Here is a 72,089-nt window from a genome sequence, read left to right on the forward strand (position 1 = left end):
CAGCTTGGAAATCTAACTATAGCATCTGGACCTGGAAAGATCTGAAGTATGTAGCCAAAACCCAGAACTTCTAGACAGAGAGCTGTGAAGGCTTATCCTTATAATATTGCAACTTCACATTTTATGGGATTTAAGTTTCTGAATCCTGCTTATCACATTATAATAGGAATTTTATAGCATTACCTTCACAATTGAATGTCTTTAAGGGGTTGATATCAAAACGTAAGTTGGAAATAATTTCCCCTCTGAAGTTTAAAGTGTTCAGCTATTGTTCTCTAAATTCCAGCATTGCTATTGAAATAGCTGATGATATTTGGATTTCTATTCCTTTTTGTGTGATTTCTCCTGAACTCATGAAAGACTTCAGAAAGTTCTCTTTATCCCCAGTCCTCTGAAATGTCTTGTGACCTGCTGAGGCTCCTTTTTCATTCATTGTGCTTTGCATTCAGTAGGCCCTTTAGATCAGGAACTCATGAGCTAAGCTGAAACATACTCTATTACTTCATCTACTTGATCTACTTTCTAGGAAATTTCTTCAACTTTGTCTTAAGCATTCTACTAAAATTTCCTTTCCTCTTATTATATTTTAAGTTTTCAAATGTACTTTCTTTACTCTGATTAACCATTTGCAAGTATTCTTCATTCTTTCACTGAAATAGTATTTTTACTTATAGTTGTTTTAAAATGTTTTCTTTTGTTCCATGAATTGTCCAAATTTCCTATAATTTTCATATTTTCACTTTGGACACATCAATATGTGAAGCTCATTGTATATATACACACATAAATAAAAGGAAACAATTCAAATAGAAATGATGGATACAGGAACCTACTTTTCACAGGTGAAGGGTAATTGGACAGCATCCAGTGTTTTTTGTTAGGGAACCCTTAGTTGTTTTTGTAGATCTTATCTCTTGGGTCAGTTATTCCAGCAATGAATTAGCTACTATTCTGCCTAGAAAGTATAAACATGGTGGCATTATTCTGGGAAATGAGTTGGAGAAGTTGTCTGTGAGTCTCACCTTTCAGTATGCAGTTTTAAATTATTTCTCTCAAATTTAATAAAGTATCTATCCCATCTTCATCCTTCCCTACTGTCCCTGAGTCTAGAGACTCTCATTCCATTTTTTTGTTTTGTTTTGTTTTAGAGAAATAAAACTCCATCCTCCTGCTCAGATGGGAAATGTCTGTCTGGCTGTCTGCATGCTTTGGAAAGAGAGGTGAGAGTCTGAATATTCCTTATACTTTATTTTCAACCATTTCTCCTGCACTTATTCTCAGTCCTCACAATCCAAGTACCTTATGATTCTGATTCATGAGACTTTCAAAGTCTCCTTTGTTTCAATTGACCTGCTACACATTAGAACATTCCCATCCTGACATTTAGATTTCTGTACCCCCCTCTCTGATAATCAGTTAGCATTTATCTATCTGTATTTCATCTTCCAAAATTGTATTGACTTTTCTTGTCATCTATGATTTCTTTCTGTCCTTTGTTCACTTTGTCTTTAGCTATTTATACAATTTTATGCTGTTATTGTTGCTTCATTTGAGCTTTTTGGGGAAAGCAGAAATGAATTATTTAAATCCTTCAAAGTTTAACCAGTATCAGGTTCCTCAAATTTAAGATGACAGCTACTTACTAAGATTTTGCAAAAACTAAATGAGACTAACAAGACACATACGCAAAGCTCTTAGTTTTGCTTTGTCACCTAGTTAAATGCGTTATCTTTATTTATAATATATGCACTGTCTGCTAATTAGGTCAAAATTACTTCTCAAGTCAGGTACCACAGCCTTCTTTATTTTCTTTGTACACATTTTGTCCATATATAATGCATCTGAATATACAAAGAAAATGCCCTATAGATATTAAGCTATTTTGTACCAAAAATTCAAAATGTTTCATGATAATGACACAAGACTAGTTTTCAGAATGTTAAAAAAATGGAGAAGTGAATCATTTGTATATATATAGAAAAGTACAAACTTTTCATGCTCACTTAGCTACAAAATCCAGTTATAAGAGATTAGCTTAGCAACATTAGCCCAATAATTAATTTGACTTTTATTTACATGTGGAGTTATAATCATAACTTAGTATTTATAAATGCAGTACATAAAATTATTCCAAAAACTAAAGCATTGATTTTATTTATTTTTTTTAAAGTTTTTAAATACCTGTTATAATATATGTTCATGTGGGAAAGATATTTGTCTGGAGTATATGTGTATGTGTCCACATATATACAGTGATACATACACAAATACGCACACACAAATATTGCATATTGTTGATACTTAAGAAAGATTTGTTAAACTAATTAAATTATTTATAGAGGGTTGTTTTCAAATTATTTTGTTTTGATTAACAGAAATTTTTCTGCTCTATCTTAATCATCTAAAACCTCAACCAGAATAGTGCTGCTCCCCCCACCCCCCCACAGTACACATTAAAAGTGGTAAATAAACATTTATTAAATGAATAAATGACCAAAGTTCTTTTTTGACAGGGTTAACACTTCAGCTTTTTTAACCTCAGTCAAAGTTAGTTTTAGATACTTACAGTGGTGGTGAGTTGTAATAAGGAAGCAAGACAGAAAGACAACAGTGTCAGAGAAAGAGAAAGAGGTAGGGGAATATATTCCGATTTGGTAAATGTTTGAGGGAGTCTTTGGATATTAAAAGATACAAGCCTTTCAAAGATGACTAAAAATGGCAGCACAGCACAATAAAATCAACAGTAGTTAAATTTTATATACCCCACCAGTATTAATAATAGTAGTTAAAAACTATCACAGTATTATGTATTGTTACATGTCAATTGGAACAAAATTTTTAGTAACCACATCACTAAGAAATTCAAGAAATGCTGTGTCACACTCAGCTTAGGAGAAGGGGAGAGGACTTGCTCTGGAAAATTAAGTTAGATGACTCAAAAATGGCTGTAATGATGAAAAAGACAACGATTGTTTTCTGAGCCTGTATTAGTTCTGGGAAAAGAAAACCTCTATGTATTTGGTATTACATATAACAGTCTATCAAAAATATATTAATTTATATATGATTTCAAATATGACAGTATATCAAAAATATATTAATTTATATGTGATTTCAAATATGCATCTATAGCAACAACTATTATATTAACTATTTGCTATGAAATTTTAAATGTAAGTTCCTAAAAGTTTGTATAATCAGATTGGTTGAAAAGTTATTTCTTGGGGTCTTCTCAGTGTGAAAATGGACAGTTGTCTTATACTTAAGCCAAATTATACTTAGGCATATATTTTAATCCATTTTCCTCTTATACCATCTATTCATATGGGTTTTCTGTAATGTGTTTTATTAGTGGAATGACCTTTGCTAAGATTAATTTAAATATTATTTAGAAAAGTTTGATAATTACAAAAAAAGAGTGATAACCTCTGTTTGTGCCTTCTATTCATCATTTTGCTCTTTCTGGAAAAAAATATTAAATATTTTTAAATGGTTCTACATATGTAATTATCACAAGAATATTATCTCATTTTATGTTTCTAACAAAGGTGGGAAATTATGTTTGAATGAATTAGAACGTATCTGATTTGTTCACTAAATGTACAGGACTCATATTAATTTCCTTTTGCTATTTATACTTTAGGCCCTGGAAATTTTTGCAGTTTCCCACAGATTTAAAGAAAATGAGTCTTCTCAGATATCTTATACCATCTGTCTCTAGTCATTTCAAATGCAAGGTATTTTGTCATAGATCTGTCTTATTTAATATGCATATCACTAACATGTTCTTGGGCATTTATTTGTGTTGATTAGGTTTATGGTATGGAAGCTCTGTTCAATACGTAGAAATTAATGAAAATTAAATATAAAATCACATGAGAAAATGCTGTTTTGGGTTTGATTTTAGTTATAAAATCTGGGCAATCTGTCGTAGAAATACTTACAGTTTTCCATAGAACTATTAAACTCCTTTAAAAAATCTATTCAAGGAAAACAAATTACTCTATTTCTTTTACTTTAACTATGTGGCAGGTTCATATTCTTATTTTACCTTATTTTCAGAGGAGTGGAAGTTAAAGTGTTACTTCATAAAACCACAGGGAATGAAATTCACCAATGAGAGATGTACTCTTCCAAAGCTTAAGCCTCTTCACTACCTTTTAAGATTCAGGCATGACCTTCATTTCTATATAATTAATCAGAATCTGTAATGAGAGCATTTATGCCCCTGCATTTAGCAGTTCAGTGGTTTTGTAAAACTCACTTTGGCTAAATTGAAGCTCTCTTCTCCAAGTGCTCTGGTTTAAAGTTCACACACTGAGAAATTCTCAAGAGATTTGGAAGACGGGTGAAGAAACAACCATGAAGTTCTTAAATTTGCTGTGATTAAACTATGGGCCAATTTTCTCCTTCCCAGCCCCTGCCTGTTAGTACTGAGAAATGCAGTGGAAACTCTACTGACTTCAATTCCAGCTCTGGTTGACAGTCCTACATGTCCAGTTGGGAGTCTTACACTGGCAGCTGGATGTGCCTTGTTTCCCATAGTTCCTGGCAAGTTCTGACCTGTGCTCAGTGCTTCAGAGGGGCAACTTGTGCATTTTTTTTTTTTAATATTCCAAATTCCCCGTTTGGACTTCATCTCTCCAGCTTTCCCCACAAGTATGTTGGTTCTTATTCTGATAATAAATCCCTTATGCCATAATATTAATATTTGTTCTGCCTACCTGATTGAAGATTACTTTGTAGGCATGTATACTTTTAAATTGCAGCATGAAAAGTTTTTAAAAAAGGAAACAAAGAACCAGTCTGAATGCCTTGTTCAGAAAGGACTAAAGGATATGATAGAAGTTGGGAGGCTATTGCAGTATTACAGGTGACTGAGGCCATTAGGAAAGCTATGGAAGTCATACAAAGTAGTCAGATATAGAAATATTTTTAAAGGAGAACCAACAGAAAATGCTGATAACTTGGATATGGGGTGTTAATCAATTATTTTGATCTGAACATCTGGAATAAGAAAGGAAAAGTTGTTTGGAGCAAATTTGGAGGGATGACGAAGAATTCAATTTTGGGGATTTTAAAATTAAGATATTAGGTCTTCAAATGGAATTAATCAAATATATGAGTCCAGGGTTCAGAAGAGAGGTCTGGGCAGGAGATACGTATTTTGGAATCCCTGGCATTTAGAGATGGTCTAGCCAGGATAGTTCATGTTATGTTGATAAACAAACACAAAATCTCAGTGCTTAAAACAACAATTCTTTTCCAACTTATGTTATACAACCATCATGGGACATTTAAGGGTTCTTCTTGATGAGGAAGTGCTATATGTCACTTCATGATGTATTTCATTGACAAAGGCAAGTCATTTGCCCTCCGCCAAATTAAGGGGGGAGGGAAATGCAATCCTACAGTCATGCCATGTCTCTGGGAGGGATCTGGTACTACTTAGTGGACAGCACTAATGAGTGACATAATCAGCCCATTTGGTCAAAAAGCCATTGTTACACTTTCTTTCCTACATGCAAAACAATGCACTTCTTCCTCAAGAAAAATTCATCACATTTCCATGCCATCATGCATTCCTGGATGATGACTGGGAGCTTCAGACACAGCTTTTTTGAATGTATGAAATTTGTGAACTAATTTATGTTTTAATTAATATTTGTGATCTCACGTCTGCTCCCAACAGACTGAATATGTAGTGCTGGAACAAGGGAGAGAAAAATTAAAATGTACTTTCCTATTTAAAACAAGATATAATTGATATGCACTTTTTGTCTTCATTAGAGAAGTTGTGGGTTTATGGAAAAATCATGCATAAAATACAGTATTCCCATATACTACCCTATTATAAATATTTTGCATTGGTGTGGGCCACTTGCTACAACTGATGGAGGCAACTTTTTGTAATTGCACTATTGAAAAACAGTCCATAGTTTACTCAGGATTCACTGTCTGTGTAGAGTAGACCTATGGATTTTTTTTTTAATTTATTTTCTTACCATATATACAATTTTAACATTTCCCCTTTTAACCATTATCAGTGATATTAATTACATTTACAATGTTGTGTTACCACCACCACCATCCATTACCAAAATATTTCCATTGTTCCAAATAGGTACCCTGAACATTTTAAGCCTTAACTTCCCATTCCCTATCCCCACCTCATCCCCTAGTAAACTGTATTTTAGATTCTGACTCTATGAGCTTTCTTATTCTAATTATTTTATATCAGTGGGATCATACATAATTTGTCCTTTTGTATCTGGCTTATTTCACTCAACCTGATGTCTTCAAGGTTCATCCACATTGTCACATGTATCAGGACTTCATTTCTTTTTACATCTGAATAATATCCCATTGTTTGTATATACCACATTTTATTTATCCTTTCATCTGTTGATGGACACTTTGGCTGTTTCATTATTGGCAACTGAGAATAATGCTACTATGAACATTGGTGTGCAAATATCTTTTCAAGTCCCTGCTTTCAATTCTTTGGGGTATATACCCAGTAGTGGGACTGTTAAGTCATATGGCAATTCTATACCGGACTTTCTGAAGAACTGCCAAACTGTCTTTCACAGTGGTTGCTCTGTTTTACATTGCCACCAGCAAGGAATATTCTTATTTCTCTGCATTCTCTCTAACACTTATTTTCTGTTTTTAATGGCAGCCATTCTGAGTGTGAAATAGTACCTCATGGTTTTGATTTTCATTCCCCTGATAGCTAATGATGCTGAGAATATTTTCATGTGCTTTTTGGCATTTGTATATCTTCTTTGGAGAGATGTCTATTCACATCTTTTGCCCACTTTTTAATTTGGTTGTTTTTCTTTTTGTTGTTAAGTTGAAGGATTTCATTATGTATTCTGGATATTGAACCTTTATCAGTTTTGTGGTTTCCAAATATTTCCCCCATATTGTAGGTTATTTTTATTTTCATGATAAAGTCCTTTGAAGCACAAAAGTTTGTGATTTTGAGGAGATCCCATTTATCTATTTTTCCTGTTGTTTCCTGTGGTTTAGGTATAAAGTCTAAGAAACCGTAAATTAACACAAGGTCCCAACTACATTTTCTTCTAGATGTTTGATAGTTATGGATCTTATATTTAGGTCTTTAATCTATCTTGAATTGTTTTTTTTTTTTTTTTCCTTTATGATATCTAAGGTGGGGGTCTTCCTTTTTTATATATGCAAGTGGAGATACAGTTTTCCCAGCAACATTTCTTAAAGACACTATTCTTTCCCAACTGAGTGGTCTTTATCCCTTTGTCAAAAATCAATCAGCCATAAATGTAAGAGTTGATTTCTGAGCTCTCAATTTGATTCCATTTGTCTAGATGTCTTTCCTTATGCCAGTACCACGCTGTTTTGATTACTGTGGCTTTGAAATAAGTTTTAAGATCTGGAAGTGTGGGCCCTCCTAATTCATTTTTCTTTTTCAAGATGGCTGCAAACCTTCAGGGCCCCTTACTCTTTCATATAAATTTGATGATTGACTTTTCCATTTCTGCAGAGGAGTTTGTTGGAATTTTGATTGCATTGAATCTAGAAATCACTTTGGGTAGGATTGACATCTGAATAATAGTTAGTCTTCCAGTCCATGAACACAGAACACTTTTATTCAAGTCTTCTGTGGCTTCTTTTAGCAATAGTTTGTACTTTTCTGAGTACAAGTCCTTTACATCCTTGGTTATGTTTATTCCTAGATATTTTATTCTTTTAGATGTTATTGTAAATGGATTTTTTTCTTGATTTCTTCTCTGACTATTAATTATTTGTGTATAAAAGCATTACTGATTTTTGGGTATTGAACTTGTACCCTGCCAGTTTGCTGAATTCATTTATTAGCTCTGGGTTTTTTTGTTGTTGATTCTCAGGATTTTCTGCATCATGTCCTCTGCAAATAGGAAAAGTTTTACTTCTTCCTTCCAATTTGGATGACATTTATTTCTTTTTCTTGCCTAATTGTCCTGGCAAGAACTTCCAGTGTAGTGTTGCATAATAGTGGTGACTGTGGGTTTCCTTGTCTTATTCCTTGTCTTGGAGGAAAACCTTTCAGTCTTTCACAGGTAAGTAGGATGTTAGCTGTGGCTTTTTCATATATGCCCTTTATCACATTGAGGAGGTTTCCTTCTATTATTAGTGTTTTGGATTTTGTCAAATATCTTTTCTGCATCAACTGAGATGAATATGTAGTTTTTATCCTTCATTATGTTAATGTTTTGTATTATATTAATTGATTTCCTTATGCTGAACAATTTTTGCATACCATGGATAAATCTCACTTGATCATGGTGTAAAATTCTTTCAATATGGTTTTGGATTAGTTTACTAGTATTTTGTTGAGGATTTTTGCATGTTGAATTCAGTTTGCTAGTATTTTGTTGGGGATTTTTGCATCTCTATTCATAAGAGTTATTACCTTATAATGTTTTTTTCTTTTGGTATCTTTACCTGGTTTCTGTATGAGGTTGATGTTGGTATGAACTTTTGACTATTCCACCTTGGAAAATATTTATCAGCAAGACCCTGATTCTGCTCCCTGGGGAAGTTCCTAGCATTTTGTTGTAGGTGGCCCTTTGTAGGTCCTCAAGGAATTCTTCATTTTCCATTATCCTTTTTGGTCTAACTTTCTTTCAGTGAAAATTTGGGAATATACCCTTCTCTGTAACTAAATGACTTTCTTAGTCCCTTTCCTGCCCATAGACAGACGATCTAGCAAAGGCCACTTTAAGTCTTAAATAGCCACTTATTACTTTTGTCCATTTGGCAGTTCTCAAAAATGAAATATATTTGGCAACTTTTCTATCTGAGTCCAGTCAGATTTGGGCATATATATATATATATATATATTCTTTTTTGTGTCAATGTTTCTTTCCTTATAAATGTAGCTAAATAGGTGCATTTGATTAGGCTTTGCTGTAATAGCCACATCATGAGTCTCTTTTCTCTGAGACATTTTATCCAATTGAAAGACTTTATTTGGGGACACTCAACTTTAATTGGGTTTTAAACTTAATTCAGTTAGAAATTTCAACAATGGTTTAGGGAGGAAGAATCAAAAAAGGAGACTGAAAAAAGTTATCAAAATGGTTATTATCAAGACATTGTGGAATCTTGGAAGCCAAATGAAAGTTGATCAAGAAATGAAAGTAACTGAGTTAAATACTGCTTAATAGGTCAAGTAAGCTAACCTCAAATAATATAAAGAAAATAATTTAGCAATATAAAAGAGTATTGTGCAAGCTTTTTCTGTAAAGAGATAGATAATAAATATTTTAGGTTATACAGGCTGCAAGGTTGGTGTTCAGCTGATCCCATGTAGCACTTAAACAGGCATTGTTAATATGCAAACACGGTGGAAGTGTGAGTCCTCGAAATTCATTTTTCTTTTTCAAGATGGCTTCAACCCTTCAGGGCCCCTTACCCTCATTCATAATAGGGCTCATCTGAAAAATTATCAGTGATTCTGTTAATGTAAAATACTACCTCAGTGATTAAAGGAAAAAAAAATTCATCTTAATAGATGAATAAAACTGTAGTTTCAATATCTATTTATGCTTGAAAATATAGTCATACTAGATTAGAGAAAAATGAATTTCCTGAAGCTAAAAAAAATGGTATCTCTTAATAAATATATAGTTTTAGAAACATTTCTATTAAATCAGGAACATGACGTGACTTAATAATGTCACTGCTTCTATTCAAGATTGGACCAGAATGGAGGATCCATAAAAATAACATAAGAAAAATGAATCCAATATAAGCTATCATTACTTGAAAATAGTATGAAAATATGCATATAAAATATAAGGAAATTCATAAAATATCAAAATTCAATACTTTAAATAATCAAAATTATTATGACTGATGAATATTATTATCAATTATAAAATGCACCTTCAAAAGAGACCCAATTAAAAATAACAGTAAAATCTATAAAGTACATAGCATTAAAACAAACACAAGTCCAAAAACATTATGGAGAAATTTATACTAAGTATTAAGGATCACAGAAAATGGATAAATATATATGTACTGTAAAGTTAAAATGTATTTAATGTAAACACTTGTGTGTTTATATGTATGTGTGTATATGTATATTTATATGAAGTCTTGGTATGATGATGTGTTTGCTCTCCCAAATAATTATCTAAGAGAAATACAATTCAAAATTGAAAGTTTCAGAGAACTTGTTGGCCAAGAATATGCAACACAAATTTGATGACATACATTTTGGGGACAGAGAGATATGATTTACCTTATGAGATATCAAGAAATATTATAAGGTTAAGATAATTAAGACTCTATATAATAGCACTGCGGTAGAAAACTGAAACACTAAAACAAAAGAAAGAGCCTAAAAAAACAATTCACAAATACATTAAAAAGTGATCCATGATTGATAGGTCATTGTGGATAAATGGATAAAGAATTGACCAAATGTTGCTGGAATAATTCATTACCCAAAAGGAGAAGAAAACGAAAAAAAAATAAAGATTTCTGTATTACACCATGCACAAAAGTCAGTTCCAGATGAATTCAGGCATACATAAAGAAAGCAACATTTTTGAATTTTGGAAAAAAATGAGAAAGTGTGCTTATGATTAGGTATAGGGAAAGATTTCCTAAGTACAAAAAAGTGAATGAGAAGAAAAGTGCAAAAAAGAATGGGTTATTAAATTTGATTACATTAAAATGAACAATGTGCAGCAAAGATTCCATAAGCAATGTTATCTAAAAAGTCACAGTTCATGACAAAATATATTTATAACATACGTACTTGATCAAAAAGTGGTATTAAGTGTATATAAAGAATTTTCTACAGTGGAAAGCGGAAAAGACAAATGTCCTTAAAGAAAAATTGACAAAGGATGTGGAGTGGTAACTTCAGAAGTAGAAAGTAGAAAGGTCAGCAAAGCATTTAAAAAGATTTTTAACTTCTTGAGTATTCAGGAAAAAAAAATACAACTCAGTGATTTACTATTTAGCATAAATCAGTTAGATATAAAGAAAAAGAATTATAAAGGTTATAGCAAATATTAACAAAGATGTGGATTTGGTAAACTATGGCCATTTCTTCCACAATAAAATTTTAAATATGTCTGATGATCCTTTCATGAACAGAGTGAGTAAGCATATAATTCTAGCAGAACGAAAGTTTACGTATATGGTTATATATGAACCTGTGAGGACCACTCTGCTTCTTCCCTCAAACAAAATGAACCCAACCGGCTGAGAGCCTATACTCTATTCTTTTGCAATCTATCTGGTTTCTTATTCCCATCAATAACAAACTTAACATGGTCCATCTTCACCAGGATAAGAAACTTTTCAGGGCAATGGATTTCAATGCCTACATAAACTGCTACAACTATAGCAACAACCTGAAGTTTTTACCTTCAAATGCATGACTTCTATTTCTAAAGATAAAATGTTCAACAAAGATCTTGATTTGGTTCTAAATCAATGAAACGAGAGTGGAAGCATGATGGAGTGTATTTGGATGAGGTTTTAGAGAGATCATTTTCTTCCAACTGTGTATCTAATAAAACTATGTAATAAATTCTTTCCTTGCCTTGCTGACAGTGTCATATTCCAAAAGATTGGGAACATAACCAGGGAACTTCAGTTTTTACTTAATTTTAATGGAAAGAGAAGTCCTGCCTACTGAAAAAATGTGATGAGAACTTTGGGGAGAAAAATGCCAACTTTCTAGGTATTGTTAGAAAAACTTTCTACGCAATAGAAAGGAGATTTTAAAAAGTTTGAAGGAGATATTGGAATAATTCCTGGTTATAGAACATAACAAAAAAGAGAAGTCTCAGATGTTGGAGGCAATATTACATCAAGGGGCATCAAATGCTGGCCATGCCACTTACTAATGCTATAACCTTCCAGCAAGTTACATAAATTCCCTTCTCTCAGCTACCTTATCTGTAAAATAAGCATAATTATAGTGCATACTCCAAGGGGTTATTGGGATGATTAAAAGAGTTAAAATATGTAAACTGCTTAGAATAGTGCCTGGCAAAGTATCCTATTGAGAGATTCTGACAATGAAATTCTATCAACTCAACAAATGAGGTAGGAAAGTAATGGAAGAGTATAAAATATTTTTAAAAAGCAGTATAACAGCTCAAAGGATACATTTGTTTTAATATATAAAGGAGTACCTAACCATGGGAAAATACATCATTGGAATGAAAATGTAATATATCTAGTGTGTCTACTGTCAACCATAAGGTGACGCTTGCTAAATATATTAAAAAGAACATGAATGTTTACAAGTGTGAATATGCCCACCATTTTAGGCAAATCTTAAAGGATAAAAAAAGACCACTAAATGTTATATGTTTGCTTTTTTCTCTGTGAATGAGAACAATTTGCAAATTGGAATATGTTAGTGATTTATGGTTGAGAGACCTCTCACTCATAAAAAGTGAAGAAAAGCATTAAATGTGTTAAAATCTCTAGACACTGAGATTTATAAATACACATTGAGAAATAACTGAAAGTGTGATTGTGCAGTCATTGTTGGCTATCTCTGAAGTATTAAGAGTAATAGGATGTGGGCTAGAATTGAAAAGATACGTAAATACTACTTCACTTTCTATAAATGGAAAAATAATGTATCTGGAACTTATGGGCAAAGTGCAGTGAAAGTCATCCCTGGCAAAATTTCAGTATTCATTATAAACTAGATTGTAAGAAAATTTATAGTTGACAAACAGCCAGTATGCCAAGGTTCTAGACCTAATTCTCCAAGTTCTGTGTTCTGTAACTCTGGTCAATACAACTCATTTCCTTGATTTAAAAGTAGTTTTTTTTTTGTTTGTTTGTTTTTTTTAAATCTGAAAAGTGATGCTACTTGAGGTCTCTCTTAAGTAGGGCATTTTATAAACCTAAGAGTATGTGATTCTGTCATTGGCATGGAGAAAACATCTCAAACAAAACACAGTTCATTGTGTATGCAAATAAAAATTGATTGAACTAAAAGAAGTCATGAATTTGGCATTATCTAATAAAAAAAAAAAAAATCTGGACTTAGGTAAGAAGAACCTTCCTTTAAAAGGGGAAGGAGACTATTCCAATAGGGAGAGAGGCTATTGAAACAGGGAAAAATGCTCCCCACAGGAGATCTGCAAGTGTCTCATGGGTCAGGCAAAAAAGGGCTTTTTTTTTATCGGGAGGCATAAACAAAGCTAAGAAAAGAAACAGACAAACAAACAGGTATGAGGAAGTAGGAAGAGTGGATGGAGTTGACTTGATAGGACAGTGGATCAGAAATGATTTACCCTGAGGTCAGCCTAATCTGCCTAGGGAGGGGCCCTTCAGGGACCTGGAGGAAAGAGAAAAACTTAATGAAAGTTTGGCGAAGTCATATTAATGGCATTTTGTTCCTATTGATCAAAATGTTCAGCTAATCATTTATGAGACAAGAAAGGGAAATTTAGTGGGTTTATGTCTGGCCTTGACATAAGTAAACAAGGTTAGGGCATCCTTTAGTCATATGGGAAAAGTTGGTTCTTTCATATAAAACTTTTCCTAGAACACAAAAGGAATTTCACATTTTTCACTGTTTTCCAGAATTATCAATGTACATGTCTGTAAGTGGACATGTCTTCATTTCACTCTGGAAAATATTTAGGAATCGAATCTCTAACTCATCTCAACTAACGTGCTTCTGACTATATCTAGGAAGAAACATTGCAAGAAACTGTCAAATTGTTTTCCAACGTAGTTGTACCATTTTGCATTCCCAGTAAAAGTCATGACCCAAATTAGAAACAATGCAAATGTCCAGTTCAGGTGATTGGAAAACCGATTTTTGGTAAATAATTGAATGCTTATCAATGAAAATAAATGACTACCAACTAATGCAAAAACATGGATGAGTTTCCCAAATACTATGGTGAATAAAAGAAGCCAGATGAGAAAGAATACATTCTATGTGATTCCATTTGTATAAAACTCTGGAAAGACAAATCTAATCTACTGTGACAGAATGTAGATCAGTGGTTGTCTGGACCCAGGAGCAGGGCTGGAGCTTGGCTGGGAAGGAACATCAGGGGTCTTTTTAGGGTGATGGAAATGTTCTATATTTCTGTTGTAGTGATGATTAGATGGTATATGAATTTGTCAAAATTCACCAAAATATATGCCTAAAATGGATGTATTCAATTGTTTGTAAATCATATTCAATAAATTCTATTTTTAAAAACTTGAAAGATTCTACATACCACAATAGTATTGGTAAATTCTTAGATTGAAAGAAAAATCCCATATTATTTATTATGCATTTTCAATGTACAGGGCTAATAATTACTTCTTTGCTAAGATAAGAGAAGAAGGCCCCGTGTCTGTGGGCATTTCTTTGACCTGAGTCTCTTGTGGAACAAAAGGACTAGAAGAGTGGAAGAAAACGTTTAAATTTAAATTTATTTACCTCTTGTTATGCTTATTAGGTAAGAGTGATAACAAAATGTTCTCTCCCTTTAATACAAGATTCCTTTTTAGTCCCCCTGGAAACAACCTTCAACTTCAAAGAATGTAAAACATCACAGTGTTCAAATAATCTATAGAATGCTTGTAGGAAAGGAAATTTTTCCACTTTTGTGGTGATTGAACTTGGAGAGTCTTGCATTTACCTGTACTATCATTATGCAAATTGTCTGGCTTCTCTTGCCATTCTGAAAAAAGAAATTGAAAACCCATATGCTTAGTTTTTCTCCAAATTGCTTGCAAGATAAAAGTGTCTCTTGCAGATATGAATAGGAAAATAAGTGAAGTTTCGTTTCTTCCATAAGGATTACTGGTCCACTTAATCCATAAATGGCTGAGATAACATATCTTGACTTCTGTTGGAACTTGACAGTTTATATCAATGAGAGCCTGTGGGCAAGATGAAGAAATGCATTATAGGAGAAAGGTTGGGAGTAATTTTCTTTGTCTCTCTGCAGTTAAAATCTTTGTCACTGACTAAACTGGACAACTTGGTGACATGTCTGTCATTAGTCTGTTTGTTCTCAGATCATTTCCCTTCCCCTCCTAGCTCTCAGAGAGCTGGCCTTTCCAACTACATTTGCCAGGCTCCTTCTCCATCAGATGGTAGTATGAGAGTACAGAAAAGGAGGAACAAAGGAAAGAAAAAAGAAAAAGCCAAGATATGTGTTCCCGTCCCTCCATGCTAAAGGCAGCTTTTTCTCTATGGTTTCATTTCCTTAACAACACGTCTTTCTGTGTTCTCAGCTCCTGCTGAAAAGCCCCACCTCATTCTAGCTTCTTCCAGACAGTTCATTTCTGGGCTCTAGAATATACTTTATCCCTATGTGTTTGTAAAGGTGGTGGTACTGCTTCCCCTGATGCAAATTGCTGAGTTTCTTCACTGCCCTTTGTATGGCTTTCATCTCTTTATTGCCCTTGTAATCATTTCTCTATATTAAATTCATTCCAATGAACTCTCTGCCATGGGCTCTGTTTTTCTGATTCACTGACACACATATTGTGTTCATTAAAATTGCAAGTGACATGAAAAGATGCTCTAAGGAGTAAGATTTAAAAAAAAATGACAAATATATTCTCCACTTTATCCAGCTATAATCCAGTTTTCCAGTCTCTTAAAATTTAATTCTTATATTTCTACCTATGAATTTTTACATTTATAGAAAAAGGTTTATAACTATATGCCACATAAGATGTCTCAACAGTGGTTTATGAACTCATGCTCTGGATAAGATGGCCTGTGTCACAGATTGGGTTTTCTTGAAGAAGACACTGCCATGAAGTTTGGGGTACACAGGGATCAACACCTCTGAAGGGAAGAGAAAGAGAGAAGATTCAGGTAGAGAATGAAATGAAACTTCAAGGCAGGACCAACGAAGCCTCAGAAAGCTGTAAGGGAACTTGAGAGCTATTATTGCACTACAGAATATTCCACATGGGGCCTAAATGGCCTGAAACTTATACCCTGCTTTAATTAGTCACTGGACACAAGCTCACTCAGGAAAGGTGAGAGTGTTTTCTGTACTCAGGCAGATCCAGGAGGAACTGAAAACTGGAGGCCATTGGCTGACTAAACCCTCCCACCACACCCCACCCTACCACACCACACCCCACCCTACCACACCACACAGATACTCAGCTAGGTAGCATGTGTTTCCTTGGAGAGGGATCTAAAAGGCATATTTCACTTTCACAGCCTGGCTTTTGCTCTAGAGCTCAGTCTTACTTGTTTCATGATAAGGGAAAAAATTTAATCTTCTCTTTGCCTCAGGTTACTCCTCTGTAAAATGGGATAATAATATCTACTTCACAGAGCTGTTATATGACTTAAATACATTGGCTTGCAGCACAGTGCCTGGCAAATAGAAAGTACACAAAAACTATTGGTTTTATTGTTTAACGGCAGGTTCCTACTCATTACCAATTTAGAATTTATGAAGATAACTTCTTATCCACAAAAATAATGAAATATGTGTGTAAGAACCAAAGTAGATTATATATTACTCATTCTTGAATATTTTAAAGTTTGTGTAATAATTAAATATAGCTTCTTATAATGAAAGAATATGTTTGATTTTACTGTTTTTCCTTATAGTCTGTTTTAGTTTCCCAGCAGCTAAAAGAAGTATCATACAATGGGTTGGCTAAAAGTCAGGGATTTATTGTCTTTCAGTTTCAGAAGCTAAAGGGCTATCCTGTGGATGATATCTTCTGGCTGGCTGGCAGTCTTTGGGGTTCCTGGCTTTTCTACCACGTGGCAATGCACAACGTGTTGTCTTCTTTCTCTTTTGGGCACCCATTGACTTCCAGCCTCTGGCTGCTCCCCATGGCTTCTTTCTCTCTCTTTCTCTCTGAATTTCATTTTTCATGAAAAAGATTCAAGCCCAACTGGATTCAGTTAGATGATACCTTAACTGAAGTAAGATCTTCAAAGATCTATTGACAATGGGTCCACCCCCATAGGACCAGGGGTTGGGACCTGAACATGCCTTTTGTGGGGGGCATGATTCAACCCCAAACAGTCCGCTAGACATTGTTTTTCCCAATAAGTCTCTAAAAGTTTATCATACAGATTATAGTCTAGTATTAACCACCTTGTAGTACTAGATGCCTGTAAAATTCACTCTATGATGTTTCAATACAGGAGGTACTTTCAGAGTGTTTTATGTAGCAAAATCCATTTACTAAAACTTGCAGTGCTCCTTATTTTATTAGTTTCTGCAAAGACGACAGATGTTCCTTAATGCTTCACCCTGGGAATTACTCTGCACGTAAAGTTGTCTATATAGGAAACCATGACTATAGATTCAGTTGTTTAGAGGATGGAAATTCTCCAGTTGTAACACTCTTTATTATGAGTTTCACAAAAAACATTTGCACTACAACAAAATACACTGGAATAAGACAAGTAATTCAAGCTGTCTTTTAATTATCATGCAAAAGGTTATTACAAAACTGTTTTTCAACACATGGGTATAAATGTTTGCTTTCGTAGGGACATTGTGGAGAGAGGGTCCAAATACAGATTTCTCCAACTTACCCAGACCTAATGGATCAGAATGCACAGGAAGAAAGCCTCCAAATCTTCATTTTAACAATGGATTGGACTTCTTACCCACTCTAAATTTAAGACCCACTAGACTATATAGTCATAAATTGAGTCTAAATTTAGGAAATGATTCAGAATCAAACTCTTACTTAGAAATATATTTGAGTAAAAGATCTATTTGACTTTAGACACCTAATTTTCTCCTTTGTTTTCCATGAGAAATTTAATGATTAGATGTGTTTTATGTATTTTTATGTAGACATGGTGTCAGAAAGCAAATAATTTCTCTTAGTATGAGAATTAAGTTTATATCACTTTACACACTTATATCAATAAATTTTGACCTAACACAAACCTAGATCAACAACATAAATATGCTCTCTTTTGAAAGCCTTGAAAGATGAGATAGTATTTCAAACTTGATAAAGAAGCAATTAAGTTACAAATTTAATCTTCTTGCTGCAATCATATAAATCCCCACACAAGCAGTTCTACTTCCTTGTGTAATATTAATTGTATCTAAATTATTAGCTATTGTGCACTTGTAGAACTACAAATAAACAGAAAAATATGATTAAATGTCAAGTTCAAGTTATGGAAGAGGAAATAACTGACTACTTTCTTTTTCAAAATCCCTGCTTCCTACTCTAAAAGAGAGGAACTGAAAATCCATTTAAGTTTATAAAATATTTATTGAATTACCTACTATGTGCTATTACTGTTTATTAGTATCAATTACATAGAGTAGCAAAATATTCTCTCTTTTGATGGTGTTTAAAAATTAAATTAAATTAAATTAATTTGTCCTTACTTTCTTTACTATCCCTTTGTATATGGCATTATTTAAGAAATACTTTCACCTGCAAATTACCAGGACTCTGTGTTAATTCCCTATTGCTTCTATACCAACTTACCACAAACTGTGGCTTAAAACAACACAAATTTACCTATTTATATTTATAGTTTTGGAGGCCAGAAATACAAAATCAGTTTCACTGGGCTAAAGCAAAGTGTCAGCAGGGCCACAGTAACTTGGAAACTCTAGAGAATAATCTGTTCCCTCACCTTTTTCAGCTTCTAGAGCTGCATTCTTTCGTTCTTGTTCTTTCCTCCATCATCAAAGCCAGCAGCATAGCATCTGACTCTGTAGACAAATATCCTTCTGCTTTTTAAATTTTTTTTGTAAGGGAATTGGGCCTACCTGGATAATCCAGTATAATTTCCCCATCACAAGATCCTTAACTTAATCACACCTGCAAAGTCACTTTTGCTATATAAAGTAATATTCACAAGTCCCAGAGATTAGGATCTGGATATCTTCTGGGACTATTACTCAGCTTAATTCAGACTCCAAAAAAGAGACACAAATAAAAAAGAAGTACATTTTTTTCTCCTATAAATACAGGTTCAGAGGGAGAGGTAATGGGTAGAAGGATTGCACTACAATGTGGACAGGGAATCATGATTCTTCTAGCTCTCTTCTCCACCATGTCCACGGTATAGCCCTTGTCCAAATGCTTGTAAGATGGCTACTGGAATTATAGTCACTGTATTTCTATTCCATGCATAGGAAAAAGGAAGGGCAGAAGAGCAAAGATGTGTAAATCAGCTGCCTTCTCCTTTTAGGAGGGTATTTCCCAGAATTCCCATCCCAGAGCTCAGGTCACTTCTCATTGACCAGAATATGGTCCTGTCTAGCTGTGTAGAGGGCTTGGAATGGATCTGTTTAGCTAAGAACATTGCTGCTTATATAAAAGAGGATTTAGGAAGGGGAAAATGAAAATTGAGTACTAGGATCTGCTGTTATGCATCAGTATTTATTATTAGGTTATTTTATATGCCTATATTTTTGGAATATTTATTATAAAAATGCATACCTTATTAAGCCAGTAATCTTATCAAAAAAAAAAAAAAAAGACATGCTTACATAGCAAAGTACATACTCTCCCTATTATTCTCAATTTTAATAGGTGAAAGAGCAAATGATTCCAGAAATTTTTTATGCCAGCAGTAGAGTAAGCTATGTGTGATTCAGGTAAAACAATCTTTAAAAGGGGAATAATAATTTTTAAAAGTACTGTGGAACAGAAAGATACAAGTACTTGAGAAGATGTGGAGAAAGAGAGAGATACAACTACTCATTTTGAGTAGAGAAGTAGAATGGTGCAGCCACTCTGGAGGGCAGTGTGGTGGCTCCACAGGAGGCTAAGTATAGGGTTCCTGTATGATCCTGCAACTCCTTTATTAGGTGCATACTTGGAAGAACTGAAAGTAGGGACATGAATACACATTTGCACACTGCTGTTTATGGCAGCATTATTCATAATTTCCAATGCGTGGAGGTGGTGTAAAGGTATAATGACTGAAGAACAGAAGGGCATACTGTGGTGTATACATGCAATGGAACACTGAGTGGTTGCAGAAAGTAATGAAGTCGTGAGGCATGCAATTAGGTGAATGGACCTTGAGGACGTAATGTTGAGTGAAATAAGCCAGAAGCAAAAGGGAAAATATTGTATGGTCTCACTAATATAAACTAACTATAATGAACAAATTCTGAGAATTGAATGCAAGAGCATAGGTTAACAGGAGATGGAAAATGGGCAGGGATTGGGGACCATTGATTAAGAAGTACAGAATGTTCAATGAGGCTCATTGTAAAGGTTCCTAGATTGTATGGTTTTACAGCAGACACATTTGTTCCTGAGTTTTACTTATTATTTCTAAATTCAGAGAGGTTGAGCTCTTTGTGTATAACCTGGTAGTTCCCTGAAACTTCAGGTATCTGTGTGACTTATGAGTCTCAGAGTTAGAGTTCTGCAGCTCTGAAAGTCATCATTACTCTGTACAGCAACTGTTAAAGAAGGTGAAAAAGAGATCAGACTTCAATTAGAGATATGAATGAAGCAGATCTGATTAGGGCTAAGGCAAATCAGAATATAGGATAAAGGATGATATTGTCCATATTTTAAAACTCCAACTTCTGTGAGAGACCAAAGGAAGAGATGTTTATTTTGTCCAAAATTTAGATTTTCTTTAGAACACTATGTAATCTAACCTATCTGGTTAGTGTATTTAAACAACCTAATTACATGGAACCTAGAATAGAGAATGAGTTCTTGTTAATCTTTACAGTTTATGTAATATCCAGATACATTCCTGAGTAGTTTGGACAGAAAATAAAAAAAGTATTTTCAAAGTCCCTTTGACGGACTGAAGAAAAAAAATGTGGAACTTTAAACTTCCCCACTTGGGGAATTCATGTTATTTTCTAAAGCACTAGAGACTCCCAATTCAATAAGTCAAGCCCTCAATCTTGAGGCTTGTCCTTATGAAACTTATCTCAGCAATGGTAAAACTAAGCCTACTTGTAATTATGCTTAAGGGTCACCCCAGAGAACCTCTTTTGTTGCTCAGACATGGCCCCTAAGCCAACTTTGCAGGTTAACTCACTACCTTTCCCCCTATGTGGAGCATGCCTCTCAGGGGTGTAAGTCTCCCTGGCAATGTGGGACATGACTCCCAGGGATGAAACTGCCCAGGTAACACGAGATTGTGAATGCCATCTTGACCAAATGGTGGAAAAGAAATGAAACAAAATAAAGTTTCAGTAGCAAAGAGATTTCAAATAGATTTGAGAGGTCATTCTGGAGGCTACTCTTATGCAAGCTTCAACTAGATATTGCAAATTGCCACAGTATGCCAAGCCCAATGAATGGTATTCCAGAAAATCCTAAAGAATACCCTGGGCTCTATCTAAGACTCTATAAGTATATTACTTCGTAATGTTTTTTTTTTTTTTTTTTAGGAACTTAAGACCTCCAGATTGTTCCTATGCCAGATAAGCCCTGAAACACAGTGGTACCAGTCTCTCCAAGAATATCAACCAATTCCATTTCTCTACCCCATAAGTTTGACACTCCTTTCCAGCATGAAGAACCTAAAATGATCATTGCTCACATATCCTTGAAGATTGAGAGAATGATCAAATGGGAGGGAAGAGGTATGTGCCAGTTTGGATGTATTATGTCCCCCAAAATGCCATAGTCTTTAATGTAAACTTGTGGGGGCAGATGTATCGATATTGATTAGGTTGGAATCCTTTGTTTGAGTGTTTCCATGGAGATGTGACTCAATCAACTGTGTGTGAGAACTTTTATTAATTTCCATGGAGGTGGGTCTTAATTAAATCACTGGAGTCCTATAAAAGAGTTCACAGACAGAAGAAGCTCAGAGCAGCTGCAGCTTAGAGAGACATTTTGGAGAATGCCATTTTGAAATGCAACCTAGGAGCAAGCAGATGGCAGCCATGTGCCTTCTCAGCTAACAAAGGTTTTCCAGATGCCATCGGTGTTCTTCAGTGAAGGTTCCCTACTGTTGATGCCTTTGTTTGGACATTTTCATAGCCATAAGGCTGCAACTTTGCAACCAAATGAAACCCCTTTATAAAAGCCAATCTATTTCTGGTATTTTGCATAATGGCTGCATTAGCAAACCGGAACAATGTATAACCGACAAATTAGGATTTGACAAATAATTATGACTACTGACACTATGTAGATATTTCTTTTTAGTTTCTAGTGTATCAGAATAGTCAGAAGGAAATATCTGAAATTGGTGAATTGTAATCTAGTAGATTTGATCTTTGATAATGATTGTATAACTACATAGCTTTTATCATGCAAACATATGATTGTAAAAACCATGAAATTGACACTCCCTTTATCCAGTGTATGGGAAGATGAAGAATAAAATAAAGACATTCATAAAAAAGAGTACCATGAAATATGAATGACTCATCAAATTAAGCTCCACCATAAGAATTGTACATATGCAGTTTATCATGGTGAACAAAGAAAGAAATATCTTCATGTTTATTTGAACGTAGTTCATATCTGAAACACAACATTTAAAAAAATGTTAGAATGCCATTTACTTTATGGGCAGTTTCTTCCTTTAACTCCCTGACCTTTTTGCTAGGAGGCAGTCCTGGCTAAGGATCAATAGATTACTCATTCATTCAGCAGCTTGCACTAAAGTCCTAAGAGTTGATGTCCTAAGGACTTATGGCAGGTATAGTCATGCTGGAGCATATACAAATGCCAACTTTGGCCTCAGGGCAATTTACTTTTGAGATACAACAGCTTTAAATGTAAGGTCCCTTCCTTTGGGTTTTTCTGAAAGGAAAAAAAAGTAAAAAAATAAAAAAATATGTGTTAATCATGCTGCATATATATAGCTGTTGCCATTGTGTCATGCAGTATAGTCTGGGAATACTAAAATTAGTAAAAAAGTGTTTGAAATGAAAATGTTGGGGAAACAGTACCCAAAGATGTCTCATTTTACTTCTCCTTCTGAAAGATGAGAGGATTATTCTGCCAGGATTTCTGGCAGAACCTTGAAATAGTTTATCCTACTTAGCTCAGCCAACTAATTAAGTAGCTGCTAACACCTGAGTACAAGTTCCAGCATAAGTATATACAAAGACACTTCAAACGTATTTTTAATCTTTCCTAATAAGACTATACTATTAAAATGGAAATATATTAATAACATTTTCTAAAAATAATATGAGAAATAAGTTAATTTCTGGAAGCATTTTTTGACATTAACCTTTAGGGAGTTTTTTAGTTTCAAGATATTCTGAAACTACTTTGCTCTGTTTCCCATATCATCAATGCTATTGCCTTGAGTCACAAACCTGGGTATAATCTTGTTTTTTTGTTTATATTTTTAGCCTCATAGAGCTGTTTACACTCAAAATTGCATGTACACAAACCACATTGTGCTTTGAGGTTTCAAACATTAGAAGTAACTTTGATGTGCTCAGCTAAGTGCCTTGCACTCAATAAAATGCCACTACTGTCTCTTGATTCTCTTCCATTTCACTTGCTGCTCTCTTTCATCAGCCTTTCTGACAGCTTTCCCTTTGACTCTCCTTAAATGTTGATATTTATCAGTTATTTTCCTATACCTCTGCATGCTCTTACTGGGAGATTCCATTGTCCTTGTCATGTTTGTGATTTTCAAGTCTATGTCCACAGTCCTGTAAGCTCCAGTCCTGTAGGTTCAAATGACTACTGGATAGAGTGAGCAACACTCCATACATCTGTGATTCCTTGGATGCTGGAGATAGGGTGACCCTGAAGGCATATTTTGTGTTTTTGTTTTGTCTTTTTTTTTTTAATTTTTTAACTAACCCACAGAGGTAGAGAACTCCTCTTATATTGATTAGTTTATCAATCAGAAATATATTTAGAAATACTACTTGATTTTCCTGATTGCCCACAGGGATTTTTGCGTTGTCTTGGGTTCCATCATATATTTTCAGATTCAGTACTCGGTGACATTCATTATTTTTGTCCATTGTGTTACATTTATAATATCGTTCTTTTTCTCATTATTTTAATTATAATTTACAACTTTTTTAATGTAAAGATTTATTTTGCCATATTACTCATTACTGAATTAGAAAAAGTGACTCATGTGAAGGAAATTTAATAGAGAAAAAGGGGTGAGATTCCAATGATAAATACATAATGAACCACTATAGGGAAACACAAATCAAGGAAAGCATTGAAAGCTGTTGTCTTAAAGCTGAAATAATAATAATAACAATGGAGATCAAAATTATCTACCTGCTGTCTTTCTGCATACTATTCGATAAGAAGGCCCAGACATTACAGAATTGTGAAAATATTCAAGAAATTATTGTCTCCCAACACATACTAGAAAAGTGTACACATTGGAGAACAGAGGACCATGTAGATCATTATGAAATGCTAAACACATCTCAGATGAGATTCAAGATGGCACAATTATTGTAGGTGAAAATGCAGCTCCAGCAGCTGGATAAACATGCCCTCAAACTTATGTTCTCAGACTTCTAAAGAAAGCAACAGAGAAGATGAAATACACTAAAAGATAGTCAAGCAGGACAATGATCAGTTAAGTCCATGCCTTGGAGAAGTAGGGAAAATACCTTCAGGTGGGAATATTAAACTCAGGGAGTCAAATACGGATGAGAAGTTTTTGAACTACGGATGTTTTTGACATACCCCGAACTCACGGATTTAATGTCTCTTACTAAAGTTATTAGAGATTAAATTCTAAAATTACAATTAGAAAAGCAAATTGCTGAGTGCAATACAACACACAGAGTTAGCTCTTTACATATGTTAGACAAAGTTAGATACTAACCAGAGAAACAGAATACAAGTTTAAAACCTCAGCTGAGGGGTGATGTCATCATCATGGCAACATAAACAGCTACTGAAAACTCCTCTCCAGAGACTTAAGTAAACAAAGGACAATTCTGAATTGTTTGAAATTCTGGAGGAGGATATAACTGAAGAATGAAACTGCAGATGCCAAATTGAAGAAAGAAGAAATATCAGGTAAGAATCTTCCATCCCAGACAAGCCAGTCCTCTACCCTACCACTCACTTGGGCTCAGTGTGGGAAAGGCACAGAATCAGTAGCAGGGAAACCTCCCACAAGAGACACAGATTTTAAAATCTCTCACAGCAGTGAGACATATTCCAACAGTTTGAAGACCAAGGAGAAATGGGAGGACATTTCAATGCCCATGTCAATGAGGTACAAAAAGACTGAGAAAACATGGACATAGACTGTGTTTCCAGCCCTGGGTGTGAAAACCCTTCCCTATCCTTGAGGGAAGCAGCAGCCAGTGGCTCTAACCTTGCCTTGGGGATGGCTGAAGAACTGGGTCAGCTGAGGGAAAACTCTGCCACAGGTACAGCCACACACTGAGCCAGATTTTAACCAGCAAAGTGAGGGCATAGGAATCCCACAGTTTCAGCTCACCTGTATAGATGCAGCCTGTGCTCTGAGGCAAAGAAGCCTGTGAGAATGATTAAGTTACTGAACTGCGCCATCTGCTGGAGAGTATGGAAAGTGCAAGGGAATAGAAACCTTTTTAAAAAGATGCTTCAGATCCTTTATTAGGACCACAGGAGCATAACCACACACCCTGCACAGAAACCCAGCTCCCATCCCTGTGGTAGGCCATGATGGGTGACTGATTTGGGGGGAAAATTGGGGGGCAGAGTTATTCTGATACATGACCAGCAAGAGAAACAAAGAAATATAGAGATCAAAAAAAAAAAAAAAAGAAAAAAGAAAAAAGAAAAAAAAAAAACCAAGGCAAAAAAGAGAAAACAACCACCAGAATAAACAAATTAAGAAAATCAGATGCCTAGACAGCAAAAATCCTGAGCCACACCAGGAAACATGAAGCTATGCCTAGTTAAAGAAACAAACTAACACCTCAATTGAGATTCAAGAGTTGAAACAACTAAGATGTTCAAACAAATCTTCCAAATCAAATCAATGAGTTGAAAGAAAATGTGACAAAAGAGATGAAGGATATAAAGAAGACACTGGGTGACCGTAAGGAAGAATTTGTAAGCTTGAAAAAACAAGTGGCAGAACAAATGAAAAGCACAATCAAAGAGATGAAAAACACAATGGAGACACACAGCAACCGACTTGGAGAGGCAGAAGAAAGGATTACTGAACAAGAGGACATGACTCTTGTCATGTGAGACATGACTCCCAGGGATGTAAATCTCCCTGGCAATGTGGGACATGACTCATGGAGATGAGCTTGCGCTGGCATCATGGGATTGAGAAAGCCTTCTTGGACCAAAAGGGGTAATGAAACAAAATAAAGTTTCAGTGGCTGAGAGATTTCAAATAGTCAAGAGGTCATTCTGGAGGTTATTCTTATGCATTATACAGCTATCCCTATTTAGTTTTTAGTGTATTAGAATAGCTGGAAGGAAATACCTGAAACTATTGAACTGCAATCCAGTATCCTTGATTCTTGAAGATGATTGTATAACCATATAGCTTACATTATTTGACTTTGTGATTGTAAAAACTTAGTAGCTCCCATTCCCTTTTTCCAGTATATGGACAGATGAGTAGAAAAATGAGGACAAAAACTGAATGACTAATAGAAAGGGATTGGCGGGGGGGTTGGGATGTTCTGGGTGTTCTTTCAAATTTAATTTTTATTCTTATTCTTTTTTGTGTGTGGTAATGAAAATGTTCAAAAATTAATTGTAATGATGAATGCCCAACTATATAATGGTAGTGTAAACAACTTGTACACTGTGGATTATTGTATGGTTTATGAAAATATTTCAAGAAAATTGAATTTAAAAAAAAATCTCAGCTGAGTCTACGTAAAGTGAATAGAGGAAACTAAAGGGGGAACTAGTACACAAGAAACATAACTAATTACTGCAGAAAGAAATAAGGCCAAAAGAAATATGTCTAAGACCAATAAAAGTGTAAAAGCCACTCAACACTTCCAAAATTTTAAAACTCTTGAGCCTTTCAGTGAGATTTTGGGAAACAGCCTGTGGCAGAATTCCTGGTCCTCCAAGGCAATAGCTCTCAAACATTTTTATACACGTGACTCCCTTGGAGATCTTGTTAAAATGAAGATTCTTTTTCACTAGAGCTAGCGTGGGGCTCATGATCCTGTATGTCTACTAAGCTCCTAGGTGAGGACAATGGTGGGGACCGGCCTGGGTTGTAAGGCCCTAGGCATCCAGAGGCACAAACTTCAAGACCAGCAGGAGGAACCTCAGTTCAGAAATCTCAGGAAAAGGGAAAAGATAGAACATGACTCTTAAAAGCAGGTCTCATAGGCTGAACAGCCAAGTATTTTGTTACGAGCACAAGTGAACATAAGAGAATTTTAATAGGTGGGATGAGATCAGAGTGAGTTTTGATAAAAACCAAGTAAATGAGACTGCCATCAATACAAGTTTTGAAATTTTGAAAGAAGTGTCTCAAATGCCAACTTCTGATGGAGAAAACAATGCATATATGACATTTTTCTACCAAATACAAAATATACAAGACCAAAATTAATAATAATTATACATTATGCATAACCATTTATAAGGCTCTCATAAATCCTTTTAATTCTTTAATCATTTAATCCTTATTAGAACTCTATCACATAGATATTCATACCATCCCTATTTGAAAGATAATATAATTAAGGCACAAAGTGGTGTACTTGAAACGATTTTATATTCTGCTATTTGGGGTGAGTGTTATAAAAATGTCAATTACATCAATTTGGTTGACAGTATTGTTCAAGTCATCTATAACCTTACTGAATTTTGGTTTCTTTTTCTAACAATTATTGAGAAAGTGGCATAGAAATCTCTGTTCCTAAATATTGATTTTTCCATTTCTTCATGCAGTTATATCAATTTTTGTTTTATATATTTTAAAGCTCTGTTATTTGGTGCATAAATGTTTATTACTCTTAACCTAATTATGCCTTAATATTTAAAGTGGGTTTCTTTTAGGTGACTTAGAGTTGGTTCTTAAATTTTTATCAAATTTACAGGTCTCTTCTCCTTACTTGAGGTGTTCAGACCATTAACATTTAATGTGATTATTGACATAGCTTACTTTATATCTACTATCTAGCTATTTGTTCTTTATTTGCTCCATCTGCTCTTTGTTGCTCTTTTCTTATTTTTCTTCCTTCTTTTGAATTGGATATATATTTTTATTTTTCCATTTTTCTCTTTTACTGGCTTATTAGATAGAACTCTTTGTTATTTTATTTTAATGGCTGTTTCAAGATTTATAAATCTTTCATTTATCACAGTTTATCTTCAAGTGATGTTACACAATATTTCAAATGGCATATAAACACTACAACTGTATATTTCCATTTCTCCTATCTTGGTCTATTTGCTATTGCTGCCATACATTTTACTTCTATATGTGGGTAATATAGATTTCATAATATATTGAGTATTTTTGCTATAAATAATAAATTATTTTTAAAAGGTAAGAAAAAACATCTTTTTATTTACCCACATAGCTATCATTTCTGGCAATCTTCATTTCTCCATGTAGATTCTGATTTATATTTGCATTATTTTCTTTCTGCCTGAAGAACTTCCTTTATCAATTTTTGGTGGTGCAGGTCTTTTGTTAACTTCTATATATTTAATAAGTCTTTAGTATACCTCAGTTTTTGAAAGATATCTTTGTTAGGTAAGAGATTCTTGGTTGACAGTTTATTTTTTCCTTCAGTATTTTAAAGAATTTGTTTTTATTTCCTCATGGATCATCCTAAGGTATTTCCTATTGCCTAATATCTTGAAATTGTTGTTTTGTATATTAGTCTTGTTTGTTATTTACTCCAGTCAGGAGGTAAATCTTATCCCTGTTGCTCCCTCATAGATAGAAGCAGAATTTAATTTATTTTTAACAACCCAAAGTACAGAATAAATGAATTTGGATTTTAAATATCTGACATATTACTAGCTCAATAGTAATTTTCTATTTACATTGAAAATAATAAAATCTGTATTTTGGTCTCTAAATGAAAAAAAAATGATTATGTCCTTTCTTTTGGTTAATAGTTCTTTCTTTCTAAAACTTAGGTCCTTTTCACATATTTCCATTCAAAAATGTAGATTTCCATCCTGCCCTAGTCATTTGAAGGCAAATAGTTCACATAATAAAAGACAAACATATAATACTTCTACTAAACATTTAAATTAACATATTTTAGTGTGAATAATCTTTGAAAATTTTTACTTTGGGGCTTTTATGATGACATTATGTAAACATCTGATATTCTGGAAGAAATAGAAATGGGGCAGACTTTGTGGGTTTGGAATGATACAGAAGATAAATGGGAGAAATATAAGAGTGAGCAAAGTAATTTATTTTTATCAATATTGGAACAGTAATACTTCATCATGGGCGGTGATGTTAAAGAAATAATATTTATTGAGTCCCTAAAATATTGTATATTAATTTGCCACTTATGTTCTACATGTTATCGCATTTAGTGTTCAAGATGTTTCTGTGAGGTAAGGGATAGCTCTTTATAGATAAGTCAACTGAGACTTAGGTAAATTGTTTAAGATAACAAAATTCTCAAAAGGTGGAGCCAGAGTGGGAATACAAGTCTAATCAGCAACAGAATCTCTTTAATAGCTTTTCTGCTTATTTATTTTCTTATTTCAAGTAATTTCAAATTTACAGTAAAACAGTAAGTGAGTCATTTGTTGTTCAAAGACATTTGGGGGTAAGTTGCTGACTGGGTGCCGCATCATCCTGAAATCTTTCATAAATAACTCTTACAAAAAGATATGTTATTTTATGTAATCAAAAGGTAAACACCAAAATAAGAATTTGTCATTAGTCTACCACTATCTTTTAATCCATGGTAACCATATAAGATTCACTAATTATTCCAATAATGTCTTTTATAGCAAAAGAGATCAGTGCAGAATAATGTGTTAGATTTGGCTCCTGGTTTCTTTAGTCTCCTTCAATCTGGAACGATTCCACAGTCTTTCCTTGATTGTCATGACCTTAAATCTTCTGATGATGACCACCAGTTATTTTGAAGAATGGACCTCAATTTGGGTTTGTCTAAGGTTTCCTCATGACTTGATTTAGTTAATGCATTTTTGGCAGAATATTATGGAAGTAATGTTGAATTATTCTCATTGCTTCCTGTTAGGGGGTAGATTATTTGTGATGTTAACATTGATCACTTGACTATTGTATCTAACAGCTCTCTCCACTGTAAAGTTACAATTTTTCTTTTTATAACCGTATGAATTTTTGTTAAGAGTGTATAACTATCTGATTCATTAAACTTTCATCCATTTGTTTTGCATTCCTTGATTTCTTCCTTGGATGAATTAATTATAAATCTAATGTTTGTCAAAAATGGTGACTTTTTTTTTTAATTCCATCCTTCTTTTCTGCATTCCTCAGTTGCAATTTGCCTACAAGGAAGTGTTTTCTCCTCTTCTCATTTATTTATTCATTTAATTTTCATAGCAATACAGATCTATTGTTTCCTGCTTTATTTAATGAGTTAAAATCTACTACTATTTTTACTGGTTCTGGTGGTCAAATTTATCTATATGTTTTAAAAAACATTCACTATGAATTTTCTTTTTCCTTTCCATATTTATAATTCCCTTTTCCAACAAGGAGAAACCTGGTACCCATCATTCTCAATGTATTTACTTATTTGATCAACTCTCCTCAAATGGAACCAATTTGTCATCGCACTGAAGCTCACCTGAGCCCTACCCAGATGCCTTCCTCACCCTGCTTGCACTCTGAAACCCTGAACCAGGCTGTGGATTTTATTCTTATTCCAATCAATTTAAGACAGGTCACTACCATGGCTCATATCCATTCCTGCATACAGCTCTTCCTTTCCCCATTTTTATTCTTAGCCCTCACAATAAACATTGACTAGAAGCATGTTTTCTAATAATTGATTAGTTTAGTTTCATATTTAGCAAAGTGATTGAAAAAATAATCATTCTAAGGACATATGCTTTCATAAAGAAATCTGAGCACATTATATTTAATAGACATCCGTTTTAATAAAATGTTATCACTTTTTAAAAATGGTGCTTTTTTGTAATATTTACAAAGGACAGTAGATTCTACAATTATCAGTATTAGTTTTATTAAAATACAATTATTTTTAAATTGCATTCAGACCATATGCATCATACTATCAAAAAATTCTTTCCAATTACCTCCCACATCCTTTTTCTTAATAAACCATATGCTGAGTATATAAAGAGACATTTGTTAAAAGTATGTGTCTTGTATAAACTGTGAAAAGTGTGTCCTTCCAAACTTGAGAACAGCTAAGTAAAAGCGCATAAAATGCAAGAGTTAGCCAACTGCATATTCAGAAGAAGCATAGTCTGTAAGACAGCCCTCACTTTTGACAAAAATTGCAAGTTCAGGAGATTCCCCAAACCACCTCAGATTTGCTAGAAAGACTCACAGAACTCACTGAAATGTGTTATACTCGCAGTTAACTTTTATTACAGGGAAAGCATACAGATTAAAATCTACCTAAGCAAGAGGTGCATGGGGCAATGTCCAGGAAATGTTTGAAACTTAGAGCTTCCACTGCCCTCCCTTTGTGGTGTCACAGAGAGCATTCCTTTCTTGGATTTCGAGTGTGATAATATGCATGGGATATTGGCAACCCTGGAAGCTCACCCAAGCCTAGGAATCCAGTCTTTACTGGGGCTCCATCATGTAGGCACAGTTGACTGCCTACACTGCTGCCTCAGTTTCCAGTCCCTTTGAAAGTCAAGCTGATAACCACATGATCCAGCTCTGCCATCCCAAATCACTTTGTTGTTGTGGCCCTGAAATCATAGTATCTGAATTCATATTATTACTTTAGGGTCGGCCCAAGCTCTCCAGGCAAACAAGCACACTTCTATCAAGCATCCCATTCCAATGGCTTAGAGATTATGTCCCAAAGGCGTAGGGCAAGGACTACACTTCTCATTGGGCAAGGTTAACTTATTTACCACACATATAATTATACAACCTAACAATTATCTTTTATTTCTTAACATTACAACAGATTCCCTTCAAAATTTTCTGGTAAAAGTCTCAATCACATTTCTGAAAGAGTTTGTTCCCTATATCTGAGGGTAATTTAATTCATAAGTAATTATTATTTAGCATGTAATCATATTTAAAATGTAATAAGTATGTTTCAATTTTCAACTGTATCTTAACTGCTTCATTTCTATTCTGTGAAAGAAAATGACTGTGATAAAGGGTAAATTAATAAGGAAAATTCTGTCTTTTTCCCCCCAAGGATGCAAATTATTAAATGAAAATAGAAATACAGTGCTTATGACAATATATTTCTATTGCTTCAATTCATGCTATAATAACCAAATATAGATTCTATATATAATAGAAAAATCATCGTGAATCGAATAATAGGTCAAAGCACAATGTTTTCTACTTGCCCATATAGTCAATAATGACTGCACCCATTCAAAAATGCTGCATGAAATATTTCCATTACAGGAGGTCCCATTTTAAGCAGAGGACATATTAGTTATTTCTGTATTTAAAAATAGTAAATAATCTAAAAACACAAAATCTTCATTGAGAAGAGAAATGTATTGTCTAAGAAAACAGAACATTGTAAATTAATTTGATTAAATATTCCACCTATTCATCGTGGTAAGGGACAGTCCTGGTACCCCTGTGCCTTTCTCTGGGACCCACAAAGTCATCCTGTGCTTAGGTCCAGGTGTGTCAGTCTGGCAGGATAAAACACAATCCCTAGTAGATAAGGGGACTGCCAGTATATTTCTTCCCCTATTGTCCTGAGCATAGGTAAGCATTCACTGGAGAAAATCTAATTCTGGTGGGCATGTTTTATGGCATCCAGCTCATACCCCAGTGGTATATCTGTTCCTGGCGGGAAGAGAATGGAGTTCCTCCACTGCCGTTCACAAACACAAGAGAGGGGTGCTGTGCGTCGAACATCTCCCTGCATCAGCCACGGATTGAGACCTGCTGGCTGTGGGGAACCAGTGCCCACTAGTGAAGCTGACCTTCCTGCATCTCTGTGTGAGTAAAACAGCTTTCCATCAGAGCCTGTGTGACTCCTGCTTTGCTGGCAACTTCAACACCTGTATTGGAGTGGGTTGACATCTCTTTAGGTGTCTCTCCTTCTAACCAACATTCAGTATGCAAATAGCATTTCACATTCTTATGAGAACAAAATTGTGATTTGTGATATTTAAAATATATTAAAACATCTTCTCCAGTGTCTGACATTATTTGTGGCTGCAAACCAATGAAATAGAGTCTAAGAAAATTAAAGAGGATGTCCTTGGTTTCTAGATGTTTGTTTTATTCAACTTAGGAGAGTACATCTCAAAGTTGATTAGATTAGAATAGATTAGAGTCACCTGGGCAGGATTTTTAATACTCATATGTCCACACTTGACCCTAAGAGGTATTGATAGAATTAGTTTGGGTGGGGCACAAGTGTTGTCATTTTCTGAAGCAACCAAGGATGGGAACCTGGACATAGAATTGAGAAACATGAGGCTAGAGGAACTGGTAGAAAATGATCAATTTATCACTTTCTGTTCTAGGATCTTATTGTAGGAATAATTTAGCAAGAAAATGTTAGTAGATCACTAATTTTTTGCAAATCAACAGCATCAATTTTATATGCAGTGGAATTAAAAATTATATGTAAATTAAATATAATAATTATTGGGTCCAAAACATTGTTTAGACATGCTGACTTTTGTATTTTAGGCAAGAGTAGCTTACCTACTGATTTCTGTATAAAATTTCTAAAACACTGACATATTAATTCTGTGAGATACCATGTTATTCTTCATTTTCAAGAGAAACTAGTGCATAGAAAAAGAGTGTAGAATACCCTACAGGGCTTACAGCTTTTTATTTACCAAAGTAAGTGTCTGTGCTGGTTTGAAGTTGTTAGGTACCCCAGAAAAGTCCATGGTCTTTTAATCCATTCCTGTAGTTATAGACCTATTATGGGTAGGATATTTTGATTAGGTTGTTTCAATTGAGATGTGACCCACCCAATTCAAGGTGGGTCTTAAACCTTCACTGGAGTAAAAGACAGGAAAGTTTCAGAGAACTCACAGAGAAACACCCAGGGAGCCGAGAAAGAAACACCAGGAGACAGCTCACAGAGAGGTAAACACCCAGAGAGCTTGGAAAGAAAAGCCCCAGGAGAAGCAAGCAAGGACCCACCAAAACTGAAAGAGTCAGAACCTGAAAGCAACAACACCTGGGAGAGAAGGATCAGCAGACTCCAGCCATGTGCCTTCCCATGTGACAGAAGAACCCCGGATGCCACTGGCCTTTGTTCAGGGAGGGTATCATCCTGTTGATGCCTCAATGGGGACATTTCCATGACCTTAGAACTGTAAATTTGTAAACTAATAATATCCCATTGTAAAAGCCAGCTCATTTCTGGTATATCACATTCCAGCAGCTTTGGCAAACCAAAACAGTAGTCTATAAATATTCCTGATTTTTTAATAAGTAAGTGATCACTTTGTTTCATCACATTTCATCTCTATTGAGATAAATATTATTATTGACATTCCTACATCTGACTTTGTAGTCAACTCATATGATTTAAATATATATAACTTAGGACTATAACTTTGTAACCAAAGTCAGAATTCAGGTTATATTCATGTCTATATCCCCAATCCTAAATACAGTGTCTGGCCAAGTACAGTGAATTAATAAATGAGAAACTCTAATGATTGGAGATGTTTTTGGTTCTCCTGATTAGGTTTTCCAAATTACAGAATAGATTTTCCCCCTACAGATACAGTTATTTCAGCTGATATGTATTTTGCATTTTAACTTTTTTTCTACAAAATCTACTAAAATAAGTTCTTAGTCTTTTCAAATAGAAGGATAGCAAATCAACAGTTCTTGAGAATAGTAACAATATCTTGTAGTTGGATGCCTCAGTAATGGAAAACTATCAAAACATGCTCTATCTTAATAGAGAGGATGTATGTATGAAATGATGCTGAAATATATTCCCCTTTTTCAAGGTACATTGCACTGTTTAGTGGAAGAAAACTGTTCTACTTAATAGGCACCATTTGTATCTATGTAAATAAAAATGGATAAATACAAGTCATAAATGAAATCTCATTTCATAAATATGTTAAGTCTTTACATAATTATTCTTAGCTTTTTTCTGATGTTAGTGTCCTGCTCACCTTCTTTCTTCCTGAAGGTGGCTCAGTTGGTCAATTACAGTACATTGCAGCTATTGGTTTTATACTTTTTCTGTCCTTGGCATTCTCTTTGCCTCTTAATGGTAACGAGGCTAATCCTCTCTTCAGTAGGTTCCTGTGGGGCTGTAGCATTGAGGCTCTCAATAAAAATCTGAACAGTTCAACAATTTTTATTGAGCCTTGATTGAACAGCCCTTAGGGAGCTAAGCACAGAAAAGAAGAGACGGGGAAAAGTAGACAAGAGCTGTAATCACTTCAGTCTAAGGACATACAGCACCATTCCAAAAGACTTGGCAATGTTTAAAATTTAGCTGCTTGGCATTGGTGCACATTTCCTGGTGCCAAATAATGAGGCACAGAGAACAGAAATAAAAGTGGCATTGAAATTGTTTTTTCTATTATTTTCATCATGAAACTCCTGAAATTACAATGGAATTGTGAATGGTCAAAGTAACATTCCTTTACTCCTTTAAAGTGAAATCTTAATTTACAAAATATAAGAAACCATGACATATAATAAAGGTAAAAAAATCTGCTGGCACTACTGAAGTTCCTTCACTACCACTAGGGCTTCCTCAGACCCTTCCAATTCTGATTTCAGAGCTCCTCTGTCAAGCTGAGAGACAAGAAGGGACATGGGAATGAATGAGAGCAGTTCCACCCTCAGGAGAGAAAACAAAGATATGAAGGTGGATACAGTTCCCCAAAAGGAGGACCTTTCTGGCTGTTACAAGGCAGCAGGAAGTGGGAGTTAGCAACACTAATGAGTCCTTGAACAGTCAAAAGAAAGCTTACTCAAGCCTCTTGTCAGTTTGCCTTTGTTCTTAAAATAAATGCTATCTTCTGTGTAAAGCTGTTTATTAAACAGCTTTCTGTGGTCAAAAAACTTGGTGGAACTCTTGGTCTGCATTTCAGTGGGTGTGCACCCATTGTAATTAGATCTCTTCAAGATGTTACTTAATTAACCCAATGAATCAGGTTGGATTTTGTGCCAGATTGGATATATTATGTCCCCCCAAAATTCATCTTTTTATCTAATCTTGTGGGATATTTGGATTAGGTTGTTTCCATGTAGATGTGACTCACCCAAATGTAGGTGATAACTCTTACTGAATTATTTCCATGGAGGTATGGCCTTGCCCATTCAGCATGGGTCTTGATTAGATCACTGGAGTCCTGTAAAAGCTCACGGCCAGAAGGAGCTTAGTGCTGCAGCTGACAGAGACTTTTGGAGAGATGCTTGCGAGCTGACTCTTTGAGATGCTGGCCCAGAGTTTGTGCTGGAGAAGCTAAGAAAGAGCAAAATGCCTCAAGAGAGCTGAGAGAGATATTTTGGAGGTGGCCATCAAAAGCTAACACTTTGTAGATGCTATCCCAGAGTTTGCTCTGGAGAAGCTAAGAGAGACAAGTCAAGAGACTTTTTGGAGAAAGTCATTTTGAAACCAGAACCCCAAAGCAGATGTGAGCCATGTGCCTTTCCAGCTAACAGAGGTTTTCTGGATGCCGTAGATCATTCTTCAGTGAAGTTATCCTCTTGTTGATGTCTTAGTTTGGACACTTTTATGGCTTAGGACTATAACTTTGTAACCAAATAAACCCCCTTTATAAAAGCCAATCCATTTCTGGTATTTTGCATAATGGTAGCATTAGCACACCAGAACAGGCTTTGATCTGGATTACCAGAGTCCTTTAAAGCAGGAGAGAAGCCAGGAGAGACCTCTGTGTCCATTGCCATGTAACCAAAAAGCCAAGGACCAAAGATTGCTGCAGCCAAACCCAGAATGCCGCAGTCTTCTGGAAGAAAGCATTACCTTGCTGATGCCTTGATTTTGCTCTTCTCTTAGCCTCAAAACTGTAAGCCAATAAATCTCTGTTGTTTAAGTCAACTCACTGCATGCTATTGGTTTTAGCAACAAGGAAAATAAAACAATCCACAATTAATATTTTAAAATATATAAATATGTGAAATAAATAAGCCTAAAATAGGCCTTTTAGAATAATCATATATTGAGTCTATGCTCTCATTTTTATCTAAAAGAAATTGCAAAGGGATGAATACAGATTTTCTGGTTAATGATAGGTTGGAAAATGCAGGATGATCTGGGTGAATGCCATGCAGAAAATGCCATAGTATTAGCTATTGAGTTGAAATAATTCTTGATGAATCAGAAACATGACCACGTTATTTTCAATCAGTTTTGTATCCAACAAATGATAAATAGTATGTATGTGAATGGCATACTTGGGGGACTCGAAGAGCTATTCATTACTCTCTCATGCTACAGAAATTAAAAAAATAAAGTAGAACTTTCATTCTGTTATGACTCATGACTCATCATTAGGAACAAGAGCAGAGGCTGAACTAATTCTAATTGACTTGATAAGGTCCCTCACACAAATTATATGGTAAAGGTGACTGCAGAGGCTGTAACTTGTCCTAAAAGCAGGAAAGACATAGAACCAATCTGAAGAGCTTGGAGGATGCCATAGAATGTCTCTCCCAGAATATAATAAAGCATTGATACACAGAATAGACCAATAGACTATAAGATCAGTAAATCAATATGATATTTTATAGTTAGGAAAGGATAAGTATGTTAGTTCCACAGTATCTTATGCTTTATTTTTTTTTCAGTATAAAGTGAAAGAAAGAAAAGAGTTAAGAATAGAGAAATGAAAGAAAAATAAAAATGAAAAAGGACGAATTTTCTTTTTTACCTTTTTTTAACATTTAGAAGGGGAAAGTGTGAATTATTCTTGTCTAAGCTCTGAAACAGTACTTTGATGTTTTGTCAAATCCTTAGGGAAGTAGATAAGGGGATTCAATATTCAAGAAAGCCAAGGTAACAGGGCAGTGAGAACTTGAAATCTTGGGTGCATATAATTTTAGTAAATTATAGACTGTCATCTTTTGTTCCAAGCTATCCAGATATCTAGAATATCAAATATCCGTCTATATTTCTTTCTAATTTCACAATGACAAAATCTAATTTTTTTTTTCTTTTCTGTTGTTCATATTACTTTTCTTGGCTTTCCTAAGAAACCCAAATTATGAATTAGAAGTCCAGTTTGCTACACATGAGAAGAAATAAAATAAATGAATATCCTTTCTGCTTAAATTAGAACCATATTATTCCAAAAAATCTGATAGTAATCCAAGTAGTAATCTATGAGAAATATATTGGATTATATTGACTTTAAAACTTTGCAACTAAGTTCACTTAGTTTCAGATTTATGGAGATTTATATGAGATCAAAATCTAATTCGTTTTATGGATGGAAGGTCAAGCAAACGGAAACAAATGAAAACATGTTACTGGGAGTTCACACTTTACATACTTTTTTCAATTTCATTTTATTTTACAGATGTCTAACTTTTATTCTCTCATCTCCTAACAAATTACAGTCATGAATCCTGTCCAAGATACAAATTAAGGTTTCCATAAAAATAATTCCCAAAGTTTTGTGCCAAAGATGTAAAAGTTTTGATAGTAATAGTCCACCTCTGAATTTAATTTTAACATTCAAAAAAATAAAATTATCATAGTTAAAATTATTTTAGATCTAAATATATGTTATACCTCTACATTTATTTTAATTAGACTAAAATAGAAATTGAATCACTGTTCAAAAGTTTTCCTTAATTAAAAAAATATGTTAGAATATAGATGCATATTATAGAGACACCATAATCATGACAACTAAGTTTAATCCATGGCTGAGCTTTAGCCTCATTTATTTATTCAATGCATCTTGCATCTTTTGTAAAGGACAGTTATGCTTTATTCATTTTTAGGATACAGGGATATAAGAAACAAGAAGGCAAGTAAATTACCTTTTTTTGTGGAATCTTCTTTTTAGTTGAAGAGAAAAGTTAATGAATGACATGAATTCTGATGTTGATTAGTGCTTTGAAGGAAATAACCAGGAGAAGGGAGAGATGGAGAGTTACTAGAGGAGGCGATGATTGAAATATGATGACTGATTTATTTGTAGGCAATTAACTATAGATATATAAAAGTGTACACAGGGATGCAAGTTAAAAGGTTCATAAAATAATTCAGATATAATTATCAGAACAGGGAAGAAAATGTATTTTGGGAACACTAAAAAAATTCATACTATCTACCAGGCACCATTCAAGGCATTGGACATTTATTACTGAATAAAACAAAACTTCTTATTCTTCTGGAGCTTACATTCTAGTGGCAAAGAAATATTTATTTGAATGTCTTAAGTGACCAAGAGAAATACAAATCAATGAAGTTGTTTCAGAGTAGAAGGGAGAAGTTATGATTTGAATGGTATGGTCAAAGAATTATCCATTGATAATATTTGAGTAAAGACATAAGGTGATGAGGGGTAAGTCCTCTATATATCTAAGGCAATGGCATTCTAGGCAGAGGAAACAGCTAGTGCAAAAACCCTGAGGCAGAAAGTACCTTAGGTTTGAAGAACAGTGAGGAATGAGTGAGCCCATAGAAGTGTGAGTAAAGTAAAAGAAATAGATGCAGTCAGGAAGGTCATATAGAGACAGATTGGTTGTTTTAAATACTTAAGTTTTACTCTGAGTTTTAGGATATACAACTGAGGGCTTAAGTAGAGGAGTTGGGTGTTTGGATTTTAGTAGGATCATTCTAGTTGCTGAGTTAAAAATAAACTTTAGGAGAAAAGAGCTGGAACAACAGGTTATCTCAATAATCCCACGACAAGATGATGATGGCTTGGACCAGGGTGGTATGGATGGAGATAAGAAGTGCTTAGATTCTTGATTTTTAAAAAAAACAAGCTTATCTTCCTTTTCTCCTTATTAGACTTTAATTGAAATTCTCATTTTAATTCAACTTTTTTTTTTTGAGTTCCTACAACGCATCAAGCACTTGTCTAGGTCCTGATGAATACATTAGTGAATAAAACAGAAACAGATATCTGCCCTCTTGGAGCTCACATTCTAGAAAAAGATGGGTGATGTTGACTTGAGATATCTGTCCTTAGTAACAGGATATACAGAAGGCAAATAAATAAAACTGGCAAGATCATAGGTAGAGATGAAGTGTGGAGGAAGCTTGGGCATTTTTTGGTTTGTTTTTGGATATATTTATTGTGAGATGCTGTGAGATGTGAAGAAGGCAATTTAATATGGTAGACTAAGTTTAGGGGAGAGGTCCAAATTGAAGATTTACATTTGCATATCCATTAGCTATTGATGGCAAGTAAGGCCCTGAGGCTGGATAATAAGAAAAAGAAAAAATGGGTATAGATAGAGAAAAGATATCAGCAGACTGAGCCCTGAGAAACTCCATCATCAGAGGCCTGGGAAAGGAGGATATACCAGTATAGACTGGGAAGGAAATGTCAGTGGTAGCAGGAGAGCATCGGTTCCTAGTAGCTAATTGAAAAAATTTTTCAAGAAGAGTCGACTGTGTCAAATGTGTTTCCAAAATTAAATTTGAAAGAAGTCTGAATATTGAGTGAATAGTTTCCAGAGAAAATAATAATGGAGGAATTACAATGAGGATAGGCAATCCCTTCAGGTAATTTTGTGGTAAAGGAGAACAGAGAAATATAAAGTAGATGGAAGGGGAGGTACAGGGAAGAAACCTCTTGTGTATATTTTAAAATATTCTTGTAGTGTTTTTAAGATGAGAGAAATAGAGTATGGAAATGACACAGTAAAAAGGGAAAACATGATGAGGCACAAGAGAGATGGGACAACTGTGTCAATTACATATTATTTGTTTTCAGCTCTTCTTGACTATTTCTCATAACCATCCCTTTAATCCCCAAATATGCTGTCTCAATTAAGAGTCTTGTCACTTTTCACAGGGATTTCTAAGAACGCCTCCCAAGTTGTTTAACTGATTCCTAGTTCTGCCTTCCAATGTGTCCTCGACAATGATGCCATGTTCTTCTCTGTCAAATGTGCATCTCTTCAGTTTTCTCCCTGGCTTGTCTCTCTTCACTGCCTGTGCATACAATTCAATGCTTTCAGGGTAATGTACTTAGTTTATCACCAGGCACTCTTCATAATCTGTCCACTGCACGTTTCTTCAATTTCATCTCTTGGCATTCAACCCCATCCCACCCTACTCCATCCCACCATCAACATTTCAGATATTACAGTCAACAAATTATTAGCCATTGCCTGTGGTTTTTCCATTACTCTGTGTAGTTGATTATGTTATTTCTTTAAACCAAAACATTCTTTCTCTTTTTTTTTTTTTTTTTGGTCAGGCTAAAACTGCTTCACATTTTCAGAATAACTGAAGGGCAAGCAGCTTTCTCAGCCCCTTAATATTGATCACTTTCTTTTGTGAGGTTATAGCACCCAGTGCTAATTAATGTTGTAACATGTATTGTGATATAAAAAAAAAAATTCCTCCTTCAAACTTAGTGTCCCTTAATAAATTATGTGTCTCTTGATGAAAATTGCTATTCTTTCTACCTATTTAACATCAGCAGCTGGCTCCATGAAAGAGCTCAATAATTGTTTGATGAAGAGATGAATGAGAAGAGCTAATAACTACTACATAAATCATTCCAGAATGTTGAACTCTGGCTGGTCTGAAACCTCAATGATATATCCCAGGGCAGATACACTATGTCTCTGATACAGAATCCAAGGTGAATTAGAATGTACTATTTTTAACCAAAGTCTGCTGAAAACTTCATATCCAAATATAAATGTATTATAGTGGTAGCACTTGTAGATTAATGGGAAAGTTACCCAGTTGTATCCAAGATACATGTGTTTTGAAGCTTGCTTTAATATATAAACTATATAAAAACACACATATATCTATATACATACATATATACTCACCTGAATTAAATTTTTAAAATATTTTACTAAAGAGTTATTTTCTGTAAAAGAATTTGACAGCAGAAATATCAGATGTATAATATGCCTCTAAAATGTAACTACCATTTGCAAAGTCCCCTTGAGAGACTGTCAATATTCTTGTCTTCTAATTTTGTGTATAAGATTATTTCTATTTGAGTAATTTTGGTATATTCAGTGCATTCTATTTTATAATGTACTATAATTTTTCTGATTAATTGATGACTATACTTGCCCAGTGTTTAGCTACTACAAATAATTATTTAGCCAATGTACATGTACATATAGTTTTGTAGACTATCTTTTTTTTAAGATTCCATTTTTATGAAATTTCTAGAATAAGCAAATCTGTGGGGACAGCAACTAGGTTAGTGGTTGCCTAGGAATGGGGTGGTGAGTGAGCACTAATGAGTACAAGGTTTCTTTTTGGGATGATGAAAATGTTCTAAAATTAGATTATGGTGATGGTTGCACAACTCCAAATATATGCAAAACCATTGAATTGTTTATTTTAAAAGAGTGAACTTTACGATATGTAAATTATATCATGATAAAACATAAAACTATTTAAAACACACATACAGCAGTTATCCTCAGGCATGAAAAAAACCCACGTATTTGCCTTGGGACTCCACTTCTACCTCCTTTTTTTATGTTACATACAGGATATTTTATTCAGGCTGTTCAGGAGCCTGTGGTGTTTTTTGTTTTTTATTTTTTGTTTTTAAACATGTTTCTTGGCCATCATTTTCAACAGTACTTTTAGACGACTTCCTTCTTTTTGCTTTGTGTTCCATTGTATGGTTAGTCCGTAATTTGTATAATCAGCACCTAATGATGGAAAATCGAGGCTGTTTTCATTCCTGCTACTATAAGCACTGCTGCCTTCCAAACAGGCTATAGTAGTTTAAGTATCCATCAGTGACATATGGGAGTGCATTTCCTCACATACTCAGCCACATGATATACTATCAATGCTTTTTGAGCATTGCCTATCAAATGGGTGAAAAATTATAACATTATTTGTACTTTTTAAATTATTGAGGTGGAGCCATCTTTTCATATGTTTAAGAGCCTTTGGTAATTTGCTTCTGCACACTTGGTTCATTTCCTTTGCCCATTTTCATACCTAATTATTGTATTAACTTGTAAGATTTTTTATAAAGTGAGGACATTGCCCTTTGTTATGTAGTGCAAATATTTTCTAAGGTTGTACCTTGTCTTTTGACTTCAAAAGTTTGGCGGGTGCATATTTTACATTTTTGCCTAGTCTTTTTTATGCTATCTTAATGATATAAATAGTTTAAAGAATGTGCAAATTTTTGAGTGTTTGTATACCTACTCCCAAATCACAAAGCAAAATGTCACTGCCCATCCTTCATTATCAGTGTATAAGAAATCAGTTTCTCAATCAGTATACCAATCCTCAGTATTATTATTTCCTGCAGATAGTCTAAGAGAGCAAAATATCCAATCATTGATTTTAAACAATGTTTTTGATTGCTCTTTTCTTGATTTCTTTTGATAATGTGTGCAGTAAATTATCTGTTCAAGTTTTCTGTCATTTTTCTGATTAGGTACTCTTTAAAATTTTATTATGGATTCATATGCCTTTTTTATATTTTTAAGAATGACATCTATTTATGTCTTAATTATACATCATTTCTTTTCAAATAATAGAAAACTGACTGGAGTAAGATAAGGAAATAATGTTGGATTATTGTGAGTATGCAGGCTGTCTCATACAATTGAAAGACAAAGCATTCTTGCTCTTGAAAGCAACTGGGACTGGGTAGAAAAATAATCAGAATCAAGAGAGACATTTCCTTTTTCACTCTGAGGATGCATGGCTTTCTTAGTTTTTCTTTAAAACATTATCTCTTTCTTGAAAGAACTTCGCTGCATTTCCAAGCATAGGAAACTCCCTACAGAAATTGATCAGAACCATTCTGTTGTGACTTTAACGATCAAATAAGAGGAATCTAATTGGCCAAGCTTGAAAATGGCTGGATCTATTCTAATTCACTTTGGCTACCAGGATTAGATATCATTGCCCTTCAGAGGGGTTATGAGACATCATTACTCAAGATGTGAGTAGGGCAAACAGTTGGGTTTATATGCTCTGTGTTTACAGATTGAAGATACTTTTCTCAGTTTGCATTTGCCCTTGGGTTTATTTATGGTGTTTGTTTTTGTTTTCTTTTTGTTCTGATTTTACTATTGTAACCAGGAGAAATTTTTAAGAATTTTTAAGTAGAATCTGTTAAATTTTGTTCATTGGCTTCTGACTTACGTACCTTACTTAAAAACACCTTCATGCCAAAAGTTTTAAAAACAATTTTAATTTTTTCATAAATGAAGAAAATATAATTTTATCATCCAATGTTTTTAGCTGATGAAACCATAGAACAAAAACATAGAGACATAACAGGAGTACTTTAAATCACCATGAAAGTACAGAAGAAGCAGCAGGGCCAAGACTAAGGTATAGATCGATCTATGCTGAGGGAAAAAGACTAGTGTTAAGTATAAGTATTTTTATATATAATCTTGCACAGAGGAAAAATAAAATATAAAATTTATTATTTTGGAAGTGGTCATCCATTCTTTCCCAAAGTTGTAGTTTAACTATTGGAAAAAACTATTTGTGGGAACTGTAGAGAGACAGGACATGAAACTGATTAGTTTATTGTCCATTTGCAAACTGCTATCCTTTTGTCAAATTTTTTGTTACCACTGAAGTGAAATCTAAATAGCAGGGGCCCCTGACTAGGTCTTAGAGGGACTCAGATATGGTTAAGCATTTCTCTTGAATTAGTTGTATGGCCCAACAGAGATTTCTGCAGGTCTCTTACAGAAAACTTAACTTTGAAAAGGAAGGAAGCAAGACCAATGGAAGATCACTCAGTGAAAAAAAAACCTGAGTCACCTGAAAGGAGAGTGGAGTGGAAGAGTCCATTGTGAATGTGCCATGGTGTCTTACATTAATATCTGGCCTGGCCTAATATAATGCACACCCTCTAAGATTCAAACTGAATATTATGCATGCAATTGGCATATATAGTAAAAGCTATGCTCCAGGAATATGTGCTGATATATAACGGATTGGAAGGATGGGGGACTAGAAACTATGTGATGTAGTTTGGCTATTAAGGTAAAAAAGATGAGAAATAAAAACATGAATACAGATGTACTTATTTCTTGATTTTTAATGCAATTTTATTAAGATATATTCACATACCATATAATCATCCCAAGTGTACAATCAGTTGTTCAGGGTATCATCATATAGTTTTGCATTCATCACCACAATCAATTTTTTGAATATTTTCGTTACTCCAAGAAATAAAAATGAAAATAAGAGTAAAAATTAAAATTTAAGTAAAAGAGAACATACAAAACATCTCATATTCCTTTTCCAACCCTATGTTCATTTACTTTTTCTCCCCCTTTTTTCTACTTATCTGTCTGCACACTGGATTAAGGGAGTGTGAGCCACAAGGTTTTCACAATCACACAGTCACACCATACAAGTTGTATAGTTATATGATCATTTTCAAGAATCAAGGATACTGGATTGCTGTTTGACAGTTTCAGATATTTCCTTCTAGATATTCTAATAGACGAAAAACTAAAAAGGATATCTTTATAATGCATAAGAGTAATCTCCAGAATGACCTCTTGACTCCATTTGAAATCTCTCAGCCATTGAAACTTTATTTTGCTCCATTTCTATTCCCCCTTTTGGTCAGGAAGGCTTTATCAATCCCATGATGCTGGGTGCAAGATCACACCTGAGAGTCATGTCCCATGTTGACACAGAGATTTACACCCCTGGGAATCATGTCCCATGAAGGGGGTAGGGCAGTCAGTTTACCTGCTGAATGGACTTAGAGAGAGGCAGGCCACATCTGGGCAACAAAAGAGGTTCTCTGGGGGTGACTCTTAAGCTAAGTATAAGTAAACTTAGCCTCTCCTTTTCAGTAACAAGCTTCATCAGAACAAGCCCCAGGATTGAGGGTTGTCCTACCACAATGTAGTCCCCAATGGTTGTGAAAATATCAGAAATTCCTCAGGTGGGGAAGTTTAATGTTTCCACATTTTTCCCCAGGCCCTTAAGGGGTCTTTGCAAATACTCTTTCTTTTCTGCCCAAGTTACTCTAGGATGTATCAGGGTTTCATGCTAACCTGTACAAACCAACAAAATCACCCCTTATTCAAGGTTCCATTTAATTATGGTGTTTTTATAAACTGACCATACAAGTTAAATTATAAAGTATGCTATGGAAAATATAGATTTTTCACCAAATAAATATTTTTTCCTTCGGTCTCATGCAGAAGTTGAGGTTTAAAAACACAGTCAATATCATCCTTTTCCCTTTAGTCTGGTTTACCTTATTTTTAATCAAGTCCATTTCATTCATATCTCTAACTGAAGTCTGATCTCTTTTTCAATTTTTTTAACATTTGCTGTATAGGTTAATGCTGATGTTCATAGCTGCTGAACTCTGGCTCTGAGTCTCAGGTGTCACACAAGTATCCAACATTTTAGGGACTGGCAGGCTATACACAAACTGCTCAGCATCTCAGAATTTAGAGATAATGATTACAACTCATGAATAGATGTGACTACTGTAAGAGCTTACAATCTAGGAACCTTTAACATAAGCCTTTCCCTGATAACCTTTGCTGGCAGGTTTGTTTCTCAGTGTTTGCACATTATAGTTAGTCCATATTAGTGAAGTGTTATAACGTTTGTCTTTCCATTTCTGGTTTATTTCACACAACATACTGTCTCCAAGGTCCATTCTCCTAGTTGCATACCTCACAACCCCATTTCTTCTTGCCAACTTTCAGTAATCCATTGTGTGTATATAACACAGTACACCATTCTGTTCATCAGTTGATATACCCTTAGGCCACCTCCATCCATTGTGAGTCATGAATTCTGCTGCCATAAACACCAGTATGCAATGTCCACTCATGTCCCTGCTCTCAATTCATCCAAGCATATACCCAATAAAGGGCTTGCAAGACTGTATGGCAACCCCATGCTTAGCTTCCTGTGAAACCACTACACTGTGCTTCAGATGGGCTGCATCATTCTACTTCCCTAACAACAATGAATAGGTGCATCCTTCACTCCACATTTTCTCCAGCACTTGTATCCCTCTATTTACTTTGTAAACAGTTTTATCCATGTACCATACAATCCATCCTAAGTCAACAATCAATGATTCACAGTATAATCACATAATTATGCATTCACCACCACAATTTATAAGAGGACATTTCCATTTCTTCTTCTGTAAAGAAAGAGGAAAAGGAGAAAAAATGAAGAATATAAGTATTAAAGATAGAAGAAAAATAAAAATATTAAATAATGTATTTTTATGTGACTGCTGTAAGAGCTTACAGTTTATCTTTAATATTTTAATAAATAAAATATTAAAGATGGAAGAAAAATAAAAATAAAATATAATACAATGAAAATGTCAGAAAACACCACCACTAAATATCCCATATCACTCTCTTATATCCCCCTCTTATATATAATTAACGTTGCTATATTTCCTTTGTTACAATAATGGAAGCATCTTATGATACTACCATTAACTATATAATCTACTTTGCATTGATTGTATTTTCCCCATACCATCCAATTTTTCAATACCCTGCAATGTTGACATTCATTTATTCTCCCTCATTTGAAAACATTCCTGTGTTTGTGCATTTAATCACCATTGTTGACCACTCTAGGTTTCACTAAGTTATACATTCCCCATGTTTATCTTTTATCTTTCCTTCTTGTGTCATACATGCCCCTAGACTTCCTCTTTCATCTGTACTCACCCTTAACATTGTTCAGAGTACTTACAATATTTTGCTGCCGTCACACTTTATTATGCTATCCATTCCATTACTTGACCTATACAATAAATCGTGGTGAACCTTCTGTAATCCTTCAGCATCAAATGTCTGTTCTCTAACCTCTTTCTATCTCCTGATAACCTGTGTTCTCAAGTCGCAAATTATGCTCATCAATCTTAATTCATATTAGTGAGATCATACAGTCTCCGTCCTTTTGTTTCTGGCTAATTTCACTCAACGTACTATCTACTGTCTACCATTTTGTCTTTTGGATTTTATATGTCATATGTTATGCTATTTTTATTTTGTTTTCCTCTCTCTCTCTTTTTACTCTTACTGATAGTCTTCATTTCTACACTCTTTCCAAACCTCTCTCTCCTGTCTTTTCTATTTGCCATTAGTGTTCCCTTTACTATTTCTTGTAGAGCAGGTCTCTTGTTCACAAACTCTCACAGTATTTTTTTGTCTGAAAATATTTTAAACTCTCCCTCATTTTTTTTCCATGTTTGATCCAGAACTTTTATCCTTCTTTATATTTTTCCATACAATTTTATAGAGCTATATTCACAAACCATATAATTATCCACAGTGTATAATCAGTTGTTCATGGTGTCATCATACAGTTGTGCATTTATCACCATAGTCAGCACTTGAAAATACTGATTACTGTGAAAAGGAAGTTTTTTTAAATGAATAAAAAAGATAATAACAAGAAAACAAAATATCATACAATACAATATAATAGTAGGTTCAGACACCACGACTACCAAGAATCCCATATCCCTCCCTTACATCCCCCTCTCATACACATTTAGCTTTGGTATATTGCCTTTGTTACATTTAATGGAAGCATATTACAATGTTACTGTTGACCATAGACTCCAGTTTGTTTTGATTATATTTTTCCCCACTATCATCCCATTTCCAACACTCTGCATGGTTGACATTCATTTGTTCTCCCACACCACATGCAAGAACAGTTATTTGTACATTTAGTCACAATCATTGACCACTTGAGATTTAGCTAAGGTAAACAGTCCCAGTCTTTACCTTCTATCTTTACTCTGGTGTTATTCATGCCCCTAGCCCACCATTTTCAGATTTATTCATGGACATCATTGTTCAGTGTAGTTACAATACTGTGCAACCTTCACACAGTATTATGCTATTTCTGGATCTATACCATCAATCCTACTGAATATTCCATAGTTTTTCAGAATCAAATGCTTGATCCCTACCCTCTTTCTATCTTCTGGTAGCCTCTGTAATCAGATTTTAACTCTCAAATTTGCTCATTAATGTGAATTTGTATTAGTGAGACCATACATTATTTGTCTCTTTGTTTCTGGCTAACTTTGCTCAACATAATGTCCTCAGAGTTCATCCATGTTATTATATGTTGTGTGTCTTTGTTCTGTCTTAAAACTGTATGATATTCCATCATGTGTATGTACTACAGTTGGTTTATCCACTCATTCACTGATGGCCATTTGGGCTGTTTCCATCTCTTGGCTATTGTGAATAATGCTGCAATAAACATCAGTTTACAAATGCCCATTTATGTCTTAACATTCAGTTCCTCTGAGTATATACCTAGTAATGTAATAGCTGGGTCATATGGCAAATCTATACTTAGCTTCCTGAGGAAATGCCACACTGTGTTGCAGAGTGATTGCACCATTCTACGTTCCCACTAACAATGAATGAGTGTGCCTCTTTCTCCATATCCTCTCCAACACTTGTAATTTTCTGTCTTTTGGGTAATGGCCATTCTGGTAGGTGTGAGATGATAACTCATTGTGGTTTTTATTTGCATTTCCCTAATAGCCAGTGAAGTTGAGCACTTTTTCATATGTTTTGAGCTATTTCTATTTCCTCTTCAGAAAAGTCTGTCCATGTCTTTTGCCTATTTTTTAATTGAGTTGTTTGTCTTTCTGTTGAGTTGTAGGATCACTTTATATATTTGGAATGTTAAATCCTTATCTGAAATATGGTTTCCAAATATTGTCTCCTATTGTGTAGGCTGCCTTTTTTACCTTTCTGACAGAGTTCTTTACACACAAAAGTGTTTAATTTTGAGGCGATCCCATTTGTTTATTTGTTTCTTAGTTGCTCATGCTTTGTGTTTAAGGTCTAGGAAATCAATTCCTATCACAAGATCTTTAAGAAATTGTCCTACATTTTCTTCTAAGAGTTTTATGGTCTTAGCACTAAGATTTAGGTATTTGATCCATTTCAAGTTAATGTTTGTGAGATAGGGGTCCTCTTTCATTCTTTTGGAAATGAATATTCAGTTCTCCAAATGCCATTTATTGAAGAGGCTGCTCTGTCCCATTTGCTTTGACTTGACTGCCTTATCAAAGATCACTTGTCCATAAATACAAGAGTGTATTTCTGAACACTCAATTTGATTCCATTGGTCAGTATATCTATCTTTATGCCAGTACCATGCTGTTTTGAGCACTGTAGCTTTGTAATATGCTTCAAAGTCAGGTAGTGTGAGACCTCCCACTTTGTTCCTCTCTCTCAAGATATTTTTGGCTATTTGGGGCACCTTGACTCTCCAAATAAATGTGGTTACTAGTTTTTCTACTTCTGCAAAGTAAGCAAAGTAAGTTGTTGGGATTGTAATTGCATTGAATCTATAAATCAGTTTAGGTAGAATTGACATCCTAATGATAATTAGTCTTCCACTCCATTAACATGGTATGTTTTCCATTTTTTTAAGTCCTGTTTGATTTCTTTTAGCAGTTTCTTGTAGTTTTCTTTGTATAGGTCTTTTGTGGCCTTCGTTAATTTTATTCCTAAATACTTGATTATTTTGGTTGCTATTGTAAATGGAATTTTTTTTTTATTTCTTCTTTTTATTGCACATTACTTGTGTATAAGAACACTACAGAATTTTGCATGTTGATCTTGTAGGCTGCCACTTTGCTGTATTCATTGATTAGCTCTAATAGCTTTGCTGTACATTTTTCTGGATTTTCTACATATGGAATCATGTCATCTGCAAACAGTGAAAGTTTTACTTCTTCCTCTCCAATTTGGATGCCTTTTATTACTTTTTCTTGCCTAATTGCTCTAGCTAGAATGTCCAGCAAAATTTTGAATAACAATGATGAGAGTGGGCATCCCTGTCTTGTCCTGATCTTAGAAGGAAAGCTTTCTGTCTCTCCCTGTTAAATATGTTAGTTGGGTTTTTTATATATTGCCTTTATTATATTGTGAAAATTCCCTTCTATTCCTATCCTTTGAAGTGCTTTCATCAAGAAAGGGGATGTTGAATTTTGTCAAATGTCTTTTCTGCATTGGTTGAGATGTTCATGGGGTTCTTCTACTTTGATTTATTGATGCGATGTATTACATTAATTGCTTTTCTTGTGTTGAACCAGCCTTGCATACCTGGAATAAAGCCCACCTGGTCATGGTGCATAATTCTTTTAATGTGCTGCTGGATTCAATTTGTGAGTATTTTGTTGAGGTTATTTGTATCTATATTCATTAAAGAGATTGGTCTATGATTTTCTTTCTTTGTAGTATCTTTGTCTGATTTTAGCATTTGGGTGATGTTGGCTTCATAGAATGAATTAGGTAGCTTTCCTTCCTGTGTGAGTTTGAATGTATTATGTTCCCCAAAATGCCATTATCTTTGATGCAATCTTGTGCTGGTAGACATATTGGTGTTGATTAGATTGTAATTCTTTGAGTGTTTCCATGGAGATGCAATCCACCTAACTGTAAGTGATAACTCTGATTGGATCATTTCCATGGAGGTGTGGCCCCACCCATTCAGTGTGGACCTTGATTAGTTTACTAGGGCACTATATAACCTCAGACAGAAGGAGCAAGCTTGCTACAGCCAAGAGGGATACGTTGAAAATCGCACAGGAGCTGAAAGAGTAGGTGCACCCGAGAGACACATTTTGAAGAAAATGGCCATTGGAAGCTGACACTGACATTTTGCAGAATGTCATTTTGAAACATCACCTGGGAGCAAGTGGACACTAGCCACGTGGCTTTCGAGCTAAAAGAGGTTTTCCCGACACCAATGGCCATCCTTCAAGTGAAGGTTCCCAATTGTTGATGCATTACCTATGACATTTTTGGCTTTAAGACTGTAGCTGTGTAACCAAATAAACACCCTTTTATAAAAGCCAATCCATTCCTGGTATTTTGCATCCTGGCAGCATTAGCAAACTGGAACAGATTTTGGTACCAGAGAAGTGGGGTGCTGGTGCTGCTCAGTTTACAAATACCAGATATGTTGGACTGGCTTTTTAAATGGATAAGAGGACGATTGTGGAAGAATTGTGAGGAGCTTGACAAAAAAGGCCTAGACTGCTTTGAAGAGACTGTTTGTGGAAACATGGACTCTAAAGATACTTCTGATGAGGCCATGAGCAGAAATGTAGAATGTGTCATTGTGAACTGGAAGAAAAGTGATCCTTGTTTTGAAAAGGCAGAGAATTTGGCAAAATTGAGTCCTGATGTTGGATGGAAGGAAGAATTTGTGAGCAACAATCTAGGATACTTGGCTGATGAGATTTTGAAACTACAAGTTGTGGATAGAGCATGGCTTCTTCTTGCAACTTATAGTAAATTGTGAGTGGAGAGAGACAAACTTAGAACTCAACACTTGGGATCAAAGAAACCAGAAACTGATGGATTGTAAAATTCCAGACTTCCAGGGGTTGGAACCCCAGAAGCTAGAGCCCAATGTGAGGATTTAACAAAACAAAGAACCAAGCTGCCATTTCAGTACAAGTCAGGATTAGAAACATAGTTATCTAGAAAGGATTTGTGGAAAGTTCTATTGTCTGACAGTTTTGACCTCTGCGTGATTCATGCTAAGCCAATGAGATTTTTGAGAGTACTCTATAGCCTGAGCCATGGCTAGCCTGGACTGGAGGGGGCAGAGGAAGAATTGAAAGAAAAATGTCTTCAAAGACAGAGCCATGAAGATTGAGTCCTGGAGTCAAGATGTCTAGGGCAGGGAGAACAGAACAGTTCACACATGTGGAAAGGGTGAGTTTGCTCCAGAGGTAGAGGACAGGCATTCTTCCTCGATGCTCAGAAAGAGTGTTGACCACCCCAGGCCTCAGAGACTGTGGAGCACGTACCCCCAGGGTTGAGGAGAGCCTGGCCACCACTCCACTGTTTGGAGAGGGTAGAGCATTTGCCCCGGAGAGGAAGAGTCCAGCTGGCACCATTATGTTTGAGGATAGTGGGGCTGAGAAAAAGGTGGTCTCCCCAGTGTGTGGATACATTGGAAAACTCACCCCAGCATTTGGAGAGAAAAGGGCTATTGCATAAGCCTTTGGAAAGTGTGGGATTGCTGCTCTTTCAAGCCCCAAGGATAAATGACTTTCAGACTTTGAAACCTAATGGAATTTGCCCTGGTGGTTTTAGGAACTGTTCTGATCCCTTAAGTCCTGTTTTCCTTACAGTTTCACCTTATGGCAATGGGAAAGTTTATCCTATAAATGTCTGTCCTTTGTATATCGGCAGAAGAAAACTTTTTCTAAGTCTCATAGGTCCAGAGCCAGAGGGGGATTTTGCCTTAGGACAGACCATGCCTGTAACTGACTGTGATGGGATCTTGTACTTAACTATTATTACTGAAATGATTTAAGTTTTTGTGATACTATGATGGGATGAATGTATTTTGTGTATGGAAAGATCATGTCATTTTGGGGTCCAGGGAGTGGAATGTGCCAGTTTGAACATATTATGTCCCCCAAAATGCCATTATCTTTGATGCAATCCTCATTTTGATTAGATTGTAATTCTTTGAGTGTTTCCATGGAGATGTGACCCACCAAACTGTAGGTGATAACTCTGGTTGAATAGTTTCCATGGAATTGTGGCCCCACCCATTCAGCATGGGCCTTGATTAGTTTACTAGAGTACTGCATAAGCTCAGGCAGAAGGAGAGAGCTCACTACATCCAAGAGAGGCACTTTGAAGATTGCACAGGAACTGAAAGAGTAGCTGCACTTGAGAGACACATTTGGAAGAAAACAGCCATTGGAAGCTGACACTGACATTTTGCAGGATGCCATTTTGAAACATCACCTGGGAGCAAGTGGACACTAGCCACATGCCTTCCAAGCTAACAGAGGTTTTCCAGACACCAAAGACCATCCTTCACTGAAGGTTCCTAATTGTTGATGCATTACCTTGGACACTTTATGGCCTTAAGACTCTAACTGTGTAACCAAATAGCCCCCCTTTTATAAAAGCCAATCCATTTCTGATATTTTGCATCCTGGCAGCATTAACGAACCAGAACACCTTCTCTTCAATTTTTTTGAAGAGTTTGAGCAGGATTGGTACTAATTCTTTCTTGAAACCTTGGTGGAATTCACATGTGAAGCCATCTTGTCCTGGCTTTTCTTTTTTGGGAGCTTTTTGATGACTGACTCCATCTCTTTACTTGTGATTGGTTTGTTGCAGCTGTCTGTTTCTTCTGAAGCCAATGTTGGTTGTTTATGCTTCTCTAGGAAATTGTCCATTTCATTTAAGTTGTCTAGTTTATTAGCATATAGTTACTCATAGTATCTTCTCATTGTCTCCTTTATTTCTGCAGGGTCAGTAGTTATATTTCCTTTCCCATTTCGTATTGCATTTATTTGCATCCACTTTTTGTTGTTGTTATTAGCCTAGCTAGTAGTCCATAAATTTTATAGATTTTCTCAAAAAACAAACTTCTGGTTTTCTTGAGTGTATTGTTTCTTTCCCTATTTTCAATTTCATTTATTTCACATCTAATCTTTGTTATTTTTTTCCTTCTGTTTGCTTTGGGGTTAGTTTGCTGTTGTTTCTCTAGTTCTACCAAGTGAACAGTTAATTCCTCAATTTTTGCTCTCCTGTCTTTTAATGTAGGCATTTAGGGCATTAAATTTCCCTCTCAGCACCACCTTTGCTGCATCCTGTAAGTTTTGATATGTTGTGTTTTCACTGACATTTTCCTTAAGGTATTTACTAATCTCTCTTGTAATTTCTTACTTTACCTACTGGTTTTCTAAGAGTGTGTTGTTTAGTCTCCATATATTTGTGAATTTTAGTCTTCTGCCTGTTATTTGTTTCCAACTTCATTTGATTATATGATCAGAGAAAGTGTTTCTTATAATATCAATATTTTTCAATTTGTTGAGACACTCTTTTTGACCCAGAATGTGGTCTATCCTAGAAAATGTTCCCCCAGCACTTGAGAAAAATGTGTATGTTGTTATTGTGGGGTGTAGTGTTCTATAAATGTCTGTCAAGTCTAGTTCATTTATCACACATTTTAACATCTCCATTTCCTTATTGATCCTCTGTCTAGATGCTCTATCCATTGATGAGAGCAGTGTACTGAAGTCTCCAACTATAATTGTAGAGGTATCTACTTCTCTTTCCAGTGTTCTCATTGTTTGCCTTATGAATTTTGGGGCACTCTGGCCTAAAATATTTATGTTTGTTATGCTTTCTTGATGAATTGACCCTTTTATTAATATATACTGTCCTTCTTCTTCTCTTTTGTTTTACTTTTGAAATCTAATTTATTTGATATTAATATAGCTACTTCTGTTTTTTTCTGGTTGCTGTTTGTGTGAAATACTTTTTTCCAGTCTTTCACTTTTAGACTATTTTTGTCCTTGGGTTTAAAGTGAGTTTCTTCTGTACAGCATAAGATGGTTCCTATTTTTTTTAATCCATTCTGCCTGTTTAATCCACTAACATTTAGTGTAATTACTGTAAGGGCAGTACTATCTTCTATCATTGTGTCTTTTGGATTTTATATGATATTTCTTATTTTTCCCACTGTCCCCTTTCACCCTTCCTGATAATCTTCATTTCTACACTCTTTTCCAAACCTCTCTCTCCTGTCTTTTCCTATCAGCTTATAGCACTCCCTTTAGAATTTCTTGTAGTGCCAGTCTCTTATTCACAAACTCTCTCTGTGTCTGTTTGTCTGAAAATATTTTAATCTCTCACTTATTTTTGAAGGACAGTTTTACCAAATATAGAATTCTTGGTTGGCAGTTCTTCTCTTTCAGTATCTTAAGAATATCATACCAGCGTCTTCTCACATCCATGGTTTTGGCAGAGAAATCTTTGCTTAGTCTTATTGACCTTCCCTTGTATGTGATGGATTCCTTTTCTCTTGCTGCTTTCAGAATTCTCTCTTTGTCTTTGACATTGGACAATCTGATCAGTGTCTTAAAGTAGGTCTATTGGGATCTATTCTGTTTGGTGTATGCTGTGCTTCTTGAAATCTGTAATTTTCTCTCTGTTCTAGTTTGCTAATGCTTCCAGAATGCAAAACACCAAAAGTGGATTGGCTTTTATAAAAGGGGGTTTATTTGATTACACAGTTACATTCTTAAGGCTGTAAAGTTTCCAGGTAACCCATCAACAATCAGGTACCTTCATCTATTTTGCTATGTCTACCCTCAGTTCATTGACTTGCTTTTTGAATTGACTTAGATTTGTTTGAAAATCCCAGTTAGTTCTTCCTTCAGTTCACTGAATTGATTTAATAATAATTGCTTCAACTCCTGTATCTTGATTGAACTATTAGTTTGTTCCTTTGGCTGGTCCATATTTTTGTGTTTCCTAGTATGGCTTGTTGTCTTAAGCTGCCTAGGCATCTAAATTTCTTGATTAATTTATTCTGGAGCTTTTCACTCTTTTATCTAGGAACTTCTTGTTGGTTGGCTTTGTTCTCTAACCTTTGGTGCTCAGTTCAGTTTATTCTAGACCTTTAGCTTTGATTATGTTTAGCTGATCAGAGTATTTCACCTCTTGTTTTTCTGTTTCTTGCCCTGCATCTATGTAGCCTTTTTGTGTGAGGCTCTCCTCAGATTTGGTCAACCCCAATCAGGTTTTCCCAGTCCAGAGAAGCCCAGGTCTCAGGAGGAGGGTATGAAGTTTTGTTGAGAATGAGACCCTCCTGTAAGGCCTTTAGACTCTGTGCTTTTCCTATGCTGCCCAGCAGGTGGCACTTGCCAGCCTGCAGCTCCCCCACCAGTGTGAGGGGGTGTGGAGACTTTAGTTCTCTGGGTGACACTGACCCTGCCAGGGGCATCACTGACTGAAGCTGGTTTCTGAATTCCAGCCCCTGGGGTCTGAGTTCCCAAAAGGAGGGCTACTGCTGGAGCTGGGCCACAGCTCCCTTTTCTTGGGAAGTTGTGGTGTTCAGTGAATTTTCTCTGACACTAGATGTATTGTTTTGTCCCTCAGAGCTATCTTAACTTTGCTCTTCCCTGTGCCCAAATTTTAAGTCTTTGAGACTTTCTGTAATGGGCTTCCTAGAATAATTATTTTTTAAAGAAGAGCAAAATATTAAGAAAAAAAAAAAAGAAAAAAAAATGGACCAGTTTGGACTATTTACAGTTCTTGCAGTGCTAATGCACTATTGAAATGCTAAAAGACAAGGAGTTGAGGATGATTAAAGAACAATCAAGAAAGAAGAGAAACCAGCTTTTCAGAAAAGGGCTCTTGTCCCCTGTATTTGCATATGTGCCTGATTTTGTTTGAACCCTGCCCTTCTCCATATTATGTTCACCCAAGCTTCAAAGAGTCTCTGTTTTTATTTACTTATTTATTTATTTATTTATTTATTTATTTATTTATTTATTTTCACTGTTTTTGCTAGCCTTATCTCCTCTCTGCTGGGCTGACCACTCCCAGATTCTCTGGTGTCTTGTCTCAGTTTATCTATGGTTGGAGTTTTTGTTCTCTCTCCTGGTCCCAGCCCAGGGGATGGCCCCTCCTCCCTCAGGATTGTACCTGACAGGGAGGGATGTGGGCCCTCTGCCTGGGAGAACTTACAGATTTTGCTGATCTTAGGTGCTCCACACATTTGTGAGTGTTGTATGTAGAATGTCCAAACTCAAATTCCTCTGCAGTGTCTGGTCCATGCAGTTTCTAGCTTTCTACCAACTGTGTTTATCTCCTCCATTATTATCTCTGCCCGTTTTCCCTTCTCTTCCTGGGACACCCATGACACATATATTCATGCAATTCATGCTGTCATTCAATTCCCTGAGACCCTGCTCATATTTTTTTAATTCTTTTCCTTATCTGTTCTTTTGTGTGTAGGATTTCAGATGTCTTGTCCTCCAGTTCATGAATCCTTTCTTCTGCTCCATCAAATCTTCTGTTGCATGTCTCCATTGTGTTTTTCATCTCTTCTATTGTCCCTTTCATTTTCATAAGTTCTGCCAATTTTTTTCAAACTTTTGAGTTCTTCCTTATTTTAGCCCAATATCTTCTTTATATCCATCATCTGTTTTGCCATATTTCCCCTCAACTTTTTGATTTGATTTTTGAATTGATTTAGCATATTTGTTTGAAGATCTTTAATTAGTTATTTCATCTCCAGTGTCTCTTTTGATGTGTAAGTTTGTTCCTTTAATTGGGCCATATATTTGTTTTTCCTAGTGTGATTCATAATTTTTTGTTGTCTAGGTGTCTGGTTTCCTTGATTACCCCAATCATATTTTCCCAGACCAGATGGGCCCAGATCTCAGGAGGGGTTTGTAATCAGTTTCAGGTTTCCCTAAAGGTGAGACCCAGAAGGTTGTCACACTTTCCTGTGAGATCTCTAGTCTCTCTGCTTTTCCTATCCTGCCCAGAAAGTGGTGATTGTCAGCCCTCAGCTCCTCACTGGCATGAAGAGCTGTGGTGCCTTTAATTTACAGTGGATCCTGTCTTTCCCAGTTGCAGAGTGCAGAGGGTGTCAGAAGCCAAGCTTAAGCTGTTTCTATTTTTTCCCCAGGATATGGTATCTGAGTTCTCTGAGGGAGGGCCACCATTTGAGCTTGGCTCTGCTCCCCCCTTTTCTTATGGAAGATAAGCCCTTTAGGGAATTACCCCCTACACTTGAGTTTTTCCTTTAACTCTCTATCTTAACTCCACTCTTGCCTGAGTCAGTGCTGACAATTGAAAAGGCCTGAGGCTTTCTCTAATGAGCTTCTTAAAATGAGAGATAAAAGGGTAAAAGACAGAAATCCCTTTTCAGAGTCAGTCCCCAGCCCTCCAGTTAACCAGGGAAGAACTGGAGTTGGTACTCAGTTCTGTGTGCCCCTTTTCTTGGGACATAGCCTTTTTTCCAGTATTCTGAGCTCAGCCAACTCCAGAAGTTTCTGATTATATTTATGTATTTTTTTTTTTTTCTGTCAGCCCTACCTCCTCTCTGCTGGGAGAAACCTCCATGTTCCTTTCCTGCTTGCTCTGGGTTTATCTGTGCTAATAGCTTGTGTTCAGTAGTCCAAATTTGTTAATTAAAACTGCAATTGTAGCTCAGTTGAGCTACATTCCCTTGCTCCCAGCACAGACTGCTTCTTTTTCCCAAAGGAATTGTTCCAAATTGCCTGCCATGCCAGTGGGGGAGAGGTACCAGCTCCGCACTTTGAGAATCTTTACTTACAGTTCTATGCTGCAAATCCCAGCCATTCCACCAATTCCATAGTGGTGGATGATGTTGTCCAGCCACAGATTATTTGCTAGTTGTTCCTGGCTATTTGCTAGTTGTTGTAGAAGACTGACTAAATTCCACACCTCCCTATGCTGCCATCTTGCCCTGCCTCTCATCTTTTTATTTTTAAAAGATTAAATTAAAAGACTATCTTCCACTTTCCATAATCAATATAATCTTGTATTAGATTAAAGTTATTTTTTCAATCTAATTATATCTCTTCAGAAGAATATATCAGAAACAAATCTATTTTCCAATGTGGTGTTTGGAATCAGAACTGGCATAACTGTTCACTCACTCTTGCAGCCCCACTTTTGATCAGAAATGACAGAGAGAAATACTTCCTTAAATGAGTAGAAATCAATAAGTATGTGGCAGTTGAAATAACAGCTGCATTTATAATGGTCTGCCACTCTCCCTGGTATAAAGACAGATCAAGCCTCTTCCCTTAATCCATAGCTTATGGTGCACAGAAAAAGTAATGAACTCTGTGTAGGAACTTTGAATGTACTCATATTATCCTGAGGATGATGAGTGCAACACTAAGTCTGAATATCCCTTGTCCCCCAGAGTATCCTTAAGCATCATTATCATTTAATTCTGCACATTCATGAGATCTACTCAGAAGTTATAACTACAGATTTATCTCTCCTTTAGCAGGATTAATCTCTTTGAAATAAAACCTGCAGTGACATATGGTAAAAGATGCTTTCTGTAGTAAAATAACCCAAAGCCACTTCTCTTTTATGCACTTGTAATCACATGGGAAGAGGTCAGTACATCAGAGGAAAATAAAATGTTAAAATAACTTGTATCAACATTGAGTGCATTTGTTTTATGCCTGTGTTGTGTGTCACTGAAGAGGCTAGGCACTGCCTCACTGTACTAAAGCTGTTTCCCAAGGGCACAGTTTTAAGTAGATGGTCAAGTAGGAAGGTTGCAGAAGAGGGCAAGGAGAAAAGTCATCACTGTTCTTATATCAATTCATTTTGCCTGTCAGTTTAAATTGAAAGGGGTAATCTGAGAGCTAACCAGCTTGGAGGTTTGGGATTGAACTAAGCTCCTACCTTAATAGACATATTTCCTTCTGTAAATTACATAAGTTCACTTCCCCTAATTTACTTTTCTTTAAATTTGGAATAATAATATATACCTTCTAGAGTTGTTGAAAGGATTAAGTAAGTAAATAGTTTGCTTAGAGTTTTGTCAGGGCTATAGAAGTTTTTGTATCCTTATTAAAGTCCTTACTCATTTAGATAGAACAAATTATTACTTCTTTTGTTCTTTAGAAGTAACATCACTACAATAAAATTCCACCAATGTATACAATAAATCATGTTAGGGTTTTCATTCATTTTTATATATTTTTGTGGTAAATATATATGTATAGTGCAGTTTTTAGCTGCCAAACACTCTAAATGGGTCCTGCGCTGGGAGTGCAGGGCCACTACACTGAAAATGGCCACATATTGCACAGAGCAGAGCAGGATGGAGAAAAGCTAGGGAGACTGAAGGTGTCCCACTGCTTTCCTGTTTATTTTAGGTTTATTTTTTGTTTTATTTTGTTTTTTTTTCCTGATTGCATGCTCATTTGGCTTCCATTTACCCTTGAGTTCCTTCCAGAGTATTAGAAAAGTTGATTTTCAGAGATTCTGCTTGATTTTTCAATGCTTCCGCAGGGGCAGCACATTTACCCAGTGTGTCTTATTCTGCCATCCTCAGGTTGGCATTAATTTTTAAGTACTATGATTTGTTAGGAAAATGATTATCTCTAATGACTTATTTAATGATATGTTAGCTCTACTATTGGATGATTTTATTTCTATACATGTCTTTAAACTTTTTTTTATTATAAATAATTTAGAAAAGTACTTTGGAGTACCATAAAAAGACTTTAGGAGCCTTGCAGTATCCGCAATCCTTTTCTTTCTTCCCAGTGGGGTCTGTGAATTCCCAAAGCTCGATTTTGCTTCCAGGAAGTTAGTCACTTTTATGCATCAAGTACAAATGTCAGGAAGGCTATGGAGAAGGTGTATCAATAAGTAAGGGCAAACGTGGAAGTAGGTTTAGTGCCCATGTCCTAAATTGCAATTAGCCATGATTGTATGTAATTAACTCTGCCTTCATCATAATCAAAACATTCAGAGTTTTTCCGACCCACAAAGCTTTTCTAATACACAGTTTAGTTTTCCTTATATAGTTTATCTTTCTGTGATTATTAGGATATCCCAGATATAATATGTTGCAAAAATATGAATAGACAATAAAAATAACAATTTCCATATCATGCACTTAATAAGGTAAAAATATATAAAAGTGATATCTTTTATGTTAATCTCTCAATATTTGCCTTTACAAATGCCATTGGCTAAGTCTGAGTTAGGAACAGTTGGGGAAATTTTGGTCATCTTCATCCAAAATTTTGTTGTTATTATTATTCTTGCCCTTATTAAGAACAAATCACCTAATGACTTTGGATATCTTTTATTGATATGGAATAAAGAAACTATTATTTAACTTATTCTGAAATATATAGCATCTTAAAAGCAACAACTGTTTCAAGCAGCAAGCAGCATATACTTTACATCTGTTATAGTTATTTTATCCAATTTATATACACTCTAAAGGCTTATATGAAAATTTCAATGTATACCTCAAAACTTACTGCACCAATTAGTTAAATAAATGTCTGGGGGCAAGTCATGGAAGCAAATATTTACCTAACACCTTCAAGTTCTTATTCCCTGTTTTGTTTTTTTCTCTTGATACTATTGTATTTATCCACAAGGTTTTTCAGCTCAAAAATTAAAGAAACTTGGAAATAAAAATTTCAATAAAAATGTAGGAAAATACAATCAAATTTTGTGATACCATTCAACCTGTACTGCACAATCTGAAGAATATGAGTGGATTTTAATTTGTATTTACTTCAAAGTTACAGACTATAATTAATCAGAGCTAAGAGTGAGAATGGCTATTGCAACATTAACTAAATGCATGTTTTTCCTTCTGTTTTAATGATTTGTACTTTAAGAATTGTGACATTTCCATCAAAGTGAATAAAAAAATACTAAATGTATTAAAATAGATAGCTTTCTTCTAAAGTGAAACAGGTTTATTACATATAATGTTAGAAAATTTATATTTTCTAGGTATAAAAATTGGCTATCACCATTTTAAAGTGAGATCAGTGTTTTTATATGAAACTTACAAGAATAACATTTTAGGTATGCTTTTATAGGATATACTTTTTTTTAATACACGAAGGGAATCTGAGCTTGCAAATGATTTTTATTGAAAGGAAAGAAATCAAAATAGTAACCACAGTAACCACCAGTGAGGATGTGTTTCTTTCTTTTAGTACAAAGCGTATTGTAAAGCTGATAGGGTTAACATTTTTATTACATTTTGTCATCTAAATAGTCCAGATTTTGCTCCAGAAAAACACATTTTGGCATAGGACTGTGGAATATTAAGATAAGCTCTAAGCATATATCAACATATTTTTACAAATTTGTTCATCTGCAAAAACCATAACTCTTTATTGCAAACATATTTTAATACATATTTTAAAATGATACTTTGTGAAAACTGATATAATGCTCTTAGCATATCTGATTTTATCAAAAACTAACTGCTAATTAAATCCTCACAACATATATTAGAATAAAATTTACGTAATTTCTGAATCTTCAACAGAACGACTGACACATTGTAAGCCCACAAGTATTTGTTTCCAGAATGATGAATTAATAAGACATATGATTTCTACATATAGCCTTGTTAATAAGAAAAATTATAATATATCAAAAGACAAATCTAAAATAGTCTCCATGAATTTTAGCCTATGTGTTATCACATATATGAATTGAGGAGAAAAAAACAACCAGAATCATTACCTGAATCTTATTAAAACATTACAACCTGAAAATAACTCTAAGATGGCTGTCCTGGGAGCAAGCTGCTTAAAGATTTTGTAGACAGAAAGGGGAAAGTTAGTTATATCATATCTTTTTCTAAGAGTTGCTTGCTTTTTAAATTCTTAGAAGGTATGGTGAACTGAGATTGCATTGGTGTGGAACAACAATGGCAGGAAGACTAAGGTCTCAGTTTACTAGGCATTACTTGGACAGTATGGATTTGACAAGTTTAATTGGTGAATGACTGGGGACTAAGGCTCAGTGGGAAATTTTTAGTACCTTAAGGTCCTTCACAGTCCTTCTTTTGGGCTGGTATTGGCTTCAGGGCCAATGTGCTTAATGCAGCAAATGTCAGAGTCCAGATTTTCCCTTCTGTCTGATATTTCCAAGTCTGAAAATCTGGCAAGGTTCATAAACTTAGGAGATAGTTGAGTTTAGAATGAAATCATAATTTCCTTGTGTGACTTTGAATCTTTTATGTTGACTTCAATAAATATGCCAAATTATCTGGTTTGTAAAAGTGTAACACATATAGTATATAGGACTGAGATGCCAAAGAGAGCAAGAAGTAGATTCATTAAAAGCCTCTAAAATTCCTTATCCAGCCACCTACATTGCATGGCCTTAACCAAAAAAGTCAATTCCATATTACATCTAAATTTTCTAAATAGATTTGTCAAGTTTCCAGGTTGTATTGTCTTTTTTCTCTCATACCTTATCCTATTAGTCAGAATATTATGGATTAGACATTGGGAATAAAATCCTTAGTGTTAAAGTAAAAGGTTAAAACTTTCTATCCTTGATAATTATTAATTTAGGATTATAAGCTACAAGGAATAAAAGATATCCATGAAAAGAAGGAGGATAAATAAACAAAGGTGTGACATGGAGGGGATCTTTGTCTGTAAAACTTGGGTGAAAAGTTTCTATATCTGGAAGTCTGCTGCTTAGTATGAGCTACATAGGAAAGCTGTCTCCTTCATGATAATATCTACTTCTGGGTAATCCCAAAAGATCTACAGTTTTAGGTTTACAAGCAGTGAGAACATACAGGATATTAGACCATGTTATGCATTGAGCTGGGAACTGTGAATTCAAGGATCTCTGTCTTACAACTTAACTACTAGTTAGTATTTAAAAGTATCTTATATAACTCTTTCCATGAGTTTAAATAGCTTTACATCAGTGTTATTTCCATAAATAAATTCTAAGGGTAGTTGATCATATAGGAGTTTCTGTACTGATACTTCTAAGCTGCCTACAACTTTATTGATAAACTTGGGTATACTGCATTAAAACTTTCCAACAATACTTCAAATAAATTTACAAGCTTTGATTTTATGGATCCATTCGTTCTTTCAATTTTCACTGATGACAGACTATCATAAGGACAATTAATTTCTGGTTGGTAGATGATGTCTTACAAAGCTTATTGATTACACTTCCTTTAAATGGATAATTTTCTTATTTGTTAAATTGGTTGATATGCTCAAAGTTGGATACACAAATTCTGGAGGCTTTGTTTCTTCATTTTCCTATTTATTTGTTTTTCTAGTGTTTATACAATTGCCTTTTGACAGAAAAAAAAAAATCAAGTTAACCAGAACACAGACAATAGTAAGAACATTTAAAGCCATTTCAAGAAACAAATGATGTCAAATCTATCTGCAAAACTTTAAATGTACTGCCAAGCTTTAGTTCTTGCTAATGTCCACCTTTCCAGTTTTACAGGGTTATCAGTTTGGCAGATGGGACCTGAACCAGGCAAATGAAATAAAACTGAACATCTCTGGAAAATGAATTATGTTAGCAAAAATTATCAGAATTAAAGAGTGGAATCCTCTCTTGGGGTTTAACACAGTCAATTTGCAAGGGTCAAGTTAATGATAACCCAGAGAGGCTATTGGCAAATTTCCAGGGCATTTTTATTTGTATCGTAAAGCGTATCAAAATTGTCACTTACTGATGGGCAAGTGTATTGAAATTAGAAACAAAAAACTATTTGTACATAGTTATGATACTAATCTTTGTTGTTTGGACATTAATTGGAGATATTCAATTAACTGTGTATGTATGTGTACGTATGTGTATAGGAACATCTTACTTATACATAGTAAAATTATGAAGACTGAAGTTTTCTCTTATGTGCTTGTTTTCTTTCCTTTTAAATCTTATATTGGATAAATAAGGAGTATTCACAGTAGTTATTAATGTTACAATTTGAAGAATGTGCAAAAAAAAGCTATTTACTTTTATTATCCTTCTTTTAGTAAGGTGAAGCAGTAGATTCCTATGTTAACTGGAGGACAGTTGAAGAAACACAAAGATGATTTTTAGTAAAGAAGACATATTAATTTCACTATTTTTAATTTGGAGGAAAGAATTTTTTGAACTTTTATTTTAGATTATATAGAAAGCACACTTCACTCAACAAGAGCAGATCAAATACAGTTTTTAAGTGCACATGGATCACTATTCAGGATAGACTATGAGTTCATGCACAGGAGCAGTCTCAATGTATTGAAAAGATTGTAATCATAAAAAATAATTTCTCCAACCACAATGGGGTGAAGCCAGAAATCATTAAAAGAAGGAATGTTAAAAAATTTACAGATATGTGGAAATTAAACAGTACACTCATAAACAACCAATGGGTTAAAGAAGAAATTACAATGGAAATTAGAAAATACTTAAAGAGAAATAAAAATGCAGAAAGAATATACTAAAACTTATGGGATGCATCAAAGGCAGTGCTCAGACGAAAATTAAGAGCTACAAACACCTATATTAAATAAAAAAAGAAAGATCTCAAATCAATAACTCATTTTCAAATATTGAGGAGCAAGAAAAGACAACCAATGTAAACCTAAGTTTAGCAGAAGGAAGGAAATGACTCAGATTAGAGCTGAGGTAAATGAAACTTCGAAAAGAAAATTGACTGAATGAACAAAATAGAAAGTTGGGATTTTTTTGAAAGAAATAAATGTAATTGATAAACCTTAAGCCAGACTGACAAATTTTAAGAAAAGAGGAAAGGTACAAATCACTAGAATCATATATAAAAATGGCAATATCACCACTGACCTTACAGAAATAAAATGTGTTTTAAGAGGATACTATGAGTAATTGTACTCCAAAATAACAAAATGATAGACTTCCTAGAATACACAAATTACCTAAACTGACCCAATAGGAAATAGAAAACCTCAATAAATCTATAAAAGTAGAGTGAATGAATCAACAATCAAAAATCTTTTACCAGAGCAAAGTACAAGACCAGATTGCTTCCCTGGTGAATAATACCAAACATGCAAATAAGAATTAACACCAGTCCTTCTCAAACTCTTCCAAAGAATTCAAAAGGAGGGAATATTTTCATTTTATGGGACCAACATTGCTCTGACACTAGAACCATATAACGACATCAAAAGAAAATTACAGACTAATTTTCCTTATAGATGTAGATGCAAAACATTTTTAACAAAATATTAGTAAACTAGAGCCAGCAGCATGTTAAAAAGGTATTCAGTATCATCAGGTGGGCTTTATCCCAGTAATGCATGTATGTCTCAACATATGAAAATTACTTAACATAAGGCACTACATAAATAGAATGAAGAATAAATAAACACATGTTTTCCTCAGTAGATGCAGGAAAGGTATTTACAAAATCTACCATCCTTTATAGATAAAGACACTCAGAGAAGGAGGAATAGAAAGGAACAATCTAAATATAATAACAGGCCATTTATGAAAAGCCTATCACTAACATCTTAATGGTAAAATACATAAAGCCTTCCTCTTCAAATGTGGAACAAGACAAGAATGGCTGCTTTCAAGGTTGCTATTCAATATTGCACTAGAAGTTCTAGCCAGAGTAATTAGGCAAGAAAAGTAAATAAAAGATATGCAAAGTGTAAGGGAAGAAGTAAAATTATTTCTATTTGAAGGTAATATGATCTTATATACAGGAAATCTAAGGGAATCCACAAGAAAATTATGAAAACTAATAAACAAATTCAGCAAACTGGCAGGGCATAAGATCAACTCATGAAATCAGTCATGTTCTATACAACAGCAATAAACAATCTGAAGAGGAAATTAAGAAAATAATTCCATTTACAGTAGCATCTAAAAGTATAAAATATCTACAAATGAATTGAACTAAGCATACAAAAGAGTTGTACACAGAAAACTACAAAACACTGCTGAAAGAAATTAAAGGAACCCTAAATAAATGCCAAGTTACCCCATGTTAATGGCTTGGAAAACTTAATATTGTTAAGATGCCAATACTACCCAAAGTGATCTACAAAATTAATGCAATCACAATCAAAAAATTCCAGCAGCTTCTTTTTTTTTTTTTTTTTTTTTGGTAGAAATACAAAAGTCAATCTTTAAAATTCATACGCTATTGCATGGACTCCTGAATAGCAAAAAAAAAATGTTGAAAAAAGAACAAATTTAAAGTACTCATTCTTCCCAATTTCAATTTATACTACAAAGCTACAATAATATAAACAGTGTGAACTGACACAAAGATAGACAAATGGACCAATGGAACAAAATTGAAAGTCCAAAAACAGACCCAACATCTGTGGCCATTGATTTTTGATAAGCCTGTTAAGTACATGCAGTGGGGAAAGAATAGTCTCTTCAACAAATGGTGCTGGAACAACTGGATATCCACATGCAAATGAATGAGGTTAGACCTACACCTCACAACATACACAAAAATCAACTCAGAATGGATCAAGGACTTTGTTGCAATCCAGCTCTTGAAGGGCTTGAGTTGTCACAGTCCTGAGAACAAAGAACACATCAGGCAGGGAGTAAGACATGGGTTTATTAGGACTTGTGAACAGGAGAAGATTCTTCTCAGTGGTGGCTGGCTGGAAAATGGAAGTCAGTGCTCTGCAAGGGTGGGGAATGCAAAGGGCAGTTTATAAGGGTTTACAAAAAAGATATTCCATAGGGTATGAGAACAGAGTTTCAGCAAAGTCTTGCAGCACAGGGGTCTGGAAGTTTATTATCAATATTGATCAGGGAGGGGAGTTTTAATGCTTTGCTTTTGATACCATCTGTACATACTTTCTTCCCTGAGGAGATCTGATGATCTTCAACTTCTGTCTCAGTCATGCAGGCTGCTACATGCTGTAGGTCCTCATTCCTCATTAGGGAGGGGGAACCTGGGCCTTGGGTTTCCACAGGCCAAAACATAAGAACTATAACAATAAAACTTTTAGAAGTTAACATAGGGTAAGTCCTCATGACCTGGGATTAAGCAATGGATTCTTCAATGTGACACCAAAAGCATGAGCAACAAAAGAAACAAGTGATAAATTCAACTTTATCAAAATTAAATTATTTTGTATATCAAAGGAAAATATTAGGAAACTGTAAAGACAAGCTACAGAATAGGAGAAAATAAGTTGCAAACCATATATTGGAGAAGGACTTAATATCCAGAATATATAAGGAACTTTCAAAATGCAACAACAAAAAACAAACCCTCTAATTTAAAATAATGGTCAAAGAACTTAAACAGACTTTTTCCCAAATACTATATATATATATATACATAAAATATGTAAATGGATATTAGGCATATGAAAAAAATCCCAACATCATTAGCCATTAGGGAAATGCAAATCAAAACCACAATGAGATTCCATTTCACACCAAAAGGGATTGCTGTATTAAAAAAAAAAAAAAAAAAAAAAAAAACAGAAAATAAATTTTGAAGGTAGTGAGAATTTGGAACCCTAGGGCATTATTGATGAGAATGTAAAATGGTGCAGAAACTGTGGAAAACAATATAGGAGCACCTCAAAAAATTAAGCATAGATTTGCCTTCAGACCTGGCAATTTCACTTCTAGGTATGCATACAAACAATGCAATCCAAGGTCTCAAACAGATACTTGTACAGCAATGTTTGCAGCAGCATTATTCACAGCAACCAGAGGATGTAAATAACTCAAGCATCCATCAACAAGTGAATGGATAAGCAAAGTGTGGTACATCCACTCAATGGAATATTATTTAGCAATGAGAAAGAATGAAGTTCTGAAACATGCTGCAACATGAGAGAACTTTGGGAACATTCTTTCAGTGAAATAAGCAGAACACATAAGGACAAATATTGTATGATATCATTTTTAAGAGCTATCTAGAGGGGAAGGGCATATGGAGAGTGTGTAAATAAAATTAAAAATAAGAAAAATATTATTAATTAATTTAACATTAGTCTAATATGTTAAATTTAAATAAGGTCTGGAAATTATAGTTTAAGTCAACACATCAAGCTGTAATTATAGCTTTATAAGAATCCATGAATTTAAATCCCTTTAAAAGACATCCTATTACTACAGTTTAATTTGGTTAAATATTATTTTATATATTTGAAATCTTAAATAATTTTTGGAAAAAAATGACTTATTTGACTGATAAAATAAATGTAAGAAATTAAGAAAATTTAAATTATGAAATTTCCCTAAAGAATGTAAAAAACAGAATCACAGACCATGGGGGATTTTTCAACAAAGCAATGGATTTCAGAGAAAGCCAGCAAGACTGCAATTCCAGTGTATTTTTGCCATAATATATGAAGGAACTTGTGTGAGCAGTCTTACTAAAGAAGGTGTTCTTGCCCCTAGTGGTTAAGGTAAGCAGAGAAGTGGGCTATACAAGAAATGTCAATAGAAGAAAATTTATTGAAAGGAATCTTTCTTCATGAGAACAGAGGAAAAAAAAATGAGTCCTTTGCCACTCTGCTCTATACCTCCTCTAGCTTCTGCAAAATCCAACAATGTTTCAGTTTTTTGAAGGTTGAGGATTGTGCTGGGTTTGATATATTATATTCCACCCAAAGCCATATTCTTTAATGTAATCTTGTGGGGGAAGATTTATTAATCTTTCTGATTAGGGTGTGACCTCTTGACTGAGTGTTTCTGTGGAGATGTGACTTAATACTGTGGGTAATACTTTCAATTAGATTATTTCCATAGAGGTGTTCCCTGCCCATTCAACATGAGTCTTGGTTAAATCACTGGAGCCCTATAAGAACTCAGACAGAAGAAACTCAGTGCTACAGCTGAGAAGGACATTTTGGAAATGACCATTGAAAGCAGACTTTTGCTAGCCCAGAGTTTTCCTGGGAGAAACTAAGAGAACACCCTCAGATGCTTAGAGATAAGTGTCCTGGGAGAAAGCCATTTTGAAACCAGAACCCTGGAGCAGATGCCAGCCATATGCCTTCCCAGCTGACAGAGGTTTTCTGGACTCCACTGGCCATTTTGCAGTGAAAGTACCATATTGTTGATGCTTTAGTTTGGGCACTTTTATGGCTTTAGGACTGTAACTTTGTAACCAAATAAGCCCCCTTTATAAAAGCCAATCCATTTCTGGTATTTTGCATAATAGTAGCATTAGCAAACCAGAGCAAAGAGTATACTATCAAGCTCATTCTATATTTCATATGGGGTAATTAAGAAATATAAATAGACATACAATTGTTAGAAAGAAAAAGTAAAGTAGGGGTGGGGAGTAGAAAATCCAAATCTATCAGATATTAAAATATACCATAAAGTTTATTTATCTATTTGTATAGATATTTACTATTAGAAAATGTGAATAGACCTTTGTAACACAATAAATAGTCCAGAAATATACTCAAATGGATATGTCAGTGTAGAATATTATGAGAAGCATATCAAATTCCCAAGAAAAGATGGACTATTTAATGAATAAATGTTGGGTATCTTGATAGTCATTCAGAAAAAAAAGTAAGTTTAGATTTATATCTCATACCTTAGGTCTTAGTTTATCAGGCTGCTATGACAAATATGACACAATGAGTTGACCTGAACCAGGGATTTATTGGCTTGCAGTTTTGGAAGTTGAAGTCCATCATCAAGGTGTTGGTGTAGCAGTGCTCTCTTGTCCAAGTCTGTAGTGTTCTGGCACTGGCTTGCTATAATCCTTTGGCTTCCTTGGTTTGCATCCTGCCTCCCATTGCATGGGAGTCTCTCTCTCCTTGTGTCTGCTCCTCTGGTTTCCATTGACTTCTAGCTTGTGTCTCCTCCCTATGGCCTTCTCTGACCGATTGTGTCAGAATTTCTTTTACTTATAAAGAATTCTAGTAGCATAGATTAAGGCCAAACCTGATTCAGTTGGGCCACACCTTAACCAAAAATAGCATCTTCAAAAGGTCCTATTTACACATGATTCACACCCACAGGAGCATGGATTAAGATTAAAACTACATCTTTTGTTGGACTACTTAATTCAACCTATCACACCTTATGTAGACAGGAATTATTCCAAATGGATCACTAATTTAAATGTAAAAAAACAAAAATGAAACTACATAGTACTAGAAAAAGAAGAAATAAAAGGCTTTTCTAACTAAGACTCCAAACACAGAAGCTTAAAAATGAAGATTGATAAATTTAACTGTATAAAAATGACAAAACTTGCATGGGAAAAAAATAAGAATAAAATAAACAAATGAAAACAGGGCAGAGAGAGGGCATTTGCAGCTCATATATCAAAGTGCTTATCTCCACAATACATAGAGAACTCCTAGAAAGAAAGGAACTTTCTTTTAGTGGTCTCTTCAGCAATTAAATATTAAAGCCTAAATGCTTTAGAATTAAAATATTGGAATATGGAAAAGAGCATAGAATTCCTTAATTCAATCTGAGAGCTCTCATTATTTAGAGGATAATTAGGATAAATTATATACCCAAAATTAACCAAGGCAATAATGAGAGTTGTGCCATG

The sequence above is a fragment of the Choloepus didactylus genome, chromosome 7 (assembly GCF_015220235.1).
Source record: "Choloepus didactylus isolate mChoDid1 chromosome 7, mChoDid1.pri, whole genome shotgun sequence".
In the NCBI taxonomy this organism is placed as follows: domain Eukaryota; kingdom Metazoa; phylum Chordata; class Mammalia; order Pilosa; family Megalonychidae; genus Choloepus; species Choloepus didactylus.